The sequence below is a fragment of the Homalodisca vitripennis genome, chromosome 2 (assembly GCF_021130785.1).
Source record: "Homalodisca vitripennis isolate AUS2020 chromosome 2, UT_GWSS_2.1, whole genome shotgun sequence".
Lineage (NCBI taxonomy): Eukaryota > Metazoa > Arthropoda > Insecta > Hemiptera > Cicadellidae > Homalodisca > Homalodisca vitripennis.
In genome coordinates, this window is record NC_060208.1 from 189991929 (window position 1) to 190061332 (window position 69404).

Consider the following 69404-nt stretch of genomic DNA (forward strand, 5'->3'; position numbering starts at 1 on the left):
CGCGAATTTCGCACTTGGCGGGAGATACGATCGACATTTTTCGCGAGAGATGATACTGCGTCAAGATTTCTCAACACACTAACCTTGGATTGGTCTCATTTTGAAAGGGATGAGTCAGGCTACTCAGCAGTGTTGCCAATATATCGAAAAAATATTCCCTACAGCTGTGAGAGTACCAGTACACTTTCTGGACGTGCCTCGTATATAGAGCGTAGATCCATGAACTAATTTTTGATAATATGTTTTGTAAACATGATCATTCCAAATTAAGTGTTGATCTATGTATAAGCAAGAAAGTTTGTAGTAGTTTGAACTTCAATCCGTTTACTATGAAGTGTTATGTTTGGAGCATATGATCTATTGATTTGTGTTGTTTTAAATAAAATAAAATTAGTTTTTTCGCCGTTTAATGTTAAGTTGTGTTCTCATTGAGCACGTAGTTGAACCCCACCGGAAGTTGAGCGGAGCGACTGAATTTGTGCAGAGAGATATTAATATTTTTAATGCTCATAATATTAGTCTGCATCAATGTTCAATAGAATCTAACAAATTTGAAGTGACTGACAATCAGTAGGGCCATTGATGTTATATTGTAAATTGTATTTAACAAACTGAACCTTTTCGAAGCCTAGAAGATGAAAACTTGCTCCAAGACCAACATTATAATAATTAATTTCATACTAATAAAATCGCTTAAAATCTAAACTGTCGCCTGAACGACTAGATGGTTTATCCATACTATTGGTTATATCCAGAAACATTTGGCTGTATTGTAAACTGGCTGAATTTGTTAAATTCTTTGAAAGATATTCTTCAGTAATAAAGATATCAGTTGAAATTTTTCGTGTACAACTATAATGGCTGTACTGTAATAATAGCATGTTTTAGGCTAAGTTAAACTCAGGGTATCAAAAATTAAATTAATAAGCAAAAGTTCTTTTAAAATACTTAAATTGTATGGCTACATACATAAACTGATATTATTACATTTAACATATTACATTTACTTCCTATTAAAATTAATTTTCTTAGTTATTTTTACAAAGCATTTAAACATACGAAATCAATAGTAGGGTTATGTAAAACAGCCATGATTCCTGTGATAAGTGTTAAAATATATAAGTATACTTTGCAAATATTCTTGATATTCACGTGTTTCCACACTTCTAACTATATTAGTCACACCATAATACTGCAAACTAAGATAACATAAGAAAAAAATAAATTAAAAATGAAGCAGCTAATACGTTACTTTAATTTCATTACTGAATAGTAATTTTAAACGTGCGCTATGCACATTTTCAGAGCCAGATTTATGGGCAACTATTGTCGAGACAGAAGCGCCTTCACGCTGAGAACGCCGTATTCACTCCTGTCTGATTGCGAAGTGTATCTCGTTTATTTCAGGAGTTGGCGGCATCTTTCTCTGTAAGATTCGGGAGTTAGAAATCTATATATATTTCTTTGTGCCTGAAAGAAACATAGTCTTATGTGTTCGTTAGTAGCATCCTGTGTAATATAACCTAAAGTACACGTCTGCAGTACAAAAATAGATACAATACAACAGATACTCAATGTTAGGTTGTCTAAGTGATCATTACAAACTAATACGGGTCCAAACATGTTTGCAATTTCCACTGCACTATAGGCTACAGTATAAGCTATGTGCATTGTGATAACAGAGTAATCTTAAGTACAGAGAAGGGAAGATTAGTTATAAGTACCCACAGTTAGTTCAGCCTAGTGAAGCTGCTATTGATTTAAACGGTGATTTATTTCTGGTTTTTTAAAATACAATACTGAATAAATAACGAAGAACGTGAAATTTCCTGTCACTAGTTGAGCTCATCTTTCCAAAACTGTTTCAGTTTAATAAATAATCAAATCAAATACTTAATAGTATTGAAACCTGGACAGCTTTTAGAAACTTTTATATTTTAGAGATATAGAAACAAGACCTTGTGTTTACCATTATATTAAAACAACTGGTATTTTGATGAAGAAAACCCATTAATGTAATAAATTTATCCAATGAAAAGATGTATTTTCCTTTTTTATTGCGTTTGTTCACAAAGCATCTATTTTTTTAAGTATCTCATGGTTAAGGACATTCCACACCACCATTCTTGTCATGGACATCCATGGAGGTGCCTTAAACATACTGCATGCGGAGATTCGTAATGGTGTTTTTTCCGTATAGTTGCACCTGTCAACAGATTAAGTTTTCTGACCTGCCTTTGTTTAGAGACGGATATTGTAAAAATGAGCTGTAGCTCGACTGTGGTATTTCCAATAGTGACGAAGAACCAATGCTGTTGTACATTGATACAAACAGATAAAAATGGATTCATAAAAAAAACACGTGTACCTTTGCTGAGTACCACCATTTGCCTGTGAACTGAAATTGGATGACGGCAGGTTCAAGATCTACATCAGATTAAATTTGTTAAAGGTAATAAGTACTCTGTTGGCTCTCATGAGAAAATTACACAAGCTGCGATCCCTCGTGTTGGTGCTCAAGCCACTAAAAAAGATACGACCGTGAGGAATATTGTTTTTATTATTTTAATTGCGAGAAATGGAGTGTTCCTTTGCAATAGCAGCTTATCATGTAATTTATCATTTTCTCGGTTTGATAAACTAAAATATAAACATATGATTAAGTCTTATATATTTTTTTTTGTTTCGCTTGTTAACAACTTTCCTAGTTCTTGTGGATTTCTTGAATTCTGTGTTACCATAGGCTTAAATTGTATGCACTGCAAAGTATTACTGTTGATTATTTTGTTCTCTTAACCCTATATGTGTACATAATAATGACATATTATATTTAAATCAGCTCTGCATGTTTAGAATAAAGTTTAGTTTACAAATAAATTATTTTTATTCCTTAGCTAGGTAATAAGTACTCTCTGTTGGCTCTCATGAGAAAATTACACAAGCTGCGACAAGGCAATCCCTCGTGTTGGTGCTCAAGCCACCAAAAAAGATACGACCGTGAGGAATCATTTTTTTATTATTTTAATTGCGAGAAAGGGAAATAAAACATTTTGACGTGACAACGTCTTAAATTAGGTTGCGGCTCGGAGTCACTCATGAAAAAGTGTAACGCCCGGTAACGTTACGATGCCCGTCCAGTGGGTCCGCCTCCGCCGCACGGGATCCGCACGGGATAAAGCAGATAACTGTGGGTCCGCCGCACGGGATAAAGCAGATAACTATGTTTATTCGTGAAAATGTGGAGTGCTTAGATTCGTCATTTACAACAACTACAACAATAAAGGTAAATAATTGTACACTGATATTTCATTATCGTAAACTATGATTGATTGATTAATTGTTAGATTGACACAAAAGTTGAGAAACTGAGTTTATAGGTTATGTCATACTATTGACAAATGTTGATAGTGTTAAGTAAATTATTAGTTTAAATCACTCTGCAATCAATCGTAATTCAGTCGATTGAGAAGAAACAGCGCGTATTGCTAGTCAAACATTTAAAATAACAAATTATAACCTCTAACCTGTCATAACAGTGCGACCAAACAAACGAACTAAACCGACCAACCACCACGCGCGGAGTTAGAATTTAACTGTGTTTAGCAAGAATTTCAAATTCCAATTTTAGTAAATGTTTTATTCAACTTTACCATTTACAATAACCAATTTTAATTAATTTCAAATTATGTACAATGTTTTAGTAAACAAAATATATTTCTATAGTTAAAATTTGTGCAATTCTTATTTTCATTCAATTCCTTGTTCCTATTGTGCAATTTAATAATATTCATATCAATAAATATTCTACCGAGAAAAAGACGTTGTCACGTAAAATCTTTGCCCGTAAAACCGACTTTACAGGCAACCATAATTTTTTTTATTATTTTTCCTTTGCAATAGCAGCTTATCATGTAATTTATCATTTTCTCGGTTTGATAAACTGAAATATGAACATATTATTAAGTCTTATTTTATTTTTTGTTTCGCTTGTTAACAACTTACCTAAACAACTTTCCTAGTTCTTATGGATTTCTTGAATTCTGTGTTACCATAGGCTTATATTGTATACATTGCAAAATATTACTATTGATTATTTTGTTCTCTTAATCCTATATGTGCACATAATAATGACATATATTTAAATCAGCACTGCATGTTTAGAATAAAGTTGAGTTTACAAATAAATTATTTTTATTACTTAGCTCCTCCTAATGCTTTCAGATAAAATATTTGTTTTAATTTTTCAGGCTATCACAATATTTTCTCTTCACACAAAGATAGGAGGAAGTAAATTAGCAGTCCGCATTAAATGGTTAGAACATTAATTTGTTCAGATACATAAGTAGACAATATAAATTATAATTATATAGATGAAAGTTAAACTATGCATATATCTTTACCATTCCTAAAACCAGATTATTGATGTTACAACTGTGTTTAAATAATTTCAATATACTATCTTTTCCGAGATTGGAGGCTATTTTAATCCACGTCTCGGCTTTCAATTCTCAATTTCTGTATTGTTCACCGTCTGTATCCCAAAGAACCCTACGTTTTAGAACTTCATCAATTTTCTGTTCCATTTTAAATAATTTCCACACAAAAATTATGACTTCACAAGATGCTGGATAATAATGATCAGTGTCGAACACAAGTGGTCTGGAACACAGCGCCTTCCACTTCACTGTGGAACAACTGCGCAGGCTCATCCTCTTGGTTGGGAGTATTACAAATGAAAGACACGAGATCTGTGGGCTTAGATGATATTAAGGTTGGTTAATAAATACTACCATAATGATCATGAGTCACCATATCACTATATCATGAGTTTTGATTCAAAACTTTTTTAATAGTAGAGACTTAATTTTTCTTGATTTCTTCTGGCAGAGCATAAAAGTTTCTTCCCGGCGAAGGTTGGGATTTTTTCAAATACAGCTGTTCTGTGAAGAGGTAGTGGGAATTTGTGACCATGTCTTGTATTATGCTCATGGAGACCACCTTTTTGAGGAATGTTAGATTGTTTTCAGAATATATAGAAATTTCACAGTCAGTATTTTCAATTATTTAAAAGTAGTTTTGCAACTTCCTCTAGGTCCTAGCTTGCCCATTAACTGTGTTGCTTTCTTCTGAATTTTGAGGACTTTCAATAGGTTAAATTTAAGTTGTGCCTCTCTATGCTGCTATCCCATAACTGAAATGATTTACAAATATCGCAAGGAATGCTGTTTTGATAAATTCAAGAGTACTTGTTGCATGGGTCCTTCGCAAAGCATAAAATGATAAATTTAACTTTAGGCATAAGTTGTCAATGTGATTTGTTCATGTCAACGTATTATTTGGTGTTATTCTTAAACCATTCATGTCTTCTGTTTCTTTAATATTCGGAATTTCAGACACATAGTTTTTAATAATTCCTAAAGTGAGTAGTTTAGTATTCGAGCTGTTTAAGACCAGATCATTGTGTTTGCAATATTTGGCTACAGCTCCTTATAAAGCCATAAAGCTTCTAGAACATCCAAATGAAGAAGCTCAGAAACCTCTAGACGAGTGGAGAAGGGTTACAGCGCCCACCCTCCAAACAGACAAGGAGAGACGGGACGGTCAGATCAAAGAAACCGACCCAACCCACTGAACGCTGTCCTTCCAACGGCCCTGTTCACCTATTATTCTTTCGTATCGGAGGTTGGCCCGTTTATCTGGAACATTCTCAAACATTCTCAACACACTAACCGCTCCTTAAGACTGTTCTGTCCCAGAACGGTATCCTCGGGGTTCCAGGGGAGCGGTGTGTAACCTTCCTATGGATCACGTCGCCATGTCTGCTTCTCCTCTACGTTCTTCGAAGGAGTGAAAATACAAATAATGATGTCAATTCCCGAGTCTTCAAAGACCTTCTTCAACACTCCACCGACAATCTTTCAGACAAGACCATCGTAGCCACAACCTAATTTAGTGATACCGAGCTTCTTTACACCTAAGTACTGCAGGTGGGCACGCACATTGACCAGACATCTCCTCAAGGTCTGATAAATATACTCCTGACACGGTTTCTCCTTGATCACTAGATAGAACAAATGCCGATCCCGACGTTGAAGGTATAGTACTTTCCCCGTAACTTGTCTCTGGAGCTAAAAGTTCCTCAACTCCTCCAAACTTCTTCCTGAAGACCGTGGCGATCCATCGAGGAGCTACTACATCCTCTGATACGCAGTGAGCAAGGGCAAACTTGTTTGGAAGAGCAAACAAATCTTTCTAAGTCGCCATGATCACTCTACTTCCTTTAGCTGATCCTATGTTGGTCATGAATTCTTCAAAATCGATGCTGATTGACTATAGAGCTCGAACCTCCCAGCTTTCTTTCTTTCTGTTGTCCTCCATGAGACGGAAGGTGGCTGTTAAAGTGGAAAATTTCAGTCTTCCCTTTCGGTGGCTTTTTAATGCGATATATGACGTCATTTATTGTTTTCACTACCTGAAAGTTCCCTCCCAAGATGTTTGTAGTTTAGGAGAAAATCTACGGCGCCTTCAAGAGTTATATATAACCAAACAATAAATCAGGTCCTTGCTAATAGTCTCTTTTGTCAGCTCGATTATTGTATCGATCCTTCATCACTCGCTTCCTGGATTTTTGGCACGCACTCACTCATGAGTTTCATCCAGCCGCTTCCGGAGCTGGGTGTTATAATCCTCTCCTTGGTGGGAATATAGTAGTTCCATCGGGACCCTAAAATCGCTAATGAACTGCTTCACTAATAAGTCGGATCGGTGACTGTCTCTTGATTTCGCAACGCATAAGCTTTGCCCCATTTGCTAAAATAGTCAAACACCAACAGAATGTACTTGTTTCCATTCTCGATATCATGACAAAGCCCAGTTGTTTCGATAGCTATGCGCTCAAAAATTGTACCAACATTGTACTTCTGTAGAGGGGCCTTTTCCGACGCAAGGGGCCTTTTAATGAAGCGCAAGTACAACAGTTCCTGTACCAATTCTTGACATCTGGTGTCATCGTGTTTGGCCAATTAAACCTTTCTCGTGTCTTTTCCAGGGTCTTATATTCACTCTCAAATTGTCACCTGAAACGCCGTCGTGCAACTGCCGTAGTACGCCAGGAACTCGTTGGCGGGGAACCAGAACTTGCAGCTTTCTTTGATTTCCCTCTGCATTATCCAATGCACGCTTCAGGATGTCTTCGTCTTCTACAGTTGAGTCCCACTGTTCCTACAAAGCCTTAATGTTCGGCGACAACGGTGCTACTTCTTGCCAGGCTGGTTTTCCCTTTCCTGATCTCATCCACCTGAGTGAAATGTGTTTTACTCTTGGTCCGGAGTTGTAACATTAAATAAGTAGGTTTTCACTGTCCCCTTTTGATCCCGTGTTGTGTCGTTATTATGTATTCCCTCAACATGTTTCTTCTGTGTTCTTTTCTCTTAATCGTTGCGTAAAAATAAGGTGTGATCCTCCCATACGCATCTCCTTCCTCTCCTTTACTCTGAAACATAACAACATAACTTTATTACAAGCAATACTATGAACTATGTCCATGATAAAGTGCCAATATACTGTAGATGTAGAGTGTGACAACCTATAGACTATCCAGATATGTGTGCGAACTGAGAGAATAGTTCTGTGTAATACTGAAGACATTGTTAAGTGTAGCTGTAATTGTTATAAAACTCCCTTTACCCCTTGTTTCCCCTACCTTAATCTTCACCCAGTTATCTGTATTAGTGTTTATACTGTAGTTTAGTCCAGCCAATTTGTCCCAATCATGCAACAATCTAATATTTTAACTGTTATTTATTTCCCTACAATTCGTCCATTCTTTTGCTATAGTTGACTCAAACCGAATCAATGGAATATTCAATGATCATGATATTTAAAATTGATCAATACCGTTGTAATTAAAATAGATTTGCTCTTCAATATTTTATGTACAGTACATATTGCTCAACAGAAACTGTGGAGTGGAAATGACACTGTGCTAAGTACCAAAGTCAATTTTCCTAGATAATGGTGAAAAAGTGTTTAGTATTTTTACCAACCATACTTTTACTTCAAAACTTTTGTTAGGTTTATTACATTGCAAATAATTTTATTTCAGTGATAAAACCCAATAAAAATGTATTAAACTTAAAAAATTATTTAAGTAACATTTTTTAAACAAGGGTTATATCCAAGATACTAGTTATGAAAAGAGTAACACCATAAAATATACCATGTGCAGAGTTAGCAAACATAAGGATTTGTTAGTAAACTGCTATTTATTAGAGTTGAGGCAAAATAAAACTAGAGTATGATACGAAAATGTTTTATTTAATCCATAAAATTAAAAAGTATAAAACAGAACAAACTACAATGTTGCTAGTAATTTTTAAGTGTATTGTGAGCATTGTTTAAGTCTGTTAAAATAGTAGTAAGGATTTCAGTCTAGGTCTAATCAGTCAGAGAATTCTGTGATAATTTGTCTTTCTTCTTTCAAAAAGTGTATCAAATCCTTGAGATCACCTATTTTCTCCTTTCTAATATTTGTTGGTTGAAATTTGGCGTTAGATCATCTGGTGTCATTCCCTTTTAAATATGTTTGCGTTTATCCACTAAACAATGGATTACATAACAAACATATTTCAGTCTTACCTCATCTAATGGGGTCTGGTTTGCTAACACTTGACTTTTTTACTATTCATATAAGATTTGCCATGAGATGGTAAGTTATTTTAGTCTTTTTCACTTTCTTCTCCATTTTCACGTATTTTCTTAGGATTGTGTTCTATAATCTCTGTATCACTCATTTTAGTAAAATCTCATGAGTAAACCTCTAACAGCACAGTCAGCAATACAATAATCTCCAAACGCATTTAAAAGACGCTTGGAATTTAGCCTGGGTTTTACTAGTCAGCCGGGTTGAGTTACCCAAGCTTATTCTTGTGGTTGAAATTTGAACCTCTTAGGATAACTATTTACTGATAGTCCACAATTTAGCGTGTTGGGATTGGCACTTACCACGCATTTTTATACTACATTTTGATAATTTTTGGCACTTAGTCCGTTTTTCATTCCCACTTTGCAACTATCCTAGATGTGAGGTCAATTAATATTACCTCCATTATAGGTCGGGGGAGTAGATACGGCTGACTCACAATTCAAGTATTTTAGTTACCGTTACTATTTACTATTTGCAACTATCTAGACTATACAAATTATTCATTAATTACTACTATTAGTTACGAAGTAACTACAACAAATTCTTGTGTTAACCCTCTCTCTCAAACGAGATGCAAAACTGTATAGAATTTGAAGGCGTATTGAACTCGAGCTCATGGGGAGGTATTAATTACTAAGTATTAATTCATAATACGATAACAGGTCTAGGGAAAGTATATGCATATTTGGCATACAGCGTGCGTTCAGACATATAACTCTTAATAAAGGCAAGCAAGAGTCTCCAAATGCTTCAAGATTACCAATCAAGACGTCAGAATGGCTTACCTTTTTGAAGGCCCTGGTGAAATCAAGATACACCCAATAAAAGTGGTTATTGTTTGAAAAGCATAGATATCTGTTGTTAAATATTTGTTGAAATCGACCTTCCTGGCTGGAATCCATGTTTGAGATGATTATAAATACAAGGAGCCTACTCATAGTTTGTTTACAGTAACTGCCTTATAAAAGTAATTGTATAATTGTTTATGGACAACAAAAACAGAGTATTATGTAAATAAGTTAACTCATTCTAGTGCGGAAAGAATGAACGTACTCCTGGTTATTTCTTCAAGTTTTATGCTTTTTGTCTTATTTTATATATATTTTAATGTCATTAAATGTCTATTTACTATAAATAAAAGTAATGATTTTGTTACAATACTGTTAGAGCGTATTTTTTGTGATAGCTGGTGAACGTCATACAAGTAGCTACAATCCACTGTATGTGGCTTTAATGTTCAACCTTACTCTATGTTTCAAACCCATTTAAACTGCACCTAACCAATACTTTGGATGGCTGTGTCTTGCGTTGGTTTGTGTTCGTCAGTCAACGCTCAACATCAGTTTAGTAAGTTTAGTTTGTTTTGTTTACTTCAAAATGGCTAATCGTACAGTGAAAGACGCAAAATCAGTAAAAGGTACTAATCCGCAGTATTTAATAGAAAAAATAATCAGATCAAGAATTTATGATAGCAAATACTGGAAAGAAGAATGCTTCGCATTGTCAGCGGAGCTAGTTGTGGATAAAGCTATGGAACTGAGATACATCGGAGGCGTATTTGGAGGTAACATAAAACCAACACCATTTCTGTGTTTAACCTTAAAAATGCTTCAAATTCAACCAGAAAAGGACATTATTGTGGAATTTCTGAAGAATGAAGACTTTAAATATGTGCGTGCGCTTGGAGCATTTTATATGAGGTTAGTTGGTACTTCATTGGACTGTTACAAATATTTAGAACCTTTGTTTAATGACAGTAGAAAACTCAGGAGGCAGAACAGACAAGGTCAGTTCGAGTTGGTTCATATGGATGAATTCATCGATGAACTATTGACAGAGGAAAGGGTGTGTGATGTTATACTACCCAGAATTCAGAAGCGACATGTCCTTGAGGAAAATAATGAAATAGAAACCAAAATATCAGCATTAGATGATGATCTGGAAGATGGAATGGAGACATCAGGAGATGAAGAGGAAGTCGAAATGGAACCACCTAAAGATACATATTCACTAACACTTGATACACATAGATCCAAGAAACGAGAAGAAAACAGAAGATCTCCAACCCGAAGAGGAAGGTCAGCAGATAGAGAAAATGCCAAAGAGAGGGATAGAAAACACAGAGAGAAGGAACGAGAAAGAGTTAAGAGTGATAGAGACAGAGGCCATCGGATGGATCGTGAAAGAAGTCGGAGTAGAGAAAAAGAAAGAAGACATCGGTCAAAGACTCCCCCTGTTCGACCAAGTCACAGAGATAAAGAAAGAGAAAGAGAACGGGAGAAAAAATCAAGAAGAGGTGATCGAGATCAAGATAGAGGCTATGACAGGGAGTTGGACAGAAACTTTGAGAGAGATCATGATAGAGGTTATGACAGAGATCACGATAGAGGGTATGATAGAGACTATGATAGGGGTTACGACAGAGACTATGATAGAAATCATGACAGAGACTATGAAAGGGACATGAAACGGAAGGAAAGGGATCGTGATAGAGATAGAGTAAGATATTAAAAGTGTATGTACATAAGTGTAAGATTGTTTTATATATCATATCTTAAAAATAAAAGTCTTCTGTTTGTGTACAAATTAAAATGTGTGTGTGTTTTATTCTTTTGCAACATTAAGACATTCATTCATGGTTTCATTACTTCAGGATAACTAAACAACACATTCAAATCCTGTTTGGCTTTATTTTTTAAGTGAGTATTATTTGATAATACATTTTTTTCTTTCTAAGTATAGGCTATTGAGATATATCTTAAAGACCATTCTTATAGTTAGGCTATGCTTGCTCTTGGTAAGCAACTGTAAACTATAAACCAGTTTTAATAAGTAACATTTAAATAATAGATCAAAATTAATTTTAGAATCATAAAACATTCTTTAATCTATTAAGCTTAGCCCTGAAACTGGCAGTCATTACCCCCTTCCAGTTGGCCGGTCATTTTTTATTGTTTTGCATAGCCTGCTTACTTTAAAAGTTGTGTAAAAAACAAATTTATATTCTAAGCCTATGTGTAATATAGGTGGAATGTGTAATACATTGTTTTCAAGGAAATGTGAAGATAATCATGTTATAAAAATTATGCATAGGCTAAATAATTAAACTAAAAATTTTAGCTAAAGATATTTTTGTCATTTTTTTATTTTTGAAAAATGGCAGGAATGTAGAGTGTGATAGGGTATTATAACAAATATCTTTAAATCTAAGATAGCCTAGCTCATTTACTCTTCATTTTATCTAGTTTCACGCTTTAAGAACTACAATACACTTTAATAAGCGACCTACACTCTTTACTCAGTTGTTTTTATCGAATGAATAATTCAATTGTGTAGGGTACAATAAGTGGACCCGGTTTTTTATATCGAAGAATGTAGTCTTCGATACCTAATATTCGCAACTCAAATCCTAGACATTGATATAAAAGTATCTTTAGTCCTCAATAACAATCATGTTTTAAATTAAAATATGAATTTAATATTTACAGTGATCAAACAAATTATTATAACAAAAATAGGAAAACTGAAGACTACCATATTTGCTCCTCTCACAGTTACAGTTGTTTCTTTCCCACAAATTTCACATAACGGGGTTTTCGGTACGAGTCCAACATTTTGAAGCCATAAATAAAAACAATATATTTTGTTTATGTTTTATCATCTTTCAAAGCAATGTCGTGTAGTTTTCTAAAATTGACTGCCATTTTTCATAATTAAAATTACTTAAATGTAAAATTGAAATATTACCCTACGTGTATTATTTTAGTGTTTACAGCAGTTGATATAGACTATTTAAGTTAATAATTCAAAATAATTAATCAGTATCGATTGATTATATGGATGGTTATGATTAAGTAATATCGATTGCCAATTTCGGTGCTTTGGGATTATAACGACCACACCAGTATGAAGAACACAAAAATATAAATTTATAGAAGCAAACATGATAGAACGAAAAAACATCTCCTTAAGTACAAAATTACAAACTTACAACGATTATCAATTGTTAATGGGGTCAGATTCCGTTATATGCCCCCAACGCTTAAACTTTTTTCAACGAACTTAGAACGTTATAAAATGATGTAGTTGAGTAACAGAACTAACATTCCATCAATCAACAAGCATTTCCAGGTATTGTTGTCGCTGTTATCTTATCTTTCTCGAGAATCCCGATTACGGCAGGCCGCGCGGCATCGCATGATTATTTAAGTTTTTTGCACGGTACATAATTGCCTTTCCATTACAATTCAATTTATATTTCTGATCAGCCCCTCTAGAATTTGATATTTTACTGATAGACCTCGAGGGATGTTTTTCTTTCGTTGACATCAACGCGGTGTCGAAGCCCGCGCTGATGGCCGGAGGCACTCGCATTTTTGGTGGCGGAGTGTGATCAAGAATAAAAACAAGTTTTGTGTGTTTTTTTCAATAAAGAGTTTAGTTTTTGTTTGGTAATGTTTGTTTTTGTTGAATTTTTGTGTTTGAAGGAATGTAGGGGTAAAACACAGAAGTACAACAAAGCGACGCACCAGCTGAACAGGCGGCGAGACTGCAATCACGTTATCTACTAGACCGCTCGACTTTGACCTCTGTCTGAGGATGGGGAGGGGTTTGCGATAAGACAATTCCTGTTTTATATTGACGAAATATTGTTCTACGCTAATCTAGTAATCAAAAGAAGAAAAATGTCAAATAACGATTCATGTCTGGGTGTGGTCGGTATAATCCCAAAATACCCCAATTTCGATATAAAAACCGGGTCTGCTTATCGTACCCTACCCATTCAATATTACAATTTATATGACAGAATATACAATTCCTATTTATTAGTTACATTCATTTGTCATGTAAATGATAAACAGCAAAAAGTAAGTTATTTTGCTGAGAATTTGAAAATGACAATGAATAGGATATGAGGAAATTATGTAATAAATTTCTAGATAATACGTTTGGGTTTGGCTACTGCCTTCAATAAAGCGGTTGTTCACTGCTATCCGTGCAATCTATAAATATTGTAACGTATTTATGATGTGCTAGTCTTGGCCATAGTTGGATTTGTTATTTTATGAATTTATGTTATTAAAAATTGTAATGTGTTATTCTTGTTGTTAATTTATTTCATATGATTAATATATAATATCGAAATTGGGTAATATATCAAATAGTTCAATTATAACAATCGAGTAACAAGTGTAGGCTGCTTATTAAAATCTCCCCGTAAAAACCACAAATAGTACATGATATTTGTTACTGTGGGTACAATATTTGTTTTAATGAATTCTTACATTAAATATTTTAAAAATATACAAATAAAATATCTTTTATTTTGTAGAGAACTACATAGGCTACAAAATAATGAATAAATTAATAACCAGTTACTAATTTCTTTTGTTTTTTAAAAGTGGTAGTGAGACGTAGCTAAATTTGTTAATGGGTACGATCATTTTCAAAAAATATAATTTTTACACTAAATGCTTCCAAAATTTAGAGAATTATGTGCACTGCAAAACATCAAATTAAGTAATAATCGTTACCTGATATCCTCCAAATGTAGGTTCATAGGCGTAAAGTGATGAGAGCGACAGGGTCGAAAAATCAAAAAATTTGGGTATGGAAATATTTTAATTATTTATATTAATTTTAAAATAAATACAAATTTTGATCATTTGCTGAAATATTGGCTTAATTTAGGGTTCCAGAAAGCATAAAGAGAAACCGAGCTGTCACTGTCAAGGCCTACGTTGGTCTGATAGGTCAACAAGTTCTCTAATGTCAGATCATCAGCAAACTTTTTGGACATTATTGAAATGAGAGGCTATAACAAGCTATAAACTATACCCATCATATATCACTAATTTTAAAAATGGCTATATGGAGACTATCTTTCTAGCTTGTAGGCCTACATTACTGTACTGTTGTTGAAACAGCAAAGCAAATTTCCCTACTGAAATCTGCAATACTTTCTGTTTGAAATAGTATATAAATAGTGGTGCTAGCGTTGATTTATGTATGAACTGTCAAAACACATACTTATCAGATTGACATTATAATGTTGATTGCTAGTTCCTGGGTTAAACCATAATGTCTCCTTAAATGTGTTTAGCTGTGAAAAGGACATGCATTACAAGTTCCTTGATCTTTCCCGTATATAACATATAGCCTAATATCACAAATTATTATTGTATTCAATATTGATAATGTCACATGAACCAATCCTTAATCAAATTAAGTATTATAATCATTATTGTTACAGGACAAAAACCTACTACACTTGTAACTTTAAAGTGATCAAGTGGTGAAATCCTATGACATTTAATAATATTAACCTGTTTCATCTTTTAAACTTAAGATTTATGATACTTCCCTATGGATGGATACCATTCTTGGTGGTTATGCTAAGAAAAGAGGCATGCAGTTATCTAACTGTCTGAATTATTATAAAATGTAAAATAATGAACTGTTTATCTTAAAAATAACAAATCAACTTCTTGATTATTAGTAACTTGATACACTTACCATGCTACTTAAATGCACACTTAAAAAAGTAGTGTCATCTGCAAACATGATGGTTGATGAGTTTCCAAGTCATTAATAACAACTATAAAAAGGAGAGGCCCCAGCACAAACCCTTGAGGCATCCCAAAAATGACCTTGGGAACAATTTGATTTGTTACCACCTGCATCAACAAACTGAGTTCTGCCTTTCAGGTAAGATTTGAAAAAAATTAGGTGGACACCACAGATACCGTAGTACTCCAACTTACCCAAGAGAAAGCCCTGTTCAGATCACAAGCAGTAATCTGGGCAAGACTTCCGCCCCCAAAAGCAGAGAGAATTCCAGAGACCAAATGCTCTAGGGCATCTGTGGTAGACATTCCTTTGCAGAAACCAAACTGGCATCCTGACAAAAGTTGTTGGGATTCTAAAAAACTGTATATCTGAGTTTTTACAACTGCTTCAATGATCTTACCTAGAACAGGCACTAGAGAAATTGGACAGTAATTTTTAACCTGACACCCGTCCCCTTTTTTAAAAACTGGGACAACTCATGAGACTTTTTTAGAGCTGGGGAATACACCTTCTAGCAAGCAGGAGTTAATACAAATTACAAGTGGTAATAAGATTGCATTAACGACATACCTTATAATTTTAGCTGAAAGACCATACACATCTTTGCTTTTAGAAGCTTTCGTTTTCGACACAACACTAATCACATTTTATGAAGCCAGGGTTAGTTCATGGTGCTATCAGAAATTTACTGTAGGCTAAGTTTAATATTGCAAATTGTAGGTAGCCTACATTATGTTACACTGGGCATAAGGTTACATACTGTACTATCTACTATCTAAGGTTACATACTGTACCAAGCAACTGTATGAAGCCAGGGTTAGTTCATGGTGCTATCAGAAATTTACTATAGGCTAAGTTTAATATTGCAAATTGGAGTTAGTCTACATTATGTTGTACTAGGCATAAAGCCTTTACTTTACATAAAGCCCTTACTAGGCCATTAGCCTACATTATGACTAGACATAAACATACTATCCAAGACCAAGCTACTGTATGAAGCCAGGGTTAGTTTATGGGGTTATCAGAAATTTACTGTAGGCTAAGTTTAATATTGCAAATCGTAGGTACATTATGTTGCACTACACAAAGTTATATACTATCCGAGGCCAAGTAACTAAATGAAGCCTTAGTTAGTTCATATTACTATCTTATCAGAAATTTACTGTACAACAAAAATTTACAGTGAATACCTTTAAAATGAGTTGCGGCTTGACCTACCTTTACATTTGAAAATCTTTAAAAAATTACCCCGCCTCCCCAAAGTGCAAATTGGGTTATTTTTAGATGTTAACAATTATTTTCCTGAATTCTTTGGAGTCAAAATATGAAGGTTTTCATTAAAACGATGAAGGTAGGTTTAGGTTTTTGGTTTCAGCTGCTATTCATTATAAGTGCTATGAAGAGCGTTCTTTAAGTTTAGATGCCAGCAGATAGTGCATACTGCAAAAATCTTATCATTTATTTCTGATTGCTCAAACACCTGTTAGCAACTTGGGTTCATAAGTACACTTGTGTAATTTGTTTGGAAGATCAATTTCTTGGAGTTATCAAGAGAGCATTTTTGTACTACGTTAAGTCGGTTTGTCTCTAGTGAAATGTATTAAATGTCTCAAAATTCTCTTTGGTTCTGAAGTACCATATCATAATACTGTTTTTATGTTGTATTTGGAATTTCAAATGGGCTGTAATTTGCTTTAAGACGACAAACTTTCTTAAAAATATGAATTTCATTAACGAAGTCAGTAAAATTGTGATTGCTACATGATTAATTCATTGCTTAGTTTCTGAGTTCTGGTTTGTAACTGCTGAAGCTTTCTTTCCACATTGATAGTTTGGTCTTTGACAAATATTACACAAATATACAATTGATTCTTTTTAAAGCTGTAAACATGACTGCTATTTGTGTACTGTCCAAGTGTTCATGAAATATTTTGTTCTTTGATTAATATTTTATATCTGAAATTGAAATAGTTTAACAAAACTGAGCATAATATTAGTAAGTAAATCAACTAGTGAGAGATGTAGAGCATCAATAGGAACCAAATAGCAGTGGCGACTTCTCATACAACAGCTGAGGAGTGTGTACACGCACCGGGAAATAGCAGACCAGCATCGACTGGGGATATAGTGTTTAGTTCTGTACTCAAGTTGTCAAATTTAAAGAACTTTTCATACTTACCTGTATCCAAAAATTTAGATTTTTTCATGGGATATTGGCTAGAGGAGAATTCATCAGAAGTACATGAATTTAAGCACTTTTCTTAATATAGGTAGAATAGAGATAATCTTTGGGAAAGATTTAGTATATACAACCAAAACATAAATAGAAATAGAGTTAGAACTTGGTTGTTGGTGCCATTTATAAACTTTAAAGACTCTAAATTTTTGTCTTTACTGTTTTGAGTCAAGCCAAACTAGAAATTGATGAATATCTTTTGAATGTTCAACTATAAAGTTAAATTTTAAGGAATATTTTCAAAGCATATTTGATACGTCCATAATTAATATCATTTGTATTTAACGTTCTCCCTGTAAAAAACCGCTATTAACTACTTTCTATAAGGAATAAAAATAATATTAATCAGTGTAAAAACTTCTAGTGATAGTGCAAAGATTTTGGCGTGGTTACTTCCACTTATAAATAGAACATACATGCCAGTTTTCAGAAAAATCTCAAATGGTGGATGTCAGTGTGTGGTTAAACTAAAATCAAGAATCTTTCATAGTAATCCCACATAAAAATGTACCTTAGAAAATAAATATAAACCAATAAGTTTAACAATGGTCTACAAAAATACAGCTTATAAAATTATCTACGACAAATGAAGCCACAGAGCACAGATTACATGAAAATACAATCAGTTGAGAGTACAAGAATATATTTCTTTGATAGAATAAAAAGCCTTTTGTTTTAACCATTTAGACACAGATGGTTTAACATTTTTACAATTTTACAAGAAATGTCTCTTCTTACTAATGGTACCTTCTAAAAAAGCTTGATGCCCAAATACATTATAGATTTTTTACAGCCTATCAAACTTCTGATTGATCAAGTCTTAGTTTATAGTATAATAATTGTGGATTGAGCTCTCAAATTAAATAATTCTAGATTTTTAAAAATTAAAATTTGTAAAGCAAAAATAGAGGGAAGCGTAAGTACATTGTGTTCTATATATATATATATATATATATATATATATATATATATATATATTGTTTACAAGTATTATTATAACTAAGATTAAAAATTACACAAACAACCTCCTTCTGGCACAGAAAAACCTCTTTAGCACCACTAGCCGCACCCCAGAGAAGAATACTACACATAAGATGAGAGTGGAAGAGAAAAAAATAGGTCTTTAAAACTTGGGACTTATACAAATTTTAAGTTTTTTAAGTAAAAAGATAACTCTAGAAAACATCAAGAGCATCATCCTGATGCTCTTTATGTACATAAGGCATCAGTATGGGTCTCCTGGTGAGCTGAGAGTCAAGATGGAGACCTAGTAAGTTGACAGACTTATTCACAGAATAGGCACCTAGGCTGAAAATGATATCTTCTGACTTTTCCTTATTAACTCTTAGGCTATTAGTAGTAAACCAGAGGTGGGATCTCTCTTTCATATATTCCATCATCGGAAGATTATGTTCAGGATTTTTACTAGAACACATGAAGTTAGTGTCGTCAGCATAAAGGACATACTTGTTGGGTGAGAATTTTGAGGAGGTCATTAATTAAAACCACGAACAAGAAAGGGCCCTGGGGAACTCCCTTTGTCACCCTCTTAAGATCAGAACTCTGGTCACTTATTTTGACAAATTGATACCTATCAGACAAATAAGAACTATAGACAATTTAACATCTTCAAGCCCAATATGGGTTTAGTTTTTCAATAAGTTCTGAGTGAGGTTCAATGTCAAAAGCTTTGCTAGGATCCAACAACAAAGTACTTATCTCTTCTTTTGTTTGATTCTAACATTCTTTTGTTTGATACATGGAATGATCCCAAGATGAAACTCTGCTCTCTGCAGCTTCAACAAGGTTTCATAAGACAGCATCCTTTCAGAAAACAATATTTATGTTAAATATTATGAAATTCATTGCATTTATAATTTTTACGATTTATTAATTTTGCAACTTCTAAGGCCAATAAAGTGGAGCTCTGATATTGGAATTTAATGGCTTTTTATTCAGAACCTTCCTCAGAAATCTTCTTGCATTAGTTGCTTTGAGATCTCATGAGTTCTTGCTAATTTACAAGGTTAATAAAACCTAAAACTCTCTAAAATCGTTTCTATAAAAACACTCGCATTAGTTCCAAATTGGATGGTCACATTATAAATGAAAATGTTTGCAGGTTTTCATAAACTTTCATGACAGTATTGTAAAAAATATTTGCCTCAAAAGATTTCTTATAATTCCCATCTGAACTCTACAGAGTACATGATTAATGTTAGTAACGAGTTTTTGGGGCTTATAGATACAGATTTTGTACAAAAATATAATTTAAGCAATGTGGATAAAAACCATGTCTCTGCCTAACCTCCCAAAATACTATACTACAATGAAAAAACCAAAACAATGTCTATTAAGTATTGCATATAATTTGATTGATTTTAGCTCTATTTATCTTATATGTACCAAAACACAACACAATATTTTTATACAAACAAAAATAATTTGGAAATTTTATTACATGCAGAGTTTAAAAACCCCTTTTAGGCTAGATTGAGGATGTATGAATTGTAGACAGTCACTTGTTGCCAGGCCAAAGACAATTTTGTGTATTTTATTTATTCTGAATTGCATACAATTAAAATCTCCACACATATGCAGGCCTGTATTAGGCACATGCTATTCTGTGCTCTTGTAAGGGGGGCACAAAACATATATTTTTCATATTTATAGTAAAATATTTACAAAGCATTAAAATAATGATTATAATACATTATGTTATATTACTCATGAGTCATAAGGATGTCAATCCGGATGAGGATGGCACACCTTAATGCACATAGGTTTGCATATATCACCAGATACTGCTCTAGAGGAAATTCACTGCTCTTCTCCTTTCGTATGTAGTTACAGATACCCGAGTTTGAACATTAACTACAAACTAACTAGTTATGAAGTAACAGTAACGGGAGTTACATTAAAATTTAGCTTTTTTATTTCAATATCGACAAAAAACGGTACCGGTTTTTGTTCTTTTCAACCTAGCTGCAACTTAAACATTTGTAACTTGGTAACTTGTGATATGATTAAGAGCAAATTTTAATCAGACATAAAGAACCGTCTAGTTTTCGATGAAGTAATTGACAATTTGCCCATAGGCAATCTAGAAAAATACAACTACTTACCTAATTTAAAGGCAGTTCTTTTTAATTTAAAGAAAGGCTTTATAAATTAATAAAACTTGTTTTATAAAACTGAAATTATTGTTATCTACAATCTTATGGAAATAAATAGGTTTAATTTGAAACGCTGATTTTTCTTTACTAATTTACTTATGCAAACTTTGGAACTAACACTGGATTATTGAATAAATGTCATTATAATTAAGAGAAAACCAAGAAGTAAAAAAATGTTAAATCATAGCTTGGTCCCTGATGTATGAGGTGTATATTAATGTATGTGTCACTGTACGGGGCTGGCTGGTGGATTATGGGAAGGGGTGGGTAGGAATAAGGGAGAGGGTGAAAGACTGATGGCACAGGAGCACACAATTACTAAATACAAGCATGATTATAGGATAAAAAAGGTGAAAACAAATTCAATTAATACAAATTTTATAATTATACATAATTCATTATAAATACAATATTAAACTAAATTCTATTTACAAATAAAATAAAATACATCACATTAAAATGTAGGCATGGTAGGAATAAACAATCGGCTTTCCTTTTTATGTATCCATTGAAGTATTTTGTTAACTGCATTAATTGTGTTCCTCTTTGTCATTAAAGGCTCGAATGCAACATAAAGCTCGAATCCTGCTGTAATCTGAAACATTTATAAATAATATTTAGGTTTATTAATTACTGACAGACTTTTGGTGCACTTTTCAAGGGTCAAAAGAGAATTATCATGCTCAAGAAACATTTTGTTGTAATTTACTTCAACACTCACATTTTAAAAGATGGCACATTGTTGTTTTAAATTTTACTATGAAATAAAATGCTCTGACGTTACATAAAAGAAAACACCTTAAAGCATTGTATAGAATAAAATAGACGATCAAACTAATGTTTTTTAATAAAAAGAAAAGGCTGATTTTGTAGCCATACTTGAATAAGCTAATTTACCAAGGACTAAATATCTGTGCAGGGAACTGAACAAGTAAGGTGTATACAAGGTGGATAATTGTGATAAAAAGTGCATTTGTCCATGCAGGATTTGAAACTGCACTGTCTCTAATTCAGGTCCACAGTCCGAAGTCGTAAACTGTACAGCAACTGGCTCTCCCGAGTAATTGCACTAATTGATCAATAATGTAATGGCCACCTCTGATCTAGTGTCATCTGTCAAGAGCTATCTACAGTCACCATTATAGGTCTTTTAGGAATCAGTAATAGCATGACGTAATTATACCCTCTGATGCTATTTTACTATTACGTCTTGTACACACTTCAACTGTTGTGTACCAGTCACACTTATTTTATTTACATTTTGAAACATTTTCAAGGAGCACTGCATTAGTCCTACTTCGAAGTTATGTCACCAGTAACACGACTCCTATACAGTATATTGTAACACCCTATGTGACAAATACTGACACATCATCATCACTGTCGGTTTTGTTAACAAGTAGCAGACCTTCCAATTCTACCTATCAATCATTTATAAAACCCATGGCTCTGGTAAGCCAACAAAATATCCAATTGATATTATTATCCTTACTCTTCCCAGTGGAAGAAAAGATTTTTAAGTCCTAACTCCGCCTCCATAATAAAGACATTTCTCATTTCGTTTCATGTGTAATTGACACTAAAAATATAATGAGTGATCAACGTAATGATGATTTGATGTAAAAATAAACTTAGTTTATACTAAGGTAAACCAAGTTGTACACAGCAATTACATTCAGTACTACACACATACCATTTGCAATTATAATTTTCCATACCCCATTTAATTCATGGAAAACACATTAACTGTTTTTTGTCAATATTTACTCAATAGAAGCAAAAGAAATAGCTATTACACATAATGGCAAAAGAGGAAACTATCTATTGATACTACTCTTAATACACAGTTTCTCTGCTACTTGTAAGCAACATTCTTAAAATAATGCCTTAAAGAGACCACTTGTGTGACAGGTAACTTATTGGTAGACCTTTAACAGAAAATATAATGAGTTAATTTGACTAAAGGCATTTAGCGATTCTAAACTAACACATGGATATAGTAAATTTGAAATGAACAAAGAATAAATTCCTCTTCATTTCAAATGTAACTGCAAGAAACCAGATTTGAAAGTACATCCAACATAAATTTTCTGGAATCAATGTTTAATCACTGCCTGATATATTTTGGGAAAACTTATCGGACATGCTTGTTGGCTTTGTTAACTTCATCGATATTTTTGTGCTGTAAATAATTAACAACAGTAATTCAAGATGGTCAAGAAGATTTACACTGTTCCAAATATTAACTCACCCAGCCGAGCATGGTCTCCAGTGGGAGTTGTTGGTAAGCCAGCTTCAGAGCGCCATTATGGCGGTGGACACACCCGTGTAGCTGTTGGTACACGCGGCGCAGTCTCACTGCTTGCTCCTCTGTGTGGTATGGAGCCTCTACGGCAGGGCTCCACAGCTGCTGGCTCGTTCGACACTTGTACAGGCAGTGTCGTAGACCTGTCACACCCAATTCTGCCACTGTCGTCGGAGGCTCAGCCAGTGCTGCATTGATCGCCTCTAGACTGTTGTTACGGCGGAGTCGCTGCAAACACACAAGGCAGTGTTACCTCAATGTTTCATAACTTTTCCAAAAACATTATTCAATAACTGGCAACAAAATTACGTCTATTGGCAGGCCACTTTCCAGGTTTTGCAAGGATATTTTATAAAAAATATAAGAAATACTAAAAGTTATTTGATTATGCATTGTCATATATATATATATATATATATTTTGTCATTCAAATCTGTACTTTTTACTATGCATAATTTTATAAGTAAAATTCTTTTTGATTTAAAAAAATTTGAAATATTTATCATATTAAAATTAACATTTAATTTATCAATAACAAGTACACATTGTGAACACATATACCTAGTTTCGGTTGAGGGACTGAGATCTAACACTAGACCTAATCGGATTCACTACCGCTGTCATAGTCTACTGGTTCACTTTCTAACAACTCTCTTATGTTACTAGATTGATCTAAATAGTTCCTAATCATTTCAAATGCATATCATATTTTGGTAACATTCAACATATAAAATAAGTAAAACTTGCTACAATACAAACTTGACACTCCTAACCTAGGCCTACATAGATTAAGAAGCTTGGGTTATTTTGAAACAAAACACTAATTATTTATTTCAATACATCATTCACATGAAAGAGAAATACTTTTCAAAACAGGTTTATACCATTTGACTAAATAATAACTTTAAATAATATTACATACTTGAAACAAGAAACATACAAACTAGCCAAAACGTAAATAGCAAAGAAATTACATGAATGAAAATTAAATACAATATTCTTCTTCTCTCTGACTTGCATCAAAGATCGAAAAGTACCAAACTTCAAACTAATTGATACATTTATTTATCATTACTTTCCTCGAAAAGCATTATAGTTAGTTTATAAAGTAGCTTTTTCATGGCCATGTTTGACTGTTGCTACAGCGTCACCAGTACCTGGGTTAATCTCAGTCTAGTTTTTACTTGTGAAGCAAAAATAATTTAGAATACTAAAAAGGAATGTCACGAAGTGTACAGATCTTAGAAAGGGAATGCTCAATGTCAAAGATCAAGTCTAGCTTGTACCACTTGCTGTTACTGGTTGGGTCAATGAAGACTGTTCCTTATATGGGACACCAATGATAGTGATGACTCGCTCTTCTTCACAACCTACACTGACACATTTGTACTTAAAAACAAAAGTGAAAGTGACGTTGTAGCTGACATGTCTTGTGCGGTTCTCGATGGGGTTATGGGAGATATCATTCATGATAAAGTAATTACAGCTGGAACTACTGTTAATACAAGTAAAAATAATTTAACTCTGCCTCTTGGTCCTTCCAAACAATGCATTGAGTCTATCACTTGTATATAAAAAATCCACTATACACTGTAAACCTGACAGTTTTAATATGATGTTCTTGAATATTCAACCGTTAAAAAGGAAGGACCTGCCTAGCAAACACTGGTTATAAAAAGAAGAAATTAGTTGTGCTTATAGCAATGGGTTTATTTTGCTGCTGATTTTTCTAAATAAATAAATTTATTAAAAAAGTCTTCATGGCAACCCTTCGACGCACTGCGACGTACACCGTACGTCTAGTGTTTACTGCTGAACTCGGCCCGCGACGTACGCTGTACGCATCGCGCAGTCCGATCTTATAATGAATATATTTCGGATATTTTCGGTGTAATACATTCGAGTTATACATCGTTGGAAAGAAGATGAAATGAACTATCGGTGTATCGATACCTATGTATCGAAAGCCGTTCAACATGTAGTTTATAGTAGATGAAAAAAATCGATCAAGGTGGCGCTTGCTGTCAGCTCTTTCTAACTACACAATTGACTGTGAAACACAAGACACAAGACAACACCGTAAATCATATTTCAAGGAATTTCAATATTCAATATTTTTATAAATTATCTGTAAATAAAATACTCATTGGTGCAATACTCATAATAGTAAAAACTTTTAAGGTTTACAACCTTGTTGACAATAAAATAATTTTACTATTAATTGTTGGAGAGTTTATTTTAAAGTTTAAACTGATTTTTAAAAATGAAAAAATATGGATTTATAAAGTGTATTTCTTTGGTTAAATCTTATGTCAATCATTGTTGTGCTGTCTTGATCGTTCAACCCTGTAATTTTTTAATTTTTTTAGTCCTCAATAATGTTATGAACTTTCATAGCAAGCATTGGTTATGTTTCTCTGGAATCTGCACGACTAATGTCTTGTATGTATATAAAGTTTTCTAATGCCCTAACTTCAGATAAAAATAAACCACAATATTCTTCTTTTAAGGTAATTATGACACTTTGAAACTGTTATGTAGTTTCAGCATCCAATATAAACAGTATTCATTTCACCCAACATCTATCTCTTAAGTGTTAAAGAGTGATAGTAGGCCAATCGTACCTCCACAATACGCTGCTTGGCCTCCGACAGAGTGAAGAAGAGGTCATGGTCGACAGTGAGCAACAGAAGACATGCCTGACAATCCTCAGCCAGGTATGACACATGAGCATGGAGAAACCCACTGTGAAAAACATCATATTATGGAGCTATACACTGGAAAATGGTTATCTGCCTTAAAAACTACAATTTTACCTTCTTATCAATGCAAATGGTAATGATATTGTAGAATCTCTGAAAAGGAGAGAATTTTCGTCATTGGACTGGAGATTACTGTCAGACTTTAATACAGTAAGAATTTAATTTTTTTTTTTTTAAGGGGACCGATCTCCTTTTAAGCCTTATTCTGTCCATCCTCATGGGCCACTGGCCTGTGCGAGGATCTTATCAAACAGAATAAGGGGGAGAGTCGATACAGTACAAGGTTGATGGTACTGATAAAAAGTGCAACGGTCATAGATAGGATTTGAACCTGCGCTATCTCTAACTCAGACCCAAAGTCCAACGACTTAGACCGCTCGGCCATCGGCACTCCCAAGAATGAAGCAAAGCTAAATAATGGACCTTCCAAGATCTTTTATACAGATAGAAAACTGGAGAGGTTACAATGACACAACCATCTCTCAGTTATAACTAAAACCCAGGAACTTGTTGAAGTTCCTGGTAAGTGGATGAAGCTAAAAAGAAAGCCAACATTATCAAGTTTCAAATGACTAGAAAACCTTCCAGGCAACATAGAACTTGGTAAACCGAATTTAAAAGAAATCATTCATGCCAAAAACAAACTCTGATAATAATTTTAACCCTTTGCGCTCAAAAGGCCAGCAGCACTGGCTACACCAAGGTTGCAGACAGCTTGCGTTAGTTTTGCTGTAATTTGTCCTTGCAATTTGAATGGCCAGTAAAGATGGCTGCACTACTTTCATTGATAGCTCGGTGGCCATATTTGTTGTTTACCTCCCCAAATCGGAATTATTTTTCAATTTCCTCCGCGTTATTTCCATAACAACTTAAAATGTTTAAAGAAAAAATGAAAAATAATTTTAAATGTATTTTTAATGAATCTTTCTAATACAAAGATAAACAAAGTTTGGGAAATGTAACTCTTATATGTATATTGTTAACAAAGATATATAAATAAAATGTTATAAAGTAGGCCATACATACCTATGTGTAGTCAAGAATAGTTGGCACACGTCTTCTAGTACAATTTTCTAGGTTTCTATCACTTCAATGTATAGGCTCACTACGCGTAATTCGTCTTATTTGCACAGTCAATGTTTAGAGAAGAATTATAGACTAATTTAAAATTTACTGATATACTTAAAAATTACTTTAAAATAAAGCTGCTTGATAGGTTTCAGCACTCACCCACCATTCATTTATAAAACAAAGAGAATATTACAAAATAACTGCTATGTTTATGGCCAGTGGTGTTGGCCTTACGAGCTATGGACGTATTAATCTTGACCGGTACCGACAAATTATAAATACTGCCTTTGAGTGCATAGGGTTAATAGCTTTTAACTAGGTATGTTCTGTTGCTACAGTGACAGTCAGTCTTTTGGGTTTGGTAATATGAGATATCAATCTACTATCTGAGAGGAATCTGATTTCATCTTCAGATGTTGTTTGGATCACTGGACAGTTCAAGTTTTCAGCAAGTCTTGATATTTATTGTATGTCAATTACCATGTTGAAGTAAGTGGTGGAAGTGTCTGAATTCCTCCTCTCATACACCTCAATAATGGTTTTTTTCTGATGGAAATAAGTCTCCTGTATTTAAGGAAAGTGATGTTGTATCTAACAATTGCTATAGGTCTATTATTGGTTTGTCCGTTATGGAAAGATGATACTTGTACATCTCTTTGAAACAAATCACTTTTTTACTGAACAATATGTCTATATTTGGGGCAATATAGGGAGTTCTGGGCAAAAGATTTTACTACATATAATGTGTAATAGATACGATAAAATAGTCATAATCAACACTCCCTATAGTAGGTAGATCTCATAAAAAATCTATCTCTTAAAACCCTATTGCAATCATCCAACACAATTTCTGAGAAATATTTTGGCATCTTCTCCAATCATGACCCCCAGGATCTAAAACTACCAAAATCCTATAAATTGGTACATACATTTATTTAATGTATGTATAGTCTTATGCAAAATAACACAACAAATGCAGTGAAAATGTTTATAATATCCAAACTTCACTGGTACAAAGGCAGTACTTGCACATAACTTGGATGAGTTCATTAGTCAGTCTCAACTAATGAAAAGTTCAAAGATAGTGGCATTTCACATTAGAGCACAAAATTTAATGGAACTAATTCCCACCATAGACACAAAATGGTGTGTATATTACGTAATTAGAAACAACTTTTATACCTTCACTCTTTTTATGTCTTAAGGTTTCATTAAGGTGGGTATTCAAAATTTTCAAAAGTGTTTTAAAACTCTCAGGTCATCTACGTTAATGTTTATTCTTACCTTTTTTTTTGTCATGTCTTAAAATTTTCAGAGTAGTCTCAACCAATGAAACGTTTCAAAAAGACTATCATTTGCATTCAAGCAAAATTATTATGTCAGGTGTTTCACAACATAAATCAAAATTGACACTTTTACAAAAATTATCACACAATATCAAGGAAAATTTATTTTTACTTATATTTCGGCAACTTATAAGGTTTCAAGGTGGCAGCAGTTTAAAGACATAGAAGTATACAATCGAAACGTTGTAAATAAATATCTTTATAAACATAATTTTGTATTAATTGCAACTAAATCAACTCCACCTTTTTACAAAGAAATTTATATGCTTATAACAATTTTTGTCTTGTAAGGTTTCAAAGTTATAGAGTGTTATACGATTATATTAACATACCAACATGAAGAGTTATTGTCCCATCAGTGTTTTGCAAATTGAACAACTAAACTAACAATGCATTTTCAGTTTTATATTTCCAGGTGACTGCTTCATGTGAAATCTACCTGTCTTCTGAGCCGGAAGGAATATTAACCCTCTTTTAGTAAAAGTAAGGTTAATCCAGCAGATAGAAATATGCCCTTGTAAAGTGTCGAAGTCAGTAAAGGATGTCCTCACCTAGAGTCAAAGTTAGGTAGACATATCGGAGTCCAACTCTCAGCAGCTTTGAAGGACTCTGAAGCTGACACCAAGTTGAATATCAGATGGAGATCAGAGGCTTGCAGGTTGTACTTCTTCATGCGTACCATGGTAATTAACTGGTTATCTGCTATTAAGATGGCATAAACTAGATTCTGCAACAAACATAGTGAATAAAAGCTACAGCTGTCTCATGTGGTAATAAATCCAAGTTTGATAGAACAATAACTATAAAGAGTTACTGTCGAGGATGTTTAACTTAACAAGTGGCAATTGTAAGAATTGTTCTGATTGTAGAATAAATGTTTGAGACTCGTGTTCTGATATTTAAAACTACAGCACTAAATCAAAATTATAGTATCAATATATTCCAGTTCTAAGCTTTATTTTTTGTTAAAAAAAAGCATTATTAAGTACCATTCGAAATTCCGTTACTGCAGCGACACAATTTATCCCATGCATACACATTATATACCTACAACTGTTGACAAGCCAAAGACACCATTACAGAAACAACTGATTGTGTTTATAACTGTTTATTGTGAAGTACACAATGTAGACAATTGATGGCACTGAGGAGATACATACCTTTATCTTGGCGCAAGCAGAGACAATAGTCTGTCCGATGACCTCTCGAAAGGTGTAGGTTAGTGATAGACATTTGATGGCACTGAGGAAATACATACCTTTATCTTGGCGCAGGCAGAGACAATAGTCTGTCCGATGGCCTCTCGAAAGGTGGAGGACAGTGGTAGACATTTGATGGCACTCAGGAGATACATACCTTGATCTTGGCGCAGGCAGAGACAATAGTCTGTCCGATGGCCTCTCGAAAAGTGGAGGACAGTGGTAGACATTTGATGGCACTCAGGAGATACATGGGTTCCGTCTCTGTGAAGTTCAGGATGTGATCAATCAGGCGTTCAGAGCCTGTCAGCAGACGCCGTAAGTCAAAGTTGCGCCTCTCTTCAAATATCTTAGTCAGCTGCTTCAGTGTGAGGATGCTCACAATCTGATTATAAACGTACCTGTATCAGAAAACAGCTATGAGTAGTATCATTATACAGTTATGGTTAGTTTTATACTTGATGGAATAAGATATAATCACTTTTATAACTAACAATACTTGAGACAATCACAAAAACTTGAATAGTTTAAGATTTCAAATAACAGTTTTTAAATATCTAATTCCATTATTAATTTCTTCCTTCCTTAGTATGACACAAAGAGGTATATTGTGTTTGTCCTTGTCCCCTCAATACAAGATTTTTATATTAGTATTTTATCTCTAAAGTGTGCAATAACATGATTAGAAGTTAATAAATATTATTCAAGGTTTTCAGTTTTTATTTCCAAACACTATTAATATTTTACAACCAAAATATTTTAATTATTTACTTTTATAACCACTGTTTATTATCAGGAAGGACAAGGCTTGCATGAGAAGGACTAATCACCATTTATCGCAGATACACACAATTCATAATTAACTGTGTTGTAAACATATATAAAATGGTATGAAGGCTTTGTCTTAGTATCAATTTTACTTTCTTTTTTTCTCTACTTTCTAAAGATTTTTTACTATAGCATCAGTTGTTAATCCTTAATCTGCTTTAATCCTCTAAGTGCTTAATTCATTGTTACACATTTTTATAACATTTCAATGTATTTTGGAAAGTAGGCATTTTTAAATAACTATAATATGTAAACAAGGAATTTAGAAAAAAATACAAAGATACAAAAAAATAACAAAAGATTTTACAAACAAAATCTTGTTTTTATTAAACTATAGTGTTTACGAGTTAAAAACCATTTAAACTACAACACCAAATCATAAAACCCCATGGTAAAACTGCAGTTCAAAGGATTACACACAAAACAAATCAAAATGTTTATAGACTAAACAAAATCTAACCTGAGTTGAAGAGATAGTTGGTCAACAGACTCATAAATTTGGGAGACAGCAACCAATATGATTGGACCCTTGATCAGGAAAACTATTACACAGTCACCAGCATGTATAGATTGGATCACATCGTCACTGTCTTGGACAAAGGAAACTAGGGCTTGCATCACACCGAACAGGGTCACTAGGCGATCTTCGCTGCCATACCTGAAAACATGCACAAGCTTCAAAGTTAGAAATCAAGACTACACAACAGTTCATTGCTTGGATGAGTTTGTAATAAGTCTTAAATAATAACCATTTCAATCTGGTGGATATTTAAACTCAAGCAATAATTGTCATTCGACTAATTCCCAACATACACACGTTTGCTTTAAGAACGAATAAGTTTATATGGTCACATTGTTAGTAAATTTATAGTGTAACATTAAGTAAATATAACTTGATAACATTTGGATCAAATTTTTACCCTTTAATTATTCTGTGGGCATTTTGAATACCTAGTTTTTAGATGTAGATACTTAATAATAAATAACTTTAATATATACAAAATTGTATAAAATTAGAGTTTAAACATGATTTTGTATTTTTTTCTACACTAAGTATGTTTTTTACCGCTTGTAATGAAAGCCTTACCTTGAATATACCGGTTTTCCAGCACTACTGAGAATAAAGATGTGTTTATCTTTCTCTTTCCATTCTGTATTATTCATGAAATCTTCATCTATTTGTAAACTTTCAAGGTCATTTTCATCAATGACATTTGAAACATTCACAACAGCTTTGTCATTTATTTTTCCATTCCCAAGTGATTCCTGAAAAGTAATTAACCTATTATTACTAATACTCTTTCATGTTTGATAAGAATGGGCATCAACATAGGAACTGAGTATGGGATGAGACGAGTAGAGATGCCAAATACGAGGTATGGCTATTAAATAACGGGACTGACGCTGCAGTGGCACGAGTGCGCATGCGCCAACCAACAATGACCAACAGCTGTGTAGTTTGAGACTTCCACTTCAGAATGCAGTTAGTCTCGTTTCTGTAAACAACATCGTTGTGTCATAACCTTCATTTATGTAAGTGTTGTTATTTTGTTTTGCCGGGAAAATGATTAGCGTAATAATAGAGCAACAAATTGTTTTAAATTTCACGTTAAACTTGGAAAAACCGCTACAGAAACCTATAATTTACTAAAAGAAGTGTATGTCAGTGAATGTTTATCGCGGACTCGTGTGTTTGAATGGCGTTTTCAAGATGGTCGACAAGATGTGGAAGATGATTCGCGGCCAGGTCGTCCTTCAACATCAAAAACGGAAGACAATGTTGAAAAAGTTGCTAATTTGATTCGGTCTGACCGACGATTAAGCATTCGTGCAGTTGCTGAATCTGTAGGCATTGATAAAGAAATGTGTACAGCAAATTTTACATGACAATTTGAACATGCAAAAAGTGTGTGCAAAAATGATACCAATTCTTACGATTGATCAACAAGCAGCTCGTAAAAATGTTTGTACTGACACTTTGAATGCCATTGAAAATTACCCAAATTTATTGGAAAGAATAATAACATGTGATGAATCGTGGTTTTTTACTTATGATCCGGAAACGAAGCGCCAATCCATGCATTGGAAGACCTCAACTTCAAGAACAAAAAAGCAAAAATGAGCAAGTCAAAATTTAAAGCAATGATGATTGTTTTTTTCGACATTCGTGGGATTGTGTACCTTCACTGGGTTCCTGAAGGTCAAACAATTAATCAACATTATTATCTTGAGGTACTTAATAAACTACGTGAAAGAGTAAGAAAAAAACGACCCGAAATGTGGAAGGACAAATCATGGATTTTGCACCAAGACAATGCGCCAGCTCATTCCGCGTTATCTGTCAAGCGGTTCCTGACCAAGTACAGCATCCCAGTGTTAGAACATCCACCTTACTCGCCAGACCTAGCACCATGCGACTTTTATCTTTTCCCTAAGGTGAAATCTGCATTGAAAGGTACGAGATTTGAATCCGTAGAAGCTGTTCAAGAAAAAGCGGCAAGACTCCTGAAAGAGTTGACAGAAGATGACTTTCAGCATTGTTTCCAACAATGGAAAATCGCATGGAGCGTTAAAGGGATTGAGAAGGGGTGTATATTGAAGGTGATAATAAGTAATTATGTTTAAAATGAAAATAAATTTTTTTACAATATCAGTCCCGTTATTTAATAGCCATACCTCATACACTGAACCACATGTGTTTTCCATGCTGACTCAAAGTTAGGCGTACGAATTCACTTTGTTTCAGTCATCGTTACAATGTATATAGAAATAGTATGAGGTTGCAAATTGCTTAAACAGCTTTTGAATAATCTCTCTAGTATCTGTCAAGGATATTTCATTAATTTTGTTTCTTAAAAATGTAAGGAAAACATTTTCAAATTTATAGAAAGTTAGACTCAATAAGGGTAAACATAGGAACATTTACTAATATGTAGTTGTAAAAGGCAAAGATCTCTTAATTTGTGTGACCCAGCAAGAGTGAGATATTTTTAATTTGGCTTGAATTGTTGCTCATTTTTAAAAACAAATCTTGTACTTTTTTGTAACTATTTTTAATTTTTAAAATTAACAAATTTACATTACTAAAAACTAGACAAAATTGCATTAAAGTATCAACAAATTTAAACAATATCAAGACACGCTTTGGCTAAACAGTTTGTAGTGCTGACTTTTATATCCTTTATTTAAAGTTCATTACAGAAGATGAATAATTTGAATGGATAACAGAGTTTCCGATATTTGCCATCGTTATATGTTACACAAATAGAACACATTTCTGAATCTATTCTCTTCTTCAGGAGTCAATAAAATCTTAAGGCATAAGGTTAAGCGTATTCTATAATCACAATTTATAATAAAACAATTGAAAATAAGGATAGTATTAAATTTTTGGGTTTAGAAATAGACAAAACTCTTAATTGGGCCAATCATGTAGAAAAATTACTTTCCATAATTTTATCAGGTTTATATGCATTACACTAAGAAACCTGTGCGAAAAAGAGGACATTAAAGGTTATTTATTTTTCATATATTCACTCAATAACTAACATGCCTCAACAATTCATTCTTTCCCTGGCTAAAGTCCAAAAAACAAGTGTAACGCAAACCTTTAATAACGATTATTTTGGAAAGTTGCAAATCCTTAATAAGGATTTCCCTCTTATACCGAAAGTACATAGTAAGTAGGTAGGACTCTCCCCTAGGTCGTAATTTAGGCTTTTCAGTCCTACTTATGTCTGTATTTTCTTCATCAGGACAAGGTAAACTCAACTATGTCAACACGATTTTGACCAAAGTAGATTTCCAAGAACTAGATAATCAAACGTATATAAAATTTGATCGAGTCAATATGGCAAGCTAAACTGTGACATAGTAGGTAAGTGAATTTAAATGGTCTTAAGTAGGCACTATTTAACCGAAGTAGGCATCTCGGTCCTACGTAAGTATACATAATTATATATTTCTTCTTCGTCAGAACAACAAGGCAAACTCTACTATAGTACTGGAAATATCTTGGACCTGAAATATATGACAAGGACTGGAAATATACACTTTTTGACCGAAGTAAGTTTCCGAGACCTGTGTGATCTGAGATTTGTGTTTTCTTGATCGGGTTGACAAGGCAGATTCAGCTGTGACGTTATGTATATAATTAATTAGAACCAGAAATGCTCCTACACGTGCCAAACATGATATAATAATTAAGTTAAACTCTGATACTATTTACCAGGAACTTAAATAATATCTACCTGATGTATGCCTACTTACATTTTTAAATTTTTATAGGACTCCCATTATATTACATTATAATTGCTTTTACTAAGTAATATAAGGACTTTGGTTCTAAGATTGCGTGCGAAGCCGCGGGTAACAGCTAGTGTTGTATAATAAGACCAAAATAATTTTCTATGTCCATACAAAAAAGATCATACACAGGCAGATTTTCTAAATTTACAACATTAAAAACTTTTTTTATGATTAGGCCTAAACTTTTTGTCACATCCAAACTAATCTCCCAGTTTAAAAACAAGACAACGAACACACTCATTCTTAAAAACACAATGTTCAATTAAAAAGCAATTAGGGTAGAGTATTTAGCGGTCCCGGTTTTTATATCGCTTATTACAATCATCGATACTTTATATATTGAATAATAGAACTATCAATCGATATCAACATATCTAAAACACTAAATTAAAGTCACATGTTTCAAAGTAATACCAATAGTTTAAACAATCACATAATATAATAAATAATAAAGGAATCATAACCATTAATCAAACTATAACATTAAGGTGGGTAATAGGAAAAATAAAATTTTAATAATAGAGAAAACGTAACAACAAAACCATCTAGAAACCGAAAAAGACACAGTAAATTATCTTTTAGTGTTATTTTATATAGTGTTCTAAAAGTTAACTATCTTCATTTATTTAAAAGAAGTTAAGTATTGAACAAATTGTGTTTAGAATATGAAAATGTGTGTAAAGTTGGTGCAGATGATTTAGTTCTTATTCAAATTATTATTATTAGTTGATTATATCAATGGGTATATTAATTAAATACAGTTTGATAATTTCAATATAAATAACCAGGTCCACTTATGGCACTCTACTGAGGGACATTAGTAAGGTTAAAATTATGACTGGTGTAAACTCTACTGATACCATTGACCGATATAAACAACTATGCCGAACTAAGGCAGAAGTTTTGTAAAATTTTTACACTATTGCTATGCTTGATGTTAATTTATTTGTTAACACGTTCCCTGCGGGTTACCACAGAGCCTTTGTTCTGAAATGAGGTAACCAGTCAGTGTCTGTGCGGCCAGCACTCAAGCTATCACAACGCTGTATTTCTCGCTCCTAGGGAGGTACTTTTCCCGCATTTTTATGTGTTTCGTTTTCATATTAGACATTTTCATTATTTTTAATGATTTTTTAAGTTTTTATAGTGGTAAGTGATTGTGCAACACAATGGATCTTCCCCCGGGACCAAGTGGTATATAACAACCAAGTTCTTGTTTCCCAAATTTCTCACATATTTTCCTCACATTCATCGCCATTTTCAAAGGCTCAAAATATTAGTTAGCCTACTTCTTCTTGTTTATTGTTTACATTAAAATTACTAAAACTAATAAGTTGAAATCATATGATAAGTTAAATAAATTGTAATATCGAATTATCCTTTGGATAAAAACAATCAAACCATTCAATAAAAGCAATCAAATAACGAGTGTAGGCCACTTATTAACATTTGCCCGTAATAGCAGCCTAGCATTTTTACCTTGAATAGAAACAGGATTTTTCCGGACATTTGTCATCGTTCAATGAAACAAAAAATCAGTAACACAGTTCAGATTGCAGATCTTGAAACGTAGTGTTACTGATTTTTTGTTTCGTGAACGATGGCAAATGTCCGGAAAAATCCTGTTTCCTTCACAATCCTTCCATCGTCAAAAATAAACTTCAAACAAAGTACCTTGAATAAATAAACTGTCATGTACAGAGCTAATGCAAATTTCAAAAATTTTAAATACTTTTTATAACCTAGTAGACCTACACCAAAGATTTTTTTTTTAACTATGTAAAGAGCTCTAAGTAATAATTCCATAACAACTTACTTTTTCACTGTCTTCCATGTTTTCTCACTACAAAGAAATCTAAATCTTATCTATTTACAAAATTTAGTCTAATTTTATTTTTTTAATTTGCTTGCAGTTGAAGCTGTCACACTGACATTACTGATACTGACATAATAATATGTAAATAAATAATTACAGGTTTGGAGACAATTACTAGCTATATGTTATAAACAAAGGTTAGCACTGATAAATGGACTACAATAAAAATAAAATATAACTTCAAATTCCATTACATTTATCTACAAAAGTGCACTGCACTGCATGATATTCCACACTCTTTCTTTCTTTCTTTCTTAGCTACCAAAATGTAGCTGGTTCTGCTACCATATGGGCATGGAACCACAATAGTCTTTATTATTTATTTCACTTTCCACTGTTTTTATCGCACTTTGAATGTTTTGAATAACCCTTACTATTTATTTCACTTTTCACTGTATGTATTGCATTTAACTGATTTGTGGTGAGGGTGTTAATTTTTTTTTTTTTTTTTTTTTATTTCACTTTCACACTGTTTCTTTTCATGGGAAGGGGAAGTTAATTTACAATTCCACATAAATGTTAGTATTTGCCTATAACCTACTTTGTTATCAATCAATTGTTCCTGTAGTGTTCAGTTATTTTTACACACAGAGGGGACAAGCTATAGGAAAGGCTTTTAGGTTACAGGATCAATGGAAATGGTTGGGGCCCACTGATCAGACTTTCTTCACGCCTGAGGTCCTCCAGGCGACTTTCTACTTTCCGAAAAGGATTCAGACCCTGGAGATAAATACAAATTGTTAGAACCTGGAGTAGGTAACAAATATGACTCCAAGATAGTGTGGAAGAGTTCTATACTTGAATGTTAGTAACACCCAATTGCCTTTATCAAATTGACCTATTTATACTATTTAGGTACCTTACTATTTCTAACAATACGCCTAAGTCAAAAACTTACCAACAGCTCTTTGAGATAGAATGGTGGCCTTACTTTCTTTTCCTTTAAATGTTTGTATTAATGGTTCTCTGAAGCTATCATATGTTGGGCATTCAAAGATTAGGTGCTGAAGACTTTCTTTCACATTCAATGTACACTTGAGACATTTTTCAGTAAAGTAGCAGTTTATTCTGAATAAAGTTTCATTTACCTGTGCATGACCCAGTCTTAGCCTAATTATTGTGACTAGTTTTACTTCTTCCTATCTTAGCAATCTTAAACCATGGACCATAGGAAGGTCCCGCTGCACATCCCTATACCATCTTGCTTTATTGCTTTGTTCTACTTCAGCTTTGTATAAGGATGTCATTTCACATTTTAAATGGCTGACAAAGTCACCCATCGGAAGGACCAGATCTTTGATTACTTTTTCCTGTCTGAATTGCCTCTTTCGCCAGCTTATCTACTATTTCATTTGGTGTAATACCCACATGACCAGGAACCCACTGAAGTGTTATATTTTCTTTTCTGAAGAAAGGACCTCCTCCACGATTTGGGATGTAATGTTATCAATATAATCAAGTTTACAGGCTGTTTTGACTGCATGGATGCTGCTTTTGAGTCAGAACAAATTAGACTTTGTTACCTGGTTGAAGATTCGCTATCTCGATTGCTTTCTTTATGGCGTAAAGTTCGGCTGTGTAGCTGGAAGCTATTTTGGGTAAACAGAATTTATAACTAAGATGATTAGGCCTACCTTGTAATAATACAGCTGCTCCAGAACCCTCTGCGTTTCTCGATCCATCTGTGTAAATTTTTATGTAGTCTGAAAATTCCTCATTTATTTGTTCTATAAATAATTTTTTGAGTGTTTCAGGAGGAATTTCGGATTTTGGATTTTCCATCCGATTAATATCTACCCTGCAACATAAGTTTAAATCCAGCATAGTAATTGGCTTCTCCAGACTGTCAATTAGTCCTAGTTTCTTTGACACAGGTTTGGATTACTATCCTTTCTACAGTACTTACTGATTTTATATACAGTGGTGTGGTCTTCTTGGCCCAGTATTCGTGATGATTTGCTGCCATACTTAAATACTTTAAATTTACATAAACTGGATGGTTAGGTTCAGACAGTACTTTGAAAACTAGTCTTTCAGTTAACATTTTCCCTTCTGGTCTGCAAGTTGGGTACTGCTGCTTCCATTTGAAGAGCTAAAATTGGGGTTGACTTCATAGCACCCAATATGCACCTGAGAGCCTGATTTTGAATAATGTCTAGTTTATTCAAAACACTATTTGGTAAATGCCCAAAACAAAAAGCCACCATAATCTAGTTTAGCTCCTGATTATACTGCAGTATACCTTTAAAAGTAGCTGAGGGTGTACACCATTCCTTCCGCAGGCCAGTGACTTAAGAATGTCTAGGTCCTTAAGAGTTTTACTCACCAAACAGCTTACATGTTGTTTAAAATTTTCAGTTTTTTTGTCAAAAATGATACCCAAAATTTTGAGGCAATCTCCAACTGGGATACTTACATTATTTACAGTCCAATTTGGGTTTGTTGTCTGCCTCTTCCTGCTAAAGATTATTATTTTGCACTTATTTACATTGATTGCCAGGGACAGCAGTTGACAGTAACTGGGTAAGACTAGACAGGGCTTCTCGCATCCGAGCATCAACACCGTCAAACCGTGTACCACTACAGACTAATGTGAGATCATCTGCATATAAAAAGGGTTGGATCTCTTTTGGTAACTGAATTCCCACATCAGAATATATAAAGTGAGAACAAGATTGGGCTGAGCACACAACCTTGGGGTAGTCCTTTGACAGTAGACCTGGTGAGGGTATGCTGGCTTCCGACAAAAGTCAAATTGTCTATAGCTTAACCATTTATGTACATGAGTTATAAATCTGTGGGGAATACCCAGGACAAACAACTTACTCACCAGAGCGGCAGAGAAACCGTATCATAGGCACTGCTCAGGTCCAGCGAGACAGCAGCTGCAATCCTATTTTGCATTAAATTCACATGAATATCAGCCATGAATGCTAACAGGAAATCATTACAACCTCTCTTTTTTTGGTAGGCAAATTGGTAGTCTGGTATTAGTTTGTTTTTTAATGATAAACCATTCCAATCTGTGTTTTAACCATTAAATTGAAGATTTTTATCATGCATGACATTAGAGAGATGGGTCTATATGAGCTTTCCTTACCTTTTTCTTTTCTTTGTTTGGTTTTAGAATGCCTATTACCTTGATGGTTTTCCATTGCATCGGAATCTCGCTCCGGACCAGATGTTGTTAAAAACATTAAGCAGTAGAGTTTTAGCTGAAAAGGGTAACATTTTTAAGATTAAATAGCTTTACCCCGTCCAAACCAGGAGCTGTTAGCTAGTTCTAGATTTTATCGCCATATCTAATTCCTCTAGACTAAATTTTTCTTCCAATGGAAGTTGGTTTTGTAGCCTTTGTAAAGATCGGTTGATTGATTTCAGATTTCATAGGGAACACTCAATTTTAATACAAAATGAAAAAAACCATGACAAAATACAAGCAAGTTGAGCTCAGCTGATGATGATGACGTAATTGTGATGTTTGGTTATTTAGTGATGTCACGTCACTGTGGCGTTTGTTATCGGAACGTTATGTAAATTCTTATTCTTCTCATACTAGCATACATACGCTAAGTGCTGCGTGACTGTTGCTTTTTGCTTTGTATTTGTGTAGTGATTGCACAGTGCAAGTGCTGGTGATCTGTCTGAGGAATTGAGGGGTTAGTGTAGCTAACAGAAAACACCGACAGTTTACTTTTCTTCATTCGTTGTCTCTTGTAAGGATTAAAATATTTTCTTATTATCAGCTTTTCGTTTTTATCCAATTGAATAAGTTTAAACTAAGCAAATTGTGTAATGTCTTATTGCGTAACTTTTGAGATCATTGCATTACTGCTGTAGACCAGTACTTGTATACATGTCTACTGGTTTGCTGTTCTTTTAACCTTTTGAATCCGAGTTTAGATAAAAAAATGTAATAAAGTTAATAATTTATCTTGGAGTTGAGAGCTATTGAGAATCCCCATTGCAAAAACAATTCATAATTTTTCTTATAATATAATAAGCGGCCACCACGACAAAGAATCAAATATTGATTATAAATAAATAAACTATCAAATATAAAACCATTTGACCTATAGATATTCGTAATTGTACTTGCCAGCTCTTTTACTTTACTGAATAACTATATTGTTTAATACAATCTTGAAAGCCAATAACATATAATTTGGTTCGACTTAATTCTTATAGGACAATTTTGATTCTTGTTCCAAATAAATTCAAACAAAGCAAAATAATGTATTATGGTGGTAGCTTATTATATGCAGCCGTAGTCTTTGTACATGCTAGTTTGTAAGGTAGGCCTTCCTAATTATTCAGTAATTATTTACTTTAGCCACTTAACACTTTTTGCCAAAATTTCAACTTTAAATAAGAAAATAAATGTATAGGATATTAGTATGTAATAGATATAAAAGGTAGGAAAGCCTAAGTAAGTAATAACAGAAATTACAACGGAAACGCCCCTGGCCATCAATGTGTGAACTTTTAAGGTTAGAAATTTTATATCGAATAGTCCCAGGTACTCAGCTAATCTTTGGGCGATAAAGTGGAAGAATTTGCTTAGAAACTAGATACAAACAGAAAAAGAAATCTCTAGGCATACAATCTCCTCGCATAGCTTTTTATATATAGTTTATTATAAAATAGTATAGTATAAAAGTATGTAAATACAGTTTTCTTTCCTCATTCAGAGTATTTGAATATAGTCCTTAACAATCTAGAGAATCGGGGTTTGTGGGTGAGGGGTGATAACAAGCTAAATTCGAGCTCAGATCACATGAGAAAGGCTAAACCGAAATGCCCCTGGCCAGCAGTGCGGGCTTCGGTGGCACCACCCTGTACTGCTGGCAAATAAAGAAAAATATCCTCGAGTAGTACCTCAATTCGAGCTCAAATCACGTGAGTGCTTCTTTCCGCTATAAGGCTAAACTGAAATGCCCCTGACTATCAGTATATATGTTAACAATAACATAATTAATTAAAATGAAACTAAAAATAACAAAACCAACCAAAGAAAAGAAAGTAAAAACTTGTATGAATAAAGAAATAAAAATGATTGCACATTACTTTAGCCCCTTTACACTATTTCCCAGCCAAACCCAAACTTCAATATCATGTACTTGCAGTGTTTCCATTGTAATTTCTGTTGTTATTTAGGCTTTCCTATTTTATATTTATTTTCTTATTTAACTTAAAATGTTGACAAATAATGTGAAGTGGCTAAAGTAGCCTATATAATTATCTATTAATAATAATACATGTCAGGTTTGTAACATAATGTCAGTTGGCTATTTTATGTGATTTTTCGGTACTTTGGGATTATACCGACCACACCCAGACATGAATCGTTATTTCACATTTCGTTTCTACTGATTACTAGATTAGCGTAGAACAATATTTCGTCAGTATAAAACAGGAATTGTCTTATCGCAAACCCCTCCCCATCCTCAGACAGAGGTCAAAGTCGAGCGTCTAGTAGATAACGTGATTGCAGAGCCTCGCCGCCCGTTCAGCTGGTGCATCGCTTTGTTGTACTTTCGTGTTTTACCTCTACATTTCTCCAAACACAAAAATTTAACAAAAACAAACATTTACCAAACTAAACTCTTTATTAAAAAAAAACACTCAAAACTTGTTTTTATTCTTGATCACATTCCGCCACCCAAAATGCGAGTGCCTCCGGCCATCAGCGCGGGCTTCGACAGCACCTTCGGTGCTGCCCCGCGCTGATGTCGACGAAAGAAAAACATCCCTCGAGATAGTACCTATCAGTAAAATATCAAATTCTAGAGGGGCTAATCAGAAATATAAATTGAATTGTAATGGAAAGGCAATTATGTACCGTGCAAATCACGTGATGCCGCGCGGCCTGCCGTAATCAGGATTCTCGAGAAAGATAAGATAACAGCGACAACAATACCGATCACAATACCTGGAAATGCTTGTAAGTTTGTAATTTTGTAATTGAAGAGTTGTTTTTTCGTTCTATCATGTTTGTTTCTATAAATTTCTATTTTTGTGTTCTTCATACTAGTGTGGTCGGTATAATCCCAAAGTACCTTGGTATCAGTGGGGGTTAACAGCCAACCTGGCCAAATATGAGTCTCATGGGTTTTTTATTAACCCTAACCTATTGTTATCGTTCTCCTGAACAAAAATATATATGGTTTTAGGGGGTGGAAATCATAAATAACCTTGATTTTTAATAATTTAAATGTAAAGTGTTATGGTTATACTTTTGTAATGTGCTTCTTGTTATGTATCCTTTTAGCATTATCTGTTCCAGATAGCTTATCTGAGTGTTCTAGAATAGTTTAGTTATGCACCATGTATCGATCAACAATGGTGTCTACAAACAGTAGGTTAGCGCTAGAGCACTCTAAATGTGAAAAGCGGGACTACCAATGTGTGTTCATTTGGGAGCATGCAACGTGTATGGTGTAATTTTTTACTGTCATGAGTCATCCTGAATATTCCTTTAAGATAAATTTCTTGGATGATTTTTTTGTATTATCAGGTGTTCTTCAAAGGTTTAAGAATGACAAATATGAGTTAGATGATAATTTTATTTAAAATAAGCGTAGCTAAAAAAAATATTAAGATTCGAAATTTGGGAATTGTTTTCTAATACTTAGAATTATATTTTAAATTATAAAATTTTCGATTTCATCAACGCGATTGTATGATGAACACACAAATGATTCATAGCATTTGGCAAGTTAAAACTAATTTAATACAGTACTGTTTTTACTTTTAATTTGATATTTCTCCGAAATCAAATCTGAATTATTTAGTATGTAGATTTTTAAGAACTCGATTTATAGATGCTCTACTGTATGCTTATAATGATCATTATAAATGTACATGATCTGTAGCCAACAGCTAGATCATGTATATAGCATATGTTATATTAATTTCAAAATAAAGAACAAACAAGATTGTAGGCATATACAAGTTATGTAGTATCTATGAGCAAATCAGTAAAACATAAACACAGAAAAATAAAATAACATATATTAGGCTTACTTATAAAATGGGTTTTATTTAACTGTAAGTTTTTGTTATATATGCTTTGAAAACCACTCCTCTACTATAAAGTTAAAATAAAACATTAAGTAAAATAATATACAAAATAATTTGTACGAAGAAATACATAAATTTAAGAAACTATCATCAAGGCCTAAATATGCCTGTGTATGGTAATTCTTGTCACCATTATTGACATATTATGTTTTCCCTAGGGATTTTGGATTTTTTTAAACCAAGTGCAAGAAAAACATTTTATTTATGAACATGTGAAAGAGAGACTAAAGTACTACTTTTCTACATAATCACCAAAAAAAATTCAGGCACTTATCATATTGAAATTCCTGTGTCATAGAATTCTGCCACCTGTGATTTCAGCCACTCAGGGATGCGTACCTGGAGCTCCTCATTGTTGTCAAAACGCTATGTTGTTAGCCAGCCAGGTCTTCATTTTCAGGAACAAGTGAAAATCACTTGGAGCAAGATCATAACTGTAGGGGAATGAGGGAAAACTTCCCAGTTGAACGAGTTTAAGAGTTCTTGCATACGGTTTGCCATGTAAGTTCATACATTGTCATGCAGAAGAAAGATTTTTTATGACAATTTTCCTTGGCACTTGTTTTGGACAGCCCTCCTAAAGTTTTGTAATGTTTGGCAGTACAGCTCATAGAGAAACAGAGCTCAGTTATTGGGAAACGGTGGTTTTCACAAATCTTTTCAACATTGCCAACTAGATTGTAAGTCACAATGCTCGAACATCCACTCTGTTCTTGATTATGAACATTGTTTCCATACACTTCACAAGTTTGCCAACAAAAAACTAATCGCAGATCACATTTCACAACTGGCGGGATTTTTAGCAGACAAGTGCAGCATACATTTCAAATTTGAGTATTAAATAATGTATTTATTTATTAATTTTATTTTTTAAATGAATGAAAAATGAGAAGCTAGAAGATAGCTGTGGCTGAATGACAAGAAGAATTGATGGTCAGATTGGTGAGAAGTCTTACAAACACTGCAGTTCGATACAAGTCCGCCGTGAAGATTACATTTCTTTCTTTTTGCATATGTGTCAAATTTGCAATCAGTTTCAGTTTTGTATCTTTTTATTTTGTCTCTAAAAGTTTAACCTATGACAAAGTGTGTGAACACAGAAGAATTGTGTTTCAACAGGACATCAAAAATCTGAACATGAGGTACTGAATCCTGAAATTAAGTAATCAAGTATTACATGAAAAGAAGTTTGACAATCAGGTACTTTAATTTAATTTACACCACTAACTACTTCAAGAATTGCAACACAAAAGTGGTAGTTTACTAAAAGCAATACTGAAGAGTTCACCTGAAAATTTAACTCTCCATTGTAGATTTTTACATATCTTGACACTATTTGTTATCTTCATGGTTATACATAAATATGGTGCTGATCCTTGCAAAAGTTCATTAACCACTATCATTCAATAATAGTGCAGGTTGTAACCATTAACATTTACATGTTAATTTTAACCTTGTCTATTACACAATATACAGTAGGCTGAAGCTTAACACCTTCACTGTGACAAAGAGTCATGCACTAACTTTAGGATATCCGGGATAGTATTAATGTGCCATGGCCACAAACAACCACTGTGGTAAGGGCTGGCATATTAAAGCAGCTATTAAATAAGTTTCAAGATAGTAGTAATATAAAGAGATTAGAATTTTATAACAACACAAGTGATAACAAGTAATAGTTAATTCTTAATAGATAAGACCATTAAATTAAGTCTTTCAAATGGGGTGATGTACACTTATATAATATATACGTTATCTTGGTTGCTGCCATGTAGATCAAAAATAACATCTTTTTTAAACTTGAAATATTTTTAAATTATCTCTGTGCGTATAACTAAGGTAAGGTTTCGAGATAGTTTTAACTTGAAATTGTAAATAATGTATTGATACTTAATTTATAAACAAACACTTCATAATTATTGGAGTGTTTGTTTATAAAATAAGTATTTGACTCCAATAAGAAGAAGCTGGTAGAATGTAATGTATTGATGTTAACTCTGTTCTTGACGATTAAGAAAATAAAGAATATTTTATAAATGCAAAATAGTTTTCTATAACGATTACAAGTAGTAGCAAATCTAAATATAGTTGTGTAGTGCGTTTTAGAAGTAGGTTTTTACATACAGTGGTTGTATGTACATTTTACAAATAAAAGAGTTCCAACTTCCATCATCTTACCTACATAGGATCTGGTATTTTTTAGGAAAGAAGCTGAGTGCAATAATGAACAAGTTAACAGTTGGTGTAGGAGCACTCTCTATTATCCTTGCTCTGTTATCGTACAATTATTTTTTTGTGAGTATTCTTTTTAAACTTGGATTCTAACTAATACTGTATAGCTTGTGAATGTCTTAAGTCATGCCTATTTGTGCAATAACAATCATGTATAATTTATCTCTTTTAAGTGTCTTTTTGTGGAATTTAATGTATTATAGATGCTCCTCACTTATTGGATTCTAATTACGTAGGTTGTATTGTGCTTTCCTTAAAAAAAAATTTTACAAATATAAAATCTAATTATTGTATAGTTTGATTTGTAAAATTATATTTTCCTTAAAACCAAAAGATTTACAAAAATAAATTCTAATTATTAGGTAGATTTGTAAATTAATGGGGAATATATAGATTTAGTACGTTAATTTTGATTATTATTATATATATATATTTATGGAAATATTTACGTATTAATAGTGTTACTCATTCAACTAAAACAGTCTAATAACAAAGATCATTTTTAGTTGATGAATTAAATTTTGTAAACTGTCTGAATCCAATAATACTCATAGTAAGTATATTATTAGTATTAAATTTAAATGTAAGAAATTAAATATATTCTGGTAAAATTGTTGTACAATTAGGCTATTTCATAAAAAGTCATTTGTAATTTGTTATAAATTTGTCTTTAGTCATTTACAATATAAGATATGAGGATACTAAATAAATTAAATGACTAATACAATATACATGTGAAGTGAAAGTATAATTGCTGAACTTTGTATCTTATTATTTCCTGTTATTATTATTAGGATTTTTATTAACATATATCCTTATGCTTAACTTTATTAAAATGGATTCTAATGAAAGATTAAATTAATCTTATAAACTTATTTATTCAACTAAATATTAATGGTTTATGTAGTATAGATTTGTTTTATTTAAAAAATTATTTACTTTTTTATTTAAAATAGTTTAAGTTTTTTAATATAGCTTTGTGGTTTTTCATTTTCAGTTACCACAAATGTACTGTGAAACAGACAATAAGGCCCAGACATGAATCATAGATTACAAACAAACTTTAACCCTCCGGCTGATAATAGTGACATTCCAGAATTAATAATGTTACTGATGTTTCACTTTAAAATGGAAGGTTCAGAAGTCACATCGATCTGTTATTCATTCTGTAAACAAAATTCAAATGGCTTAACTTTGAGGCCAGAATTTTTTTATACCATCCATCTTTATAAGCCCTGCAAATGTAAGAACTATATTATAATTGGACTATAAGCAACATCAAACTCAATTATGTCCCAACATTTCTTATTTGGAGGCAAAATTTTATCATTAAACTTGATTATTAATTCCTAATTCATAAATGCAGATTACAAAATATTTTAATATAACATAGCCTACTTAGTATTGTTTACATAATATTGTCAAACAAAAATCAAAGATTGTTTGGGTGTAGCATATTTCATAGTACAGTACAACTTCATTTATCAGGATATCCGGGTTAGTTTGATCGCTTTTACAGAATGGAGGGAAATTTAAAAATAATTATGTTTTGTTGAATTTCTAGCGTAATCTGTTTTACCGTTAATACATGTTGGTGTTTTGAATAATGCATAGGCTCTATTAACAATGTTGTAGTAGGCTTACAAGAGGTTAATAATAAATTGTAAATTTTGAAGATGTAAATGATTGTCTTCAGATCGACAATAGTACTGATATAGAGTATCAGCAGATAGTTCTTCAATAGCAACAGATCGACAATAGCACTGAGTGGAGTATCAACAGATTGTTCTTTAACAGTAACAGATCAACAATATTACTGATGTAGAGTATCAGCAGGTTGTTCTCTGTATTATGAGCAAAGTTTATTTTTTATGAGAGGTAATGACGGTCTTGAAACGTATACCTGATCCTATTCCCTGAAGCACTTATACCAAAGTTACGCAATAGAGACTAACAGAGTTTTTACAAAATAATAACAATAAAAATTTTTTTTATTTATTTTTTTTTTTTATATTTTCTCCATTTAGTTAATACTTTGTAAAACGGAAAGTAATAAGTTAATTACTGTCTTTTATTGTTATATTTGTAACAAATTGTGTTTTTTATTTTGAATATTGTGTTTTTATTGTATTCCTTGTGTATCCGAATTGTTGTTTATCTAAATCACTACTGGTCCAAATCATTATTAATGAGGTTGTACTGTATTATTCAGCACAAATTAAACACTATTTACATTTTAATGTATTGTCTTTTATAGAACACAAGAAACATCTCTTGTTTTGGTTAAAAAAAAACAACATAAAACATGCTGAACAGCCCTAAAACTGATTGATGTAATTCTTTCTCGTATAAAAAACAATAGTAGGCCAACAATTATGTATATTATTTGGTCATAAGTCTCATTTGAATGAACAGATTTCTGAAAGATTTCCAATTTTGGAATGCAGGCACATTTTTACCTAGAAGCATATTATTTAGTACAAAGATATAATATTTTATAATATATAACTATTTTAGATACACTTAGTTTCAAATTTAGCTGGCTAGAAATATCTGTGATGATGTTTTGGTAAACTACTTGTCAATTTGAAACAGTTGAAAGACACATTAATAATCAGACACATTAATCATAAATGATTAATCATTAATGATAAGGACACATTAATCATTAATTAATTGTCAGTTAACAAACAACATACTTGTTTTTTTGTATAAATAAACAAAAGAGAATGAATGACTTATGTTCTCATGATAGACAAATGGATAGCCGAATTAAATATGTTTTAAAATACAGTACATGCATGACCATTGTTGTCTGACAGGTTGATTATCACAATGGTAACCCTCATGGGTAGCTGGAGATTACATAAGTTTGCTGTCCCGTTGTTCACAATGGGATTTGCATCAGTTAAAGTAAGTTGAGCACAATTTAATTGATTTTGTCTTAACAGTGTTTGTGTTGAAGTGTTGAAATTGATTACTAACTCATTTAGTTAAAAAACTAATTATTGTAAACCAGTGTTAAACAAGTTAAATCACTCGGTATGTAGTTGTGTAACGTGTGTAGCTTTGTTTATATAATTATAGTGAATAAAATTGAGTATTTTGTGTTTTTGCAATAAGATGCATTTTAAGTTCTCAGAAAGCTTCTTTTTAATTGTACATGTCTGTAAAGTAAGGCAATAAAGACATGTTAGGAGAATCAGAAGGTAAATGTTGAAAACTCTAAAATAGAATATTAACCAAATATAGTTATCAAACTTGAGCATCTCCACAGATATATTTTTATTCGTACTAACAAATGAGAGAATTTTGCTTAAAATATGTAATACTAAAAAAAGTACTAGATATTACTCTAATACATATATTTAGTAGTTTTGTCTGCAATAACATCTTGACTTGTGCATGTTAACTCTGTATTATTGATGCATTAAACTTAAAGTTATATGTATATATAATTTAATACAGATCTTCAATGTTATATTATAAGTGGTTTCAGCAGGTAAACTTCGTTTACACTACAAGTACTGACAAACTTGGACAAATGTTACTATATTAACTTTTCCAAAGGTTGGGCGTTTTCCTTACTTCCCTTGTTTTTACACTGTTTTTATTTAATTGAACATTTAACAGTACATATAACAAAAGTTAATTTCTGTATACATATGTACACACCATGTTTGTTTGATTCAATTTTTTTTATTCATGTATTTTGTTTATGTAAAGACTTGATGGTGAAACTTGTTTCGAAACATATTTATATAACCAAAGAATTTTTTAAGGTTAAGTACTATTATTTTACATTCTCCTTTATCTTAATTAAATAATAGCAGACATGACTGTAGTAATAGTAGAATAAAACTAATATGAAGTTTTAAAATGTATTCTTTCACACATTACATAAGTAGGAAAGGCATTACATGAAATGATTACATAAAAATGAGTGGCATTGAAATATTTTCAAACTGAAGTCAAAGCCTTGTATAATTCATATCTGATAAGAAAGAATACAACCAAGAGATAGCATAGGCTACAAAGTTAACTGGGACTGAAGGTCAGAGTGGAACATGTGAAGTGCTTGTCATGGATTCATGACTCAGCCTGATATCTTCTATATTATTAACAAGCCAAGACTTGTCATTGATTCTGTGGGTGTCAGTAGTGAAGCACATTGCTATTTCGAGTTCTCTACTTATTATCATGTCTTCTTCTTTATTTTTTGTAAGTTACTATACATAACTGTGGTTTGGTTAATTTGTTAGAGTTTCGTTCTTGTAAGGGTTTTCTTGAAAAATTAATACAGATACTGTTTTAAGTAGTATAATTTAAACAAGGTTGTTACAACGTATTGGTTTATTCATTTATTGTGTAAATTGTTTCCATAAAAAATAAAATAATATGTTCTACCACAGCAACAAGTTGTTAGTTATTTATAATTCTGTTTAATATTAAACGTTTAAAAGAGGAATTGTTACGTTTGAACAAAGTTGCATAATTAATAATAGCATTTTAAGTACAATGTCTGTACTCAAACATTAAAAGAATATAGTGGCTTTTTTCTCCGTTAACAAGTTTTACTTTCAATTTTTATTTAATTGCATTTTTTATGTATTAAATTTGTAAATTGCAATATGGAACTAAGACTTCAGTGTGTTTTTATCTGTAGTTCATATTGATAAACCCTGTTAATGATCATGCACGGTCTGTAATTCCTTGTGCTGGTAAATATTATGTTACATATCGAAAGGTCCTATTACTGGACTATGCTTTTGTATAGCTGATGTTTAGAATCTTTCCCCCACCACAATAGGTGAAGCTTTCTTCATGTTGAAAAAATATACTTCAAGACACTGTGTAATTAAAGTTTTCATATATTATAAATAAAAATATTTGTCTGGTGTTTCCAGGAATGTTCCAGGAATGTACATAATTTATTTAAGTCCAGCCTCTGAAACCATACGTGACTCACGCACGATTCATTGTTAATAATGAAATCATTTAGATTCTTCTTAACTCAACCAGTAGAGTAGATTTATAATATTTGCATAAAATATATTGTAATGCATTAACATACTGAGTAGATTCTTGTAAAAGAGAGGGATTGAAATCTGTCAATAGAAATTTCAAAATTTAAATTTTTATATAAAGAGCCATTAATAATATAAGAGTTCCCTCCAATCGGGAATATCACAGTACAAGCAAGTATTTACCTCTACTAAATACTTAGTAGGCTCCACCAGACCTAGTGATAGCTAGATTAGTGATATCTTCACAGTTACTAAATAGTAAAATGATGTAGTTTTAAGTGTAAAATATCTACTATTCTGTGGTATCCAATAAGAGTCCTGTCCATGCAAGATGACATTACATGGTTGTGTAGAAGAACAGCAATGTGTTCTATATATTTTTCCTTTATGATGTTAAAGGGAAAAATTACTTTAGAACTAAACAGTGTTATTGGTTTATCATCACAGAGCTGTTATTCAATTTAAATCTTTATACATTTTTAAAAATATGAGCTAAAAGAGGCAAAATATGGCAATTCTATATTATATAATCCTTGTCCTACTTACCCAGGTTGCTATCAAGGAATAGTAGTATTCATAAATAAATATTAAACCGTTGTTGTTGTTTAACAGCTGTCATTAAATATGGGAAATGAAGACTGGAAGAAAGCCACGTCTGTCTATGACTTTAGAGTCAATGACTCCAAGGGAGAGGAAGTGTCATTAGCCAAATATAGGTATGTAGACTTCAGTTATTTAGGTTATGATAATTTGCATCATTATGTAAATTAATGTATTTACTATTACTATTTTTACAGTGTATAACATTTTAAGTACCTAAGTAATTATATAAAATTTTTTGGATGAACTATTTTTTTAAAATTAGTTTGTAAGTGAGGCTTTAGTTTATTTCTTATACAATATTTTAAAGTACATATTTAGTCTTACAAGACTAAAAATGGAACATAATATTATATCATTCACACACACAAAATTGAAAACACCACGTTTTACTGCGGACATATTTTTAATAGCCTAAACGGTTGAATAGTTGTGTATTTCCCATGTATTAGTGTACAGTAAAAACAGAACACTGTTGTATTCTATAAGTTGAAACTATGGTTCAAATTTTATAAAACAGGTTCTTTCCCTGGAGACCTTGTGTGGGTTGTTAGCTTACTTCTAATCAAAATCCATTTATTTTTACATAATATACAAATAAAAAATAACAAATACAAGGGCTGTTTTTTAAGTAAGGACTGTTCTCCCGTACACGGTAGTAGTTCGCGTTCCTGCCGTAACGAGCGTGCGGCCCGCCTCCCGGCATTCCTAGCAAACAACTTCATGTCAGTTGCAGCTCTGAAGCTAACCTGTATGCATTACTGTGGATCTTTAAAATGTTTAAGATTATCGAATCACCCGCCGCGTGTGAGATTCGGTCAGTGATACAATTTTTGACTGCAAGAAACATGTTGGCTGCTGACATTCACCGTCTGCTTTGTGAGGTGTATGGTGCCAAGGCAATGAGTGAAGGTAAAGTGCGGAAATGGGTCCGAGGATTTAAAGATGGCCGCGAAAATGTCCACGATGAAGATCGCTCAGGCCGGCCATCTGTGATCACGGGCGATTTGGTTACTGCAGTTGACGCAAAAATTCATGAGGACCGACAGTTCACAATAACCACTCTCTCTATGGAATTTCCTCAAGTGTCCAGGTCAGTACTGTACAAAATTGTGTCAGAAAACCTAAACTTTAAAAAATTGTGCTCAAGATGGGTACCCAAACTCCTCACTGAGGATCACAAAAAAAAGAGATTAAGCAGTTCTTTGACTTTCTTGACCCACTACGACGAGGAAGGAGACGACATGTTGAGTCGAATTGTCACAGGAGATGAAACATGGGTATCCCATATCACTCCTGAATCAAAGCAACAGTCCATGGAATGGCGGCACACAACATCTCCAGTCAAAGTCAAAGCCAAGCAAACGCTGTCGCGGCGCAAAGTTATGGCAACTGTGTTCTGGGACAGGCGCGGTGTTTTGCTAGTGGACTTTATGCCGCGAGGAATGACGATTAACTCAGAAGCCTACTGCGCAACCCTGGCCAGTCTCCGACGCGGCATGCTGACAAAGGGAATTCTGCTCCTCCACGACAATGCAAGGGCTTACACCGCTGCTCGGACACAGGAAATGATCAACTCTTTTGGCTGGGAAGTTTTGAATCATCCGCCGTACAGCCCCGACCTTGCTCCGAGCGATTTCCACCTTTTTCGGTACTTGAAAAATCATCTTGGCGGGAAGCGCTACAATGACGACGAAGAAGTCAAGACGGCCGTGAACTCCTGGTTGTCAGAGCAGGCGGCAAATTTCTTTGAAGAGGGATTTCAAAACTTAGTTTTAAGATATGATAAGTGCCTTAACAAACAAGGCAACTATGTAGAAAAATAAAAAAGTATGTAGATTCTGAAAATAAATGTATTTTGAAAAAAATAATTGTTGTTTATTTAAAAAAAAAAAAAACGGCCCTTACTTAAAAAACAGCCCTCGTAACTTGTTCCAGTAGTATGAAATGCAATGTGTTAGCTGTCCCAATACATTTTTAGTCGGGTAAACATATAAATATATATAAAGGATTTATATAGCCTGTTGGTAAGAAAAAGTAAGTCTAGTCAAAATTCTATCAGTTCAGTTTGATCAGCTGTCGGAGTCTGATGATTGTGTCATGTCTCGTAGAGGCCATGTCCTGGTGATAGTGAACGTGGCATCACAGTGCGGTCTGACCAGGGACAACTACAAGGAATTGGTGGAGCTGGACGAGAAGTACCGTGAATCCAAGGGCCTCAGGATCCTGGCGTTCCCATGCAACCAGTTTGGAGGACAGGTACAGTAAACGGTTTATTTTAAATTACTATGATTGGTGTCGTAGTTATGTAATCCATCTACTTGGATGTTGATAACTACAGTAGGTGAAAAAGATATTTGAGAACAACAACACTATTTGTGATCTGTGAGGATTATTAGGTTTGAGAATGACCTGATACACGTATGATGCTGACAGACTTTCTCAGCAGTAACCATATTGTGGTCAAGTTGTGCAGTGATGTTTGAAGCTAGTTTACTGAAACACTGATTTTTACATTTTGGCACATGAAATAGAACTTACACCATCACTATGGATTTTTTTTTTTTTTTGTATTTATACCAGCAGCTACGAGAATCATATTGAATTTCACTTTTCAAAAGTTCTTTTTATTGGATTTTTGTGTTTGTTGTCAAGCAGCTGTGAGAAACGGTTAGGTGTATTCAACGCTCTAGGTGTATTAGAATGGTCTTTCTATGCTCCTTGATACCACTACCAGTCTCATGCATAACTTAGATCCTTCAATAAATTTGTCAACCATAATTAGCATTCAACATATTGTTTTAGCTACCTTCCAATGTACTATAGAAAATTCCAACGTTCTTGTTCAACATTAATCTATAGAATCGTTATATTTTGTCATTAATTTGACTGTTAAATGTCAACTTTTCTTTAAAAACTAAATTAGGTTATTTGCACACAGTATACCTTGGAATTCATTATAAGTTTGTTTTAAATTAGTATAATTTATTGATTTTGAAAAATGATTTGTATTACATCCTTATTTTGAACAAATTGCCTTTGCTTTGTGAATCCAAAGCATTCTCAAAATTATCTGGATTTTCATGCAGACTTATTTAAACAATATAATGATTGAAAATGTATTATCTTGCCTACAAGATTTTGAAAAGCATTAGGTTCCATAGCAGAAATTTCTCGTTGCTAGAAAACCTTGTTATAAATGCAAGGTTGTCGCCTCATGTTATTGTAAATTTAATTAATGTTTTTACATCCCATATTTACAAAGGTATTTTATTTTGTAACTATCCTACAATAGAAACATATATAATTCATATAGTACTTTGTATTAATCACGATTTAAAAAAACTCGGAAACAGTTGCAACAACTCGCTGCATATAGCGGAGAACAGGTTGCAGTCTGTTCCGTCACACTTATGAGTTTACCTCATTTTAGATGTTAGGATCTGTTAAGTGCTTCGTTAAGTTGACGTTTTAGTTAGTTACATTACTTCTTGTAACTGTTTCTTTGTTTGTTAAAACAAGCAATACTCATTTCCATACATAGATCGTTATCATTTATTTGTAATGGAAATTGACAGACAAATTACTAAATGATTTGTAAGATAATGATAGTGATACCCCAATTATCAGAAATTACTTGATTGAGAAGTAGTGTAAACAGTTCCATTAGCATCGAATCGAGAAGCTACGGAAAGAACAAATAATTTGGGCAAGCAACAACCCCATTATTATATTGACAGCACTTAAAATATTTATTGCGGGGGTTGTCAATGGAGGGTTACATCTCGCCACTAGGCCGATGTTTGCAAAAAAAGAGCAATGAAAAACCTATCAATCCTATCCAGCTTTCAGTAGATGAGTCACAATTCTTCCATGTCCTACACAACCCCCCCCCCCCTCTTTCTCACCCACCGCTGTCACCACCCTTTTCACATCTTATATTAGATCTTACATTTGATGATGAAAATAATGAAAACTCTACACTTCAGAACAGGAAACGCATGCAATGTTTGTGAATCATATTTTTTTATCGAACTCCTGCACTGCATGTGTATTGTATGTAGTACATAATCTCAAAAACTGTTTTGTAATTATTGTCTTCCTGTAAAAAATATTTTTCACTTTCACAACATTATAACAATATAAAAATATTGTTTCCACAGTATAATTCTTTGTTTTTAATTTTGTTAAAAAAATTTGCAAAAATTAAAAGTAAAAAAAGAATAGTTATTTAAATTTTTCATTTTTACATGTTGCAAGTATATATATATTTTCTATTGTTTAGTTGGTTTTATGTTATTTTCTTGGTATACACTTCAATACATATGTTTTTATATCTTTTTCATTAAAATACCATTAAAAATTCAATATTTCTCTGAATCTGTGGTACTGCTAATTATTGTTTGCATTTTCATATATAACATATAACATAGTTGTCAGGAGAATTTCTTTTTTACTCAATTTTTATATATAGCGTTCAAAGGACTAATAAAAAATTATATATGGTTTTTTGGTTATTTTTTTAGGAGCCAGGTTCAAATGAAGAGATTTGCACATTTGTCTCAAAGTTCAATGCCAAATTTGACTTTTTCGACAAGGTTGATGTTAACGGTGACAACGCACATCCGTTATGGAAATTCCTCAAGGACAAGAAGGGAGGCACTCTGGGAAGGTGAGCAATTGAACAACAAACTTGCATCAGCAATCATGTTGAATCACTTTTAAACACTTGTGAAAAATTAAGTGAAGAATTAATTTGATTGTTTATGCTACAGAATGGGACTTGCTTGCAAGTTTGACTAATGTTATATATGACCTATTTATGTGTTTTTTGTCTTTTTCTATTGTTAAGGGCTACATGACTTTAAGGTTATTCCATCTATCTTAGCCTACGTTCTATCTATAATGTTGCTCCTTTTATAAACTTTTACTATATTTTATTAGGGAAATTATTTTTAGAATTACATCCGTAACTCTCTGGAGACCATCTCTAAAAGAAAACTGAAAATATTGGTATTAACCATTTGACCCTTTTGTGCTGTATTGCGTACATCATAGACATTTGCATATTTGGTGTATATTGGAGAAGATTATTAGTATTATTGGCTGCAAATATTATTATTTCATTCCAAAAGCCTTAGAATATCAATATTTGTTAATTATATTGACGGTGACAGCAGACTACTTATATTTCTTTGAAGAGCTTCACTTCAATGTTAGTTTGGTTGTTTGTATTTAGAGTGATTTGGCACTGTGCTTTGTGTTGCTTCATCCTATGTTATTTTATTCTACTAAAGAACGATTTATATTTGTAAATTATTAGTGTCTCAGTGAGGCAGTGGATTCATTTATACTTTGATGTTGTTTGGACACAATGTCCCATATCGTGTCCATACGACTAACTAAGAGGGGTGTTCAATAAAGACTGACAGTACTCTTTCAATACCTTTAATACAAAAGTTTAGACTTTAACACTTGTATCTCCTTCTAAATAGTCGCCATTTAAAGCCACACACTTGTTCCACCGCCTCTGCCACTCCTTGAAGACGTGTTCAAAGCCCTCCTTAGCCTTTGCGGCAGACCTGTGAGCACAAGGTTTTTTTTGTGTCGGTCCACCTTTTTCCACTCACTCTGTACTCTGTTGTTTTTTTACAAGATCATAACAGTAAATCCAACTTTCATCAGCAGTAATAATATTTTTCCACCATTCATCACCTCAACGCACGCACTGTAACCAAAGTTGGCAAATTTCAACGCGATTTTGTTTCTGAACTGGTGTTAACAGACATGGTATCCAACGAGCACAGGCACTTGACATATTCAAATGATCATACATGAGTGTATGGAAACTGCCAATTTATATATCGAGCATTATAGCAAGCTATCTAATAGTCAAATGTGGGTCAAAGTGAATCATAACACTCACAGTGTTGATTGTTTCTTTGGTAAGGGCATAAACAGGGGCGCCAGGTCCACCTTCCAATTCACATGATTCCTGTCCATTTTTAAAGTCTTTATATCACCTAAAACAGTTTCTCTCACTCATTGCATCAATATCAAAAGATTTTTTCAAGTCACTGTAAATATCCGTAGCACTTTTCCTCAGTTTTACACAAAACTTTATCGCATATCTTTGCTCTCAAAAATCAGCCATAGTAAACTTTAGAGGCAAAATTTGCAACTGTTATAAATCAGTTGCCATACTAACAATAAATATGCAATAATGTTCATTGCCGATTTGGTTGTTGCTAATACTTCAATGTTCATACTAACTTGAAAAAAACTAATTATTCTACTTTGTTTACATATACGCTACTTTCAGTCTTTATTGAACACCCCTCATATCGTATAATCTTAGACATTTCTTTCTTTCTAAAAAATAAGTCAGGTTCATATAATAAGAAGTTGAAGCAGTGAATTCATTTACGTTTGACATTATGTGGCATGACACTCACTTCACATTTCTTAATAAACATGTTAGGCCAATACGGTAATAAATAAAAGCAATGGCTTCGTGTACTCTTTTACACTATGGACGTAAACATACCCTTTACACTCTTCCTTCCCTTCTCCATCAAGGGGCTCACAGACTCATCATGAAAATTAATATTCACATAACGCACTTCCTCAGTCTGTCATGTGCTGCTCTCTTGTGGCAAAAGTGTAAAGTGTTTGGCCAATTTATTACTTATAGAAAGTTGTAGACTGAACAGGAATGTTCAGTTATGTGGGTCTGACGGTTATGTGTTCATTGAGCACGAAAGGCAAAAATAAAAATTTGTCATTTATTGGAGTGTTTGTTCATAAATTAAGCATTTAAGGTTTCTCTTGAACTGTGTTTTGAAAATGTATGAACTACACTTTATTTAATTTTTAGAACAATGTGATTTATTGTTGCAGTGCTATTAAGTGGAATTTCACCAAATTCATCGTTGACAAAAATGGCCAAGTTGTCGAGAGGTTTGCCCCAACAACCTCGCCTCACGTAAGTCATCTGGAATGAGTCTGATTACTTTTATAACCATTGTCTTATAAACTTTTTAACTTATTGTGCTTGACACAATGTTATCTTCAATTCTTTGTATTTTCTAATTTTCCCCCCTTAACCCTACAAGTGGTGTGGGCCAGATATCCTTTGCGAAAGGATATCATTGAGTGGTATCACCAGATATGTGGTCCATATGTATATATGTATATATATATATATATATATATATATATATATATATATATACACATACTTGCTCACTTCCTATTGTGACAAAGTAAATAGTCTCTGATCATTACATTATTTATTAAAGTTTGTTTTAGGCAATGGAAGATTCTAAAGTGTAACAGGACATCAAACATTGCCCATTTTTATGTGTTGCAAAAAGTAAAGACAAAGTTTTGAGGATTGAAATCTAACCTCTTCGTCAGGTGAGAAGAAAGTTACTGCATTAAAAAAGAAAGAAAATAAAAGATAAAAAGAAGCGAAATAAAATGGGTTAAACGTACCTCAGAAAACTGCTTGGAGTCCAGACAGGAATAAATGAACCCAGGCATTGTCACTGTATAGGATGCAAGTCAAGAGCACGAGAATTTAAGAGCACTATCACATGTCACACCAGCACAGGCAAAAATGGGATACTATGTTGGACTAGAGACTAGAATAGGCTAATATCCCATTTTCGCCAACACTGATGTGACATGTAATAGTGCTCTTGAATTCTCTGTCTGGACTCCAAGCAGTTTTCGGGTATGTTTGACCCACTTTCTTTTTTAATCCACTATCATCTTACCTGATGAAAGGTTGGATTTCAATCCTCAAAAGATTGTATTTTATATATATATATATATATATTATTATATTTTATATATATACACATTTTGTAACATATAATGACGGCAAATGTCCGAAATCCTATTATCGTTTCATTCTCAGATTACTTTAAACATCATATGACTGCAAAGAAGAAGAATTAATTTACATATCAGTAAAGATTTTGTTTTGAAGAGTAAAGATGTACATATCAGTCAAGTCTGTAGTCACCTGATCACTGATAGTTACAATATGCAGTGTATTGCACGTTTGTTTATCTGTTGTGTTTACAACAATATCTGAGTAGTTCAAAATTTGATTAAATACATTATAGAAATGTAAGTTTATATTTCAATTAAATTTGTAATTTTGTAAATACTTAAGTACATTTCAAATAAATCACAGAGGGCCCCCTTTATAAGTATTAAATCCATATACAGTAATGTAAGGGCTAAAACTCAATTGTTAAGTTTAAAATGAATTCTTTTTATTTCAGAAACTTGTAAGCAGCCTGGAGAAATATTGGTGAGAGCTTGCTGAATAAAGGCTGTACACTGGATGTATCAGCTGTATTTGTACTTCTACGCACTTCAAGATGCCTTCAGAAGACTGTATCTCGTAGTATTAGTGATTACTGTATATGTTTCTGTGGAATGTGTTATTGTACACCAATTTAGTCAATTTTCATTTGTCCCAAAGAATATTTCCACGTTTTAAAATATTTTGTTACTGTCAATAAATTATATATCAGCTTTATTTAATTAGTGAACAAGTAGTTGGCTGTATGGTTGCATGCAACTGCAATAGCTTTATTTAAGCACTTAATTTATTTTATGTGTAGTTTCCTGATTTTACCATTAAATGTGATAAAATAAAAATGATATTTGTTTAGTTATTCTGTGTTGTATTTCTTTACAAAACCTTGACCTTTACCTGTCAGATAGACAAGTTTGGCCTCTTAATGTTTTAGAGTGGAATCTAACCCTTCCTATGCCGGTTATATTAGAATTCTTTGTTTGAAGGTTATTTTTGACGATGGAAGGATTGTGAAGGAAACAGGATTTTTCCGGACATTTGCCATCGTTAAGTGAAACAAGAAAACAGTAACACTACGTTTCGAGATCTGCAATCTGATCTCTTCTTCAGGTAAAGAACTAACCTAATACATAATTACAAACTAGGTTAAAATAAACAAATCTTACTAAAGCGTTGTGGCACGCCTGAGTCAGGAATCACAACCTACATGTTGTATGTCAACTTCACTAACACTAAAGACATGCACTTAATAAAAAAAAAAAAAAAAAAAAAAAAAAAAACTACACAAAACACCAATCATTAAACTAAACTACGGAATACAGGTCATAATATGTCTTCACTCGTCTACTAACCATTTACGACTGACCAGAGGGGGTAGCCAATGGTAATCGTGACGGCCGGCTAAAACAAGATGGCGGAAATACAAGGGAAGGGGAACAGGAATGGGCCCTTTCGTTATTATTGGTTCATGCGAGATGAACTTCTTAAAACCATATTGTGACTCCGCATTGGTTTAATTGCAAATATCCGATCCGTTTGATACTTTTGGTATTCTCTTTAGTTCATTTTTTAGAATTGGCAACCAAAGCGGCCTAATCTCGACTGATGGTTGACTGATTGGTTGGTCTGCCAATTTAATGTATGTTGCCTCAATTACTAAGGTTGTGATTCCTGACTCAGGCGTGCCACAACGCTTTAGTAAGATTTGTTTATTTTAACCTAGTTTGTAATTATGTATTAGGTTAGTTCTTTACCTGAAGAAGAGATCAGATTGCAGATCTCGAAACGTAGTGTTACTGTTTTCTTGTTTCACTTAACGATGGCAAATGTCCGGAAAAAATCCTGTTTCCTTCATATATTAGAATTGTAGACTTTGACCAAAACGCCAAATACAGTTATAACCTATTATGTCTCTTAGAGAGTTTTTCAGTTCACAAAAGTCCTTCTAAATGCCCGGTGCATGCTCCAGAAGTAAGTATTTATAAACAACCTTCACTCTGCGGCAGGAGGAGGGGAGCGCCTTTGGTCTAACTCTGACCACCTGCTCGTCGGTTCTGCATCTTCTACAGAGCCATAACCAAACATATCCGTGGTGTGTATTATTTATTGCTTTCTAGGTTCTAACGAGTGCACATCTACTACGTATCTCGTTATTCTTCATCATGTTGCAGTGTTGTGATTAGTTTGTGTAGCGTTTTTAAAGCTACATTGGCTGATTTCTTTTTATCAAAACTTAAATTAAATTTTTGGGAAATAAATATTGGGATTTAATTTTAATTAGATTGTGAAAAGTTAGGATAAATACAAATATGTAATCCTTTGGCAAGTTAGTGCTGGTAACTTTAAATTATTAGGAAGGTGGTTCACTGCCTTGTATCGATGATAACTTGTCTTGTATACTGCAGTTATGTCAGATCTGAGAGGGCTATTGTTTCTCAAGTTGGATGCGGCTGGGCCAATGAGAGAACGCTGCGGATGTCCATCAGAAGGGGGTGGAAGAGGAACTATAAAAACTGCCAGCTCATAATTTTTGGCCCTTTTTGGTAATTATCGTGAGAATAGTTGATGACAGTGCGCGCCACGTTTCTAAAATTTTTCCACGAGGGATTTTGAGGTAAGCACCAAATTTATTGTACGTTATATTGAAATAGTCTTCCAGATCTGATATTAATTTGATTTTGTTGTCTTTTTTATAGGAAAAATTAAATTTATAGAAACTTCAGAGCAATCTGCATAACTGAATCTTGATGAACAATGAAGCACAATAGAATCAAACAAGTTACATTTGGTTCAAACTTGCAAGAAAATTGAATTAAAATTGAACTTTGTTAATAACTTTGATTGAATTTTGGAAGTTTAGTAATTTATTAATATTTAATTTGAACTGTTTTATTGTGAACTTTTTATTATAAATTAATTTAACTTTAATAATTGTTTGAGAGAGTTGTATCTGAATTGCAAAGACTTGAAAGTTAAGGTACAACTAGTGGAAAGAGAAGTTTGATTTTTTTATTTTTGAATTTTGATTGAACTTAGAAGTGAACATTTTTATTTTAGTTACTTCCAAGTGGTATTTGATTTTTATTTGAAAACTTTATTATTTTATTTCAGAAGAGAGCTCTGATATTTAGTTTGATATATTTGACTGATATATTGTCAATTCTTTGGTGGAAAATAGAGAGTGATGAAATTCTGAATCATTAAACTATTTAATTTGCCATTTTAAATAAATCCATTTTTTTATTTAGAACTGTGATTTTTATTTTAGACAAACCAGATAATATCTATATATATAAAAATGAAACTGTTCGTGTGTAACAGCATCACTCACAAACGGCTGGACGGATTCGCCTAATTTTTTTTTTAATTTGTTCGTCTTGATCTGTAGAAGGTTATAGGATACTTTTTATCCCTTTCCCGATTCAGGATTCCGCCCCACTGGTTACAGAAATACCCGTAAGAAATGCATTGCAGCAAACAAATGTTATTAAGTGAAAGAGTCTTTTCAAATTTTTAATCAGCTGTTCTTTGTAAACATATATAATGCGACAAAAAATTGTTGTTATTTTTGACAGTAACTAAGTAAACATAAATATTTTTGACGTTTCTATGTAAACAAACATTTTTTGACATTTACAACGTGTCACAAATGTCAAATTTTTGATAAAACGTGATTTGATATCTTTTTTACAATTTCCAAGAACAGTGTTATTTTCCATCAGTAAAAGGTTTAAAAAAATAGGCAAGTATTTTTGTTTTCTCATGTAAATATTCTTTGAAGAATGTTTTTCTCAACATTTTTTTTTACAGAATTCCTTTGAGCAGTTTTTTGACGAATTTTATTGGAAAATAACATAATGCCGCCAAGAAAAAAAAGTGCTTTATGCCGTCACATCAATTACTCTTGAAAGTAGGATCACCGATAATGATGTTGAGAAACTTACGACCACCAAAATTGTGCAACGGCACTCGACTAACCGTCAAAAATTTACATCCAAATATCATTGAAGCAACGATTTTGTCGGGAACATCTGCCGGGGAAGATGTCTTCATCCCTCGCATCCCCTTAATTCCATCCGACTTGCCATTTGAATTTAAGAGACTTCAGTTCCCCGTTCGACTTGCGTTCGCAATGACGATTAATAAGGCACAAGGACAATCACTTAACGTCGCAGGAATCCATCTGGAACCCTCATGTTTCTCGCACGGTCAATTATACGTCGCTTGCTCAAGAGTCGGAAACCCGAAGAACCTTTATATTTATGCTCCAAATAATACAACTAATAACGTTGTTTACCAAAACGCATTAAAATAAACAAAAAAAAAACTTTTATAATAGATTTTATGATATGCTACGATGTATTAGTAGAGCAATAAATTAATTGGAAAAACGTATAATAAAATTAGTATTTCTTTTCGATGCTTGATTGATGTAGCCCTCTCTACTGCCACGCGAGCGGAGCCGCGGGTTTAGGCTAGTTTAATAGTTAAAAATTTAGAAATAAATTGTATTGAATATTCACTCGGAGCTTACTAATAAAAAGATATTTTATATCGTCTTGGATGTCTGATTGATAATTTAATTCTTAATATTCTGGAATAATATCTATAATCCAAGTCATTATAGTTTGAAATATTTATCTTTTTTTATAGTAAAATCTAACATTTTACAATGTAATTAATATTTATTTGAGATAAACAGTTTTGTAAATAGTTATTTATTTTATTTATCAATAAATACGCAAATTTGAAGTAAAATGCCCAGTTTTATACGTTTTGCTTTTACCTTTTTTTAATTCGTTTATAATAAAAATTAGCTTTGAACTTCAAGAAACAACATTTTTTACTTGTCTTGGCGTTATGGGAAAGTTAATGGATTTATTAATGGCATGCGAAAGGTAGTCGTTCAAATTAATTGTGGTTATGGATTACTGACATGATCTGTGAAGGCCAGTAAAGACTTGCATTATGTGATAACATTCAATAAAGAAGACTGTGGATATAAAGTATTAGCAGAAAATAGATCTTTCAAGCTAGTTACTTTCCTTGTATACAGATACACTTTTTGTTGAAGATGAAATAGCTCTTTCAGTAACTGTGTATGTAGATGGAAACCATGAGCTAAAACGTAAATTCATATTGAATTAACCCTTCTCACCATGTGGATTAAGCTAAAAGTTACTTGAAACTTATACTTTACTGATCAGATCCGGGTGGCTCACAATTAATGTGATAAAACTACATTTTCAATACAAATTCTATGTCACGTGTTTAAAATGAATCAGATGGAGAGTAACTAGGCCCTACAGTATTGGCCACTGTTTTTGAATACAGTGATTGCACTGAGGCACAGTATTAACTACAATAATGCAACAATTACAAATTCTGTAAATTGTTTTTCCAATGTACTGACCAATGGTAGTACTCTAAATATGCCGAGAACGTTTGTGTTTTTTTAATGTCATATGAAATACAATTTTATGTAATCATTCAATATTGCTTTACTTATAAAAAATCAATTACCTTGGCATATTTCAAAAACTGTGTGACCATTTTTTTGAAATGTTCTTGTACATATTAATGTGGCTGAGGTTGGAATAATGCTGTTTCAATTATATAGTATGTTTTAAAAGAAAAAAATAACTCATTATTTGGAAGCATTTAGCATATTTTGTAAGTTTTAGCTTGATTAAATTTGCAGGAAGAATACATAAATTTGCTAAAAAATAAAAGTGACAGCATTTTAAGCATCAATACTACAAGTACCATGACACAAACTGAGTCCTTACAGCAAAAGTCAGCTGATAAGGATGTTACCCTGATCGACTTGGTTTCACATGGAACCCAAACAAGAAGAATTGTCCCACATCCAATTGACCACGCCACCTCGCCATGCTCCCTTGAACTAACTAAGTTAATAAAAAAAGAAGAGGACATGGAACTTGAGATTAGCATAAAAAAAAAACAAATGGAACAAGTAAAGATGCATCAAGCAACACAAAGACTAGGTGTTAATGAGCAAGAAATAAGCGCTAACTTAAAATTGCAAAACTGTACTCTGACCCAACAACAACATGTAAAACACTATGTAGCACCTGTAAAGCCAACTCGAAGAACATCTCCAGTACAAAAATGTTCAACTCTCCACCGATCGAGTACAGCTGGAAAAAAAACAGGTCAAACAAAGGATCATTTCTCTGCAAGTTTCTAAAAATAAAAAACTCCAAGGAAACACAAAAGATAAAAATGCTAGCGAAACAAACTTAGCAACCTTTAAAAATACAAGAGAGTATGGTGTGTTTCGAGTTCAAAATACCTCCAAAACATGAGGAGGTTAAGTGGTAGAGAGGACTTTTAAGTCCTAACTTCGCCTCTGTAAATAAAGACATTTTTCATTTCAAAAACATGCAAGAAATTGGAGCTAAGAGTGGAAAAATTGACAAACTAATACATTTACTTGACGAAACACAACCACACATAGTCATACTCAGTGAACATGGATTGAAAGAAAGTGAAATGGAAAACACAAGACTTCCGAAATACTCCCTTAAAACACATTTCTCAAGACTCAACCACAGGAAAGGAGGGGTAGCAATTTATATAATCGAAGACTTGAAAGAACATGTGGAACCTTTGGACATTACTTACCGTAGCAAAGAACTTATATGTGAACTTGCAGTAATAAAAATAACACTTGGTAAAGAACACCTCTTTGTAATGGGAGTCTACAGAACACCAACTGCTCGACTGGATGATGCCTTGGACATTCTCTCATCTACCCTAGAAGAAACTGGGGCCGAAAAACGTACTGTAATAATTATGGGAGATGTCAATGTGAACAGTTTAGAGCCTGACAGGAACACAAAAAAGCTCAATGACACACTGCAAAGCCACAACATAGTAAGATTGCCACTGCCTCCTACAAGAATCACCCCCACTTCCATGTCTTTCATAGACTTTATCTGCTCAAATCAGCACACCAGATTAAAAACGAAAGTGTTGCATGCCGGCATTGCAGACCACACAGCTCAGCTCTGTGAATTTCAAATCCAAGGAAACTTTCCCTGTATCTCCAGCACCATGGGCAGAGTCTTTAACCAGAGAAACATGGACTCCGTTAAAGAAGACTGGAATTCAGTTTTTTATGCTCCAACTGCAGAAGAAGCCTACAACATCTTCCTGTCATGAATAACTACAATCATGAATTTGGTAGCCCCTGTTAAAAAAATAAGAACTAAAAATAAAATAAAGTTAACATTTGCAAATGAAGAAACCAACCGCAACAAGTCTATCTTGGATGCTTGAGGCGTTATGAGTTGACTGGACAAGATGAAATCAAGATAGAAATGGTGGAAGCTAAAAAGAATTATGACCTTAAACTTAGATCACTTAGACGCCAAGGATCAGCAGATTATATAAAACAGGCAGAAAACAAATCAAAGGCTGCATGGCAAACAATAAACAGTCAAAGAAAAAGTAAAAACATTGAAATCGCCCAGATGGAAATAAATGTTGATGGAGTTAAGACCAAAGATACCAATAAAATTGCATGCTATCTCGATACTTTTTTCACCAATGTTGCTGAGCAGACTCTGGCTTCTGCGCCAAAAGTAGCACACAGACACAATGTTTCAGAAATCCAAACATTTGAACATGACATGCTCCAGTTGCGATGCACAGACGAAACTGAAATCAAAGCTGTAATAAAATCTTTTAAATCTAAGACCTCCTCTGGATTAGATGACATATCAACAAAACTACTAAAACATTGCAGTGACACTCTAATACCTCCACTCGTGAACATAATAAATAAATCACTGATGCAAGGATGATTCCCCTCTGCGCTAAAACTAAGTAAAGTCTATCCAAAGTTTAAAAAGGGCTGCAAATTAGGAGTAAGTAACTACAGACCAATTTCTCTCATACCAAATTTCTCAAAAGTGGCTGAATTAATTGTACTCACTCGACTAATAGACCACTGCAAAAAATACAACCTTCTCCTTGTAGGGCAACACGGTTTTATCAGGGGGCGATCCACATCCTCTGCCTTAATCAAGTTTGCTGAATTAATCATTGACAACTTAGAAGAGAAAAACCTGGTGACAACTATCCTACTTGACTTTAGCAAGGCCTTCGACTGCCTCGGACATAACCTGATACTAAAGAAACTTCAACAACTAGGTATCAAAGGTCAAGCTTTGAGGTGGTTTCAAAGTTACCTTGAATGACGCCAGCAAGTTGTTGAATTAAGGCAGATACACAAGGGAACAGTAAAGAAGATCAGATCACCTTCTCTACCAAGAAATAGGGGCGTTCCTCAAGGATCAGTACTGAGCCCTGTGTTATTCATTCTTTTTACCCACGACCTGCCTCAATACTTGGGAGAACACTGCACGCCCTTAATGTACGCAGATGACACAACATTGGTGCTAGCTGAGAAATCTGCAGTTACCCTAGCTGTTCAATCATTAATTTCACTCAATATGGCCTACCAGTACTGTCACTTCAATGACTTAGTAGTTAATGAAAACAAAACCAAACAAATAGCCTTTGGTAAGAAAAAAGACTTGGTTACAGCACTGCCAGAAGTGATGAGGGAGAACAATTCAACATTCCTAGGAGTCATCATTGACGATGACATGTCCTGGAACAAACACACTGATAGTATTACCACCAAAATCAACACCTCACTGTATGCCTTAAAGCGCATCAAACAGACAATCGATCAAGCTACTTCAAAAATTGCCTATCACGCACAAACCTACACCGTATCCTCCTGCTACAAAAGAGAGCCATAAGAATCCTGTATGGGCTACAAGCTAGGGATAACTGCAGAGAAGCATTCATAAGACTGAAAATTATCACAGTAATAGCTCTTTACATCAGGGAAATAGTGTTATATGTTGATGGAAGCATGCAGATTAAAGGTCAAGATATATATACTTATGGAACAAGAACAACTTCAAGCTATATCCTGCCTTTACATCGGACAACCCTGTACGAGAAGAAGCCTTCATACTCAGGAAAAAAATTTTACAATCTTTTACCAACAGATATAAGACGCACTCAGGGAAAAAGCTTACGATCAAGCCTGACTGAATGGTTACTGCAGCGACCTTTCTACAGCCTTGACAAGTTCCTGCAGTGAAAGAAGACTGATCAAGACATTTTTAACATACATAACTAAATTTTAAAACTACTGTAAAGTCTATTTACTATAACTTGGTATTGTTTGACGCCATTACTGTATCTTGATGATCATGTAAATAAAGATGTTTTTGATTGATTGATTTGAGTTTGAAACAAAGTACATCTATTTCAAATTCACAGGAAAGAACCATTTCACTGTTTTAGGTTAACAGTTCAAGTTTCTTTATGTTCAGCCTCTTAGATGCCAGTGGGTGGTGCCCTTTAAAAATTCAAATTGCTCTGTATCTTATTCCAGTGTTGAAATTTAGCTCATTCCACATTTTATATCGGTCGGTTCAGTAAATTTTGTGACAAGCATCTAAACATCCAAAATGTACATTTATAAAATTGGTAGGATGGAACAACACCAATGATTATGAATCATGTCATGTATAGAGTAGCTTGTTTGCTATAGAGTGGATTAATTTTGTACTATACTTTCAAAGGGAATATAATTAAAAAGATCCAATTACATTCGGGACTCCCCTATGGACTCCTCAATTCATAAGTAATGGAAAGACATCATCTATGTTCTTATGCCTCACCACACCTCTTTGTATACTCCAGATCATTCGTAGTTACCGCTCGCCATTCTTGGAACTCCCTTCCACCAACAACTAAAGCAAAGGAAAGCCGAGTACAGTTCTCGTTGGCTTAACACTTTGAACACCAGGTGTCTATGTCACTCTACAGTAACATACACTTGTGAAAACCATAATCATAAATTTTCATATGGAGGTGAGAGTATTAACATTGTGTACTTTAGCTAGTCCAATATTGTTATATAACATTGTGTACTTTGGCTAGTCTAGTATTGTTATATAAGACTTTCAGCCACATGTGTCTGTTACTGTACGGTAAGTGTAAATACCATTATCACTTCATGTGGGCCTGGAATTGTTAACATTGTGTACTTTAGCTAGTCCAGTATTGTAATATAACACTGTGTACTTTGGCTAGTCTAGTATTGTTATATAAGACTTTCAGCCACATGTGTCTGTTACTGTACGGTAAGTGTAAATACCATTATCACTTCATGTGGGCCTGGAATTGTT

General features: G+C 33.3%; 3 protein-coding genes across 8 annotated transcripts; 2 read left to right on the forward strand and 1 right to left on the reverse strand.

Annotated features, from left to right (window-relative positions):
• Nucleotides 1–10000: 10000 nt before the first annotated feature.
• Nucleotides 10001–11296, forward strand: LOC124355210 (pre-mRNA-splicing factor 38A). The gene has a single exon (XM_046806226.1). It carries the CDS (start codon nucleotides 10082–10084, stop codon nucleotides 11213–11215), a length of 1134 nt encoding a protein of 377 aa, XP_046662182.1. The 5' UTR covers nucleotides 10001–10081; the 3' UTR covers nucleotides 11216–11296.
• A 9751-nt stretch (nucleotides 11297–21047) lies between these two features.
• LOC124355211 (vacuolar fusion protein MON1 homolog A) lies at nucleotides 21048–36613 on the reverse strand. 2 transcript variants are annotated; one of them, XM_046806228.1, is made up of 8 exons: nucleotides 36325–36613; nucleotides 31285–31466; nucleotides 30658–30855; nucleotides 29527–29770; nucleotides 28722–28897; nucleotides 25616–25736; nucleotides 22938–23219; nucleotides 21048–21281 (listed from the first exon to the last, which is right to left on the reverse strand). In XM_046806228.1, exons 1-8 carry the CDS (start codon nucleotides 36337–36339, stop codon nucleotides 21141–21143), a joined length of 1359 nt encoding a protein of 452 aa, XP_046662184.1. In that variant the 5' UTR covers nucleotides 36340–36613; the 3' UTR covers nucleotides 21048–21140. The 2 variants fall into 2 exon arrangements, with proteins under 2 accessions (XP_046662184.1, XP_046662183.1); XM_046806227.1 differs by having other exon boundaries at nucleotides 31285–31463; nucleotides 36322–36613.
• Nucleotides 36614–39939: 3326 nt separating this feature from the next.
• On the forward strand, nucleotides 39940–60019 carry LOC124355212 (probable phospholipid hydroperoxide glutathione peroxidase). Of its 5 annotated transcripts, none has more exons than XM_046806229.1 (7): nucleotides 39943–40097; nucleotides 48519–48609; nucleotides 51336–51439; nucleotides 53435–53582; nucleotides 55850–55995; nucleotides 58224–58308; nucleotides 59621–60019. In XM_046806229.1, exons 2-7 carry the CDS (start codon nucleotides 48532–48534, stop codon nucleotides 59651–59653), a joined length of 594 nt encoding a protein of 197 aa, XP_046662185.1. In that variant the 5' UTR covers nucleotides 39943–40097; nucleotides 48519–48531; the 3' UTR covers nucleotides 59654–60019. The 5 variants fall into 5 exon arrangements, with proteins under 5 accessions (XP_046662189.1, XP_046662185.1, XP_046662187.1 ...); XM_046806231.1 differs by lacking the exon at nucleotides 48519–48609 and adding an exon at nucleotides 45668–45759 and having other exon boundaries at nucleotides 39948–40097; XM_046806230.1 differs by lacking the exon at nucleotides 39943–40097 and adding an exon at nucleotides 45742–45759.
• The last annotated feature ends 9385 nt before the right edge of the window (nucleotides 60020–69404 follow it).

What these genes read in the sequence shown, in the direction of transcription:
- LOC124355210 (XM_046806226.1), top strand. Translation starts at nt 10,082, where the DNA reads ATGGCTAATCGTACAGTGAAAGACGCAAAATCAGTAAAAGGTACTAAT.
- LOC124355211 (XM_046806228.1), bottom strand. An exon ending in CCAAGCAGCGTATTGTGGAG is followed by an intron (nt 23,220 to 25,615) that starts GTACGATTGGCC and finishes GTGTGTTTGCAG; the next exon opens with CGACTCCGCCGTAACAACAG. An exon ending in TGGAGACCATGCTCGGCTGG is followed by an intron (nt 21,282 to 22,937) that starts GTGAGTTAATAT and finishes TAAATGTTTCAG; the next exon opens with ATTACAGCAGGATTCGAGCT.
- LOC124355212 (XM_046806229.1), top strand. Translation starts at nt 48,532, where the DNA reads ATGGTAACCCTCATGGGTAGCTGGAGATTACATAAGTTTGCTGTCCCG. An exon ending in TGGGATTTGCATCAGTTAAA is followed by an intron (nt 48,610 to 51,335) that starts GTAAGTTGAGCA and finishes GTTGTTTAACAG; the next exon opens with CTGTCATTAAATATGGGAAA. An exon ending in GCAACCAGTTTGGAGGACAG is followed by an intron (nt 53,583 to 55,849) that starts GTACAGTAAACG and finishes TTATTTTTTTAG; the next exon opens with GAGCCAGGTTCAAATGAAGA.